At 39.7% G+C, this 60948-nt stretch overlaps 2 protein-coding genes across 2 annotated transcripts in view; one reads left to right on the top strand and one right to left on the bottom strand.

The window, feature by feature from the left end:
• Positions 1-9666: 9666 nt before the first annotated feature.
• LOC147616677 (uncharacterized) lies at positions 9667-13948 on the bottom strand. The gene is made up of 2 exons (XM_086777748.1): positions 13815-13948; positions 9667-13587 (listed from the first exon to the last, which is right to left on the bottom strand). The coding sequence occupies exon 2, from the start codon at positions 13524-13526 to the stop codon at positions 10332-10334; it is 3195 nt and encodes a 1064-aa protein (XP_086633874.1). The 5' UTR covers positions 13527-13587; positions 13815-13948; the 3' UTR covers positions 9667-10331.
• Positions 13949-55176: 41228 nt separating this feature from the next.
• Positions 55177-60948, top strand: part of LOC147616676 (uncharacterized) — an 8229-nt gene continuing 2457 nt past the window's right edge. The window contains exons 1-2 of the mRNA XM_086777181.1: positions 55177-55469; positions 55547-56031. Coding sequence (XP_086633307.1) covers positions 55588-56031 — 444 coding nt within the window. The 5' untranslated portion in view covers positions 55177-55469; positions 55547-55587. The remainder of the gene's footprint in view (positions 55470-55546; positions 56032-60948) is intronic.

The following is a 60948-nucleotide window of genomic DNA, read 5'->3' as shown; positions in this document are numbered from 1 at the left end:
ATGAGACATGGGTAGGCTTAAACAAACCCCCCTAGAGGCAACTAATGCACAAGTTTGCAGTGTGCATCCATTTGTTACACATACAATAAGACTTTTGAATATAAACATTTCAATTAGAAATAATTCCTTGGTTTGGGAAGGTGTTTGTTATGCCTGCTGGAGCCATGGAAGAGGATACGTTCCAAGCAAAGGAAGATGGATATACAAGGTAGATCAACACGCTCACTGAGGCCATTGCTAAAGCAGAACAAAGAGTGGTAAGCCTTCAAACAGAAAGAGAGAAAATGAACAAAGCACATGTTGAGAAACTGAAAGCCCTGAATGAGGTGATAACTGCAAAGTCCTTGGAAATAGACTAGATGTTGGTTATAGCCATCAACAGGTGCTTGAGCATGTACACTAGCAATTGACTACAAGCCAAATTTTGGCAGAGGAATGGCAAATGCAAATTAAAGAGGCTAATGTCCAAGCTACAACTTCCAAGATTGTAATGGAGGAAGCAGCAAGAAGATATCCACAGCTGGTCACTGCTCGAGATGTGTGAGAAGCAACCAATCTCCACACTACTCACCACACCAAAGACTCCAGAATACAGAATCTAGAATGCCAGCTCGCCCTCCAACAAAGAACTAAAAGAACTAATCAACAGGATGAATTATGCCAACTTATCGGACGTGCCTCAGAGATAGTTTCATTGCCAGTAACTCCTCGGGCCCCTCCTCAGACTCTACATTGTTTTTATCTACAATAACCCGGCTTCATCGAGAGCGCGTGGAGTAAAGGTTGGTGCTCATTTTTTGTTTGCAAATTCTTGTTTATGGGGCCATAAAATAAATTTGTTCATATGACTTGTGTCATCTTAATATTTATAAGTTTTGTACATCACCAAGAACCATTATGTGCAGAAGGTCTTGTACATATTTCACACTCGTGACGTATGTGTTTGAGTATAAGGGGCTTGGGATATATAAGTCTAGTGTGTTTCACACTAGATTATTTGAGCTTCTTGCTCTAGTTACTCTGGTTACTCTGGTTTGGCCTCATGTGGACATTTGAGTTTTGCAAGTGAGCATCTACATAAGCATGCATATATGGGTCATGCATGAGATTAAAGTTTAATATTATGTGTGTCGATCCACTTGTACCAAGCTCCAGGGACATGTTTTAGCATGTACAATGTCTTTTGTGTGTTTTTAGCATGCGATTAGAAGCATATATATGTTTAAATTTTGCATGCTTGCATCAAGTGTATAAAGGATGATTGGTCACATGTTTCAATACAGTTGACTAGTGGGTGTAAGAACACTAGTTAAGTTTGTTGATTACTAGTGAAGTGCTAGTGATAATCAATAGTTAATGTTTTTTATGGAGTTAAGGGTGTAGTATTGACACAATACTGGAAAGTTATGGACAAGAAATTTTCCCCTACTCTTTTTATGTATTGTGTTGACAAAGTTTGAACTATTAGAGAGTTCAGTTGAGGACTTTTTTCTCAAGTCTTTGATTTATGTCCAAGCAACTCATTTGAGTCATAGTCTATATGTCTTAGTGTAGTACCCTTGCTTGCACAGTAAACAAGATTTTGCATGGTTAAGAACCCAATGCAATTGGGTTTTTCTCGTAAGTTTTAGTTCCACATGGATGCAAATGGACATAGAGTTGGTCCTAAAGTTTAACTATTTATATGCATATCACGAGTATGTTTGTGTTATGTTATGTTGAGTTCACATCAAATAAGTTGGTTTGTGAATATGTATCATAAGATCCTATTGTGTTGATCATATTCCTTTGGAAATTTATGGTTTAGGATCTTTCACAATGTTATGTGGCTAACCTATTAAAAGCAAACACAGTTTGTGTTTGTTGTTGTTAGTTAGTAATAGACTTCAATATCAAAATTTATGTGTCATGTGCTCAGTACGAACACATTCCAACAATGAGGTTTTACCTTTCCGAAGGAAGTTTGTTACTTAAGGATATTCCTTTGATCATTGGTTTTTCATTGAGTTCAAAAGGTTATCTAAAGATAAATGTTGATATTTAAGTATTGCATATACAAACACTTTAAGGTTGAATTCTTTTAGTGTTTATGTTGTGTACAAGCACGTAAAGGTTAGTAATAACTGTAGCATTTGACCTTGATTTAGGTGAGTTGACTCATAATGGAGCACAATTCACATCTATTATTAGGTAACTTCATTTACAAAGTTTAATCTTAATGATTGGTCACAATGCCTCAAACCTAATCTTTTTAGATTCGTTTAAAGGTATGAATCATTAAAAAGTACCACTTTGGGTCATAAACAAAACATGTTACCAATGTTGATTTGGGACTGTAAAGATAGTTAATGCCTGGTAAAAGCAGCCTATCTATCTATAAATAAGAGTCTAATTCCTTGTAAAAGAGGAAAGACTATAAATTCTCATGGTGGTGACATAATAAAGTGATGTTTGCTTCGGCCACATCGTAAAGGTATGAGTATGTGCTTGTAATAAGACGTACTCATTTGTGATGAAAAGAAAAGTTGACCATATTAAAGAGAGGCATAATTACGAGTGGTTATGCTCGTGGATTACATAATGGTAGACATGGTACAAGGAATCTTATAATTGTTTCTTTATATGCATAAAAGTTATGAAGGAAATAAGTTACTTGAAAAAGGTCCATCAATAAAAAGAAATGTCTATGTGGACATTGTTTCACTTATTGAAGTGTAACGAAAAATAAGTTCTTACCTAGATCCAAATTCAAGGATGTCCAAACTTTCACAAGGCAGGATCTAGTGTTAATGGCCATTTACTCAAGGTACTTGGGAGCAACTAGGTGGAATGGGACGCCTAGTGATGTGTGCTATGCCAACATACAAGTAATCGAAAGGAGTTGACCAAGCAAGGTTGAGGTTTTCTCATCCAAAAGAATTTCTTGATTGAGTTGACGGTCGAGAAGTAAAAGGAATTGGCCAAGGGAGTAAATGGTTACTTTACTCTTCATTTCTTATGGTATGCAAGGTCGGTTAACTAGTATGTAATGTACTAAAAGGTAATAACAATCTTATTTGGGAATTGTGTCTCACAGAAAGGAAGTTATCCATAAGATTGGTTCTAGTTAGTGTATACAAGTGTGCACTAGAAAAAAGGTTGATGGTGGTAACCAGGTAAAGCTTCTGAGTGATCATGACACTCGAGAAGTTAAAAAAAAAAGCAATGAAAAGTCATTAACTGCATACAAGCCTCTGATCAAGGATATATGCAAAGTTGGTGGACATAATCATATTGGTTTGTCCTCATGTTTAGCTTCAACCAAAATAAAGTATTCATCTTAGAAGAAGGTGTTAAAGCCAACCTCATTGTTTTAAGGATAATATAAAGTTCAACACCACGTCAGATCTGTATGGTGTAATGACACTTACATGGACAGTAGGTGTTATTAAAAGAAAAGATACTCTCTCGTAGAAAGGGAGTTTAAGGGCACATGAACGAGGAAGAAATATTCCTCTACTAAAGGAAGTGTTTCTCTAACTGAAGTACTTATAAAAGAAAACTTATTCCAAGTAAGTTTAAGTTTGATTTAGAAGGAAAAGTTAGAGATCTTTAAACAAGATTTCTATTATGACTTTAAGCATGCTCGAGTATAAGAAACTAAAAGTCCTCTCTTGAAAAGAAGTGAAGTATGAGACCTTAAAAAAGAGAGTGTTATCTTTTGAGACGGCAATAAGGTAAACTAAAGAGTTCAAGAGAACTTTGTTTCTTTTAAAAGGGGGAAAGGTTCTAATCTTTCTCCAAAATTGTATTGTGCTTGAAGGTTTTTGAGATATTTGACGATACTTAAAAGATTGAGTGTGATCAATTTAACTTTAAGAGAAAGTTGGCATACTAAAAAGAAGTTACCCAGATTTGTTTTCAAGGACGAAAACTTTTCTTTCAAAGGGGAGGAAATGTTATGAGACTCACAGGTAACACTAAAAGGTAAGACTAGGAAAGATTATTTATATGTAAAAGGTTGCATATAAATAAGGTTCAGGGGATTTCAAATAGGAAAGACCTAAGCAATGGTTAATAGGCATTAAAGTTAAAGTAAAAAGGGAAGTAGACGGTGCAAAATGGAAGCCCAAGGGACACAGGGGTAGTTGAAGAGGCATTGGACAGGGAAAAGGTAATGTCTAGCCAATGAAAGGTCAAGGGGCTGAAGCTGGAAGGTCATGCAACATCTAGGCCTATATAACCATGAGGTAAGAGACTATTTGGGATATTGTTGGGTGAAGAATCAAGGTTCTAGTCTTACAAGTCCTCAAGTTTATAATGCAAGGAGAATTACAGAGGTTCACCTCAAAGCCATCGTCGACTATTGCCCTAGAAAGTGGGGTAACAGAATCTCCACAGAGAGACCGAGGCTACGGTAGTCAGTAAGGAAGGGACTAGCACAACTGATACCCATGCAATCAACAACACCTATAGGAAGTGAAAATCCACTATACTTCCCACCACTATGACTGGTTGGCATATCATGGAGCTACTCTAGTAGTGTGTTGAGACACTATCGAATGTAGGGGCTAATTCGAAGAAGATCAAGAAGGTTTATTGACAATGTATTTGTCTTGAGGAGATCCTCCACAGAGAAAGATGTAAGCGGTGGTTTGGGATGTGGGAGGGAGGGGGTAGGTGGTTTGTCTAACATAGAAGGTAGGTTGTGGAGGTCCTAGAAAGCTTGCAAAACAAGAAGGACTTATCGATGATTGTGCGAGGAAGTGGAAGAGGGTTATCAATCGGCTCATACCCTTGTTGCTCTTTAGGCGTGGCCTTCCTTTGTGATCATGTGACCACGATGGCTGATGGTGGATCCACAGGAGTGGTTGTTGTTGGTGTGACAAACACACCAAGGCGAACACACCAAGGGTGGGGGAGGAAGGGGGGCAAGTGGATGGAGGATGTTCGACAGAGACTAAGTGGGTGGTCGGTGTTGGAAATGTGAAGTTGGAGGAAGTGGAGGCCCTTTGTTGAGAGAGCAGTACCAGGTATAATGATCTTTGGATTCAAGGAAATGCCTATAAGGGCAGAGCACCTTTAAGAAGTGGGCAACGGCTTTGGTAATGATCGTATTCCCCACATCTGTGTAGCAGAGGACATCAAGATTGTAGGGTTGGGAGGACGAGGAGGACGGTTCATGGGGGCTGCTGCTGTAGGAGGGTTAGGGATGAGTGGTGGAAGATAGATCACGTGAGGGGTGGGTTGGCAAGAAGGAGTAGTAGCAACGTGGAAGATTTGGGGAACAACCATGGCAGTTGTAGCATAATGGGCAAGGTTGGGGGTTGTCGAGGTAGAATGAGGAGTTTGCTGATGGAGTTGACGGAACCCTTTGAGGTAATAGCAATCTTTGTCATCATGTCCACCTTTTTCATAGGAGCAGTACCTCCTCTTTGGGCATTCTTGGACAACGTGTCCAAGGGACTGGCATAGAGTGCACCACAGGCCCTTCTTGGCCTCTTATCGAGTCTTCAATCCTTCAATCTCCCTCTTGAGCTGGAGTAGGGTACTTTCCTTACTTCGGGGTTTCTGGTTTACTTTGAGAGCCTCTAGATCCCATTCCAGTTGATCCACTGGGTCATTAGATTGTGTCAACGTTGGACGTATAGAGCCCACATCACTCAAACATGAGTCCTGCATTCTCAAGTTGAGCCACTGCCGCACCATAAAGTCGCCAGGGTAAGCCGGAAGGCAGGTCACCAGCATTGTGGTCCGTGTCATGAGTTTCGACACCCTCTCCATTGGCAGCAATTGTAGATTCCCCTGCTCTTGGAGAATGAGGTTCTCATAGTTTCTAGGACGGAAGGTGTCGTTCAAAGTGGTCCAGTCTGCAAAGTGATCAGCAAGAAATTGACGGAACCACTTATCTATAGAGCCTTGTAGAGTGGACGGAAAGAGTACCAAGAAGGCATCCTCCTTCTCAAGGCCCCGACTCTTGCAGATGGAGATGAACCTTCGGATGTGGTCATCCACATCCTCAGTGTGGAGGATCATTCAAATGTGGGAAGCTTAATGTTGACTCGACCCAGCACTGTGGGAAAAGGTTATGCACCAAGGGGATTGATTGGACGACCAGGAGGGTTGGCTTGGCCTCCAACATTATTGCCGAGAGTGGGGCTACCAAGGTTGGTTGCCATCGGAAGAGGTGAAAGGGAGTCCCTAGGTGGTATGTAGTTGAACTTCTTCCGACTATGGTTGCGTATGGAGAGAGGACTCTTTAATGGGCTGACAAGACTACCACAAGAGTGTGTATTGGGCACATAGAGAGAGGACAAAGAAAAATAATGGTGAGCTAATTAGGACTCCAAGTTTTGAGAGTCTCGCTCGGCATGCCAAATTTTAGTGTACTTGTAGCAGGGTTGGTTGCCCAACATAGTAAGTGATGGGCTCTTCTCTGGACTGTATGTCCGGAGCTCGCGATGCTCACAACGGACACAGAAGACAGAATGGAGAGGAACACAACATGAGAAGAGACAAGACTACAAAGAGGACAAGAACACTTGCACTGCTCTGAGAACACTATTACAAGTCCATCACTCTATTGCTAACACTCAATAGAGGTCACAGTGAAGAGGACGACACACAGCTCAAATCGAAGGCAAGTGACTACCGAACACAAACTACAAAGTATGAGAAGATGTGTGGTGCAGGAGCAATGTCGTAAAGTGTGGGTATTCAGTCAAGGGATCATATATGCCTATGGTTGAGTAGGCGACATCCACTATATTTGGAAGATGCCCTCGGAGTGGCGACCTTAGGTAGTCGGAGTGTGAGTGCGGCACCTTTAGTAGAATCTCCTATCCTTGGAAGATGCCATTGGAGTGGCAGTTCAGCAATGTCACTGCGGTGCCTTCATGTTGATAGCATGCACCGCTGCTTCGGTTGGCTCCTTTGAGTTGGCCTACTGTGGGCACCCTTTGTGGCTACAAGGAGACTTTATGGACATATGATATGTCATGTTTTAAAAAGGACTATTTTTCTGTGGGGTGTGTGTGAGCTCTATTTTCTTGTTGTTGTTAGCGTGTGTGCATAACAAAAAGGAATGTCAATTATGGGTGTGTGAGTTCACATCATCTCCAGGCGCGGCTAGACCCATGGTATGATCAGGGCAAGGGGGGGGGGGGAGGCTAGGCTATACCTTTGGACCTAGTCTAAGTAGGGAAAGGATTAAACCACTGGAAAGTGGGAGGTAGGGTGGACCTGAGTTATGGGTGCTTTCTAGAAAAAAAATCGAGACCAAAAATATTTGAGAACTTAGGTAAACTTGACGAAATGGATTTGTTAGTTAGAGTTAGATGTTACCCCAGGTAGAATTGTCTACTCCATAATCAAGGGATAGGATGTCGAGGGCGATGGTTCCGTGAGCCACCGATACGCCTTCTATTTGTGAGAATTATAGAGGGACAACCCTTGGAAGAATCGCGCGCATTTCTCAATGCGAAGCCAATTATGAGAGAAAAAAATTGGGACAATGTCATGTCGAGGCCTCGAGTGAGTGTGCTCTACCCTTATGTCAGTCTGCCATTGCATGTGATTGAGTGGTTGTAAGGGCTAGGGGTCCTCACTAGTATCAGAGCACTCACGTTTATTTTGTTGGGATTTTTGAAATATAAAACTTATAGTATTTACAGGGGTTTCTTTTTTAGGACATGATAGCATTTGCCTTTGAGCACCTCTCCTTGACACGGGGTGGAATAGCAAGGTTACGCTTGGAGAGAAGCACCTCGCAAAATTCCAAAGCTCATCATCCCACCGTGGTGCGTCTTAGGCAAGCTCGCAAGAGAGCTGAGGAGAGAACTTGAAAGAGAGCTGAGATGGAAGAGTCTCCACCGAGTAGGCATAGAAGACTCTTTACAGAGGATTGGCCAATGAATCAAAATACATCACTTACATTTTATGAAAAATGTAAACAATATTATTTTAACCAGCCTTATTAGGCCTCACTCTATGTCTAGAGGCTGCAAGAGGGAAAGTTTAGCATAGGCATTGAGATTGACTTTATGCCCTGGTACTTCTCAAATTTATATTTAGTAAGATTATAGAGAAGTTGGGGCTAGTTAAGGAGTACCACATCCAAGGAAGTAGCCTTACACTTTTAGATCAATATTTGACTCTATTAAACCAATTAAGTTTGTACCTCCCATGCAAAAACATTGTAATAAGCAGGTCGTTCTATAGGAGTTTTTACCTTTTTGTCTTGAGGAAATGAATATTCCCAAAAGTTATAATAAGACTGTTTTATAAGAAATAAAGATACTATCCTTTTTTTGTTTCTTTCATAAATTCTGTATTGAGAATTTTTGGAGTCGTGACTAAATCAAAGGTGACGTGCTCCTACCAGAGTTATCATCTCGAGTGGGTTAGTCTTCTCACAATTTGCAAGTAGAAGAACTTGTTAGTAATATCTGTGAGGCTTTGCATAAGTGTCAGCCTGGTTTTTTTAGTGGTGAAGGCAAAAACCTCGCAAATTCTATTCAAAGTTGGGTGGATGCCATGGATGAATATTTCTATATTGCTGAGTACAACGGTTGAAGATTGCAGGTGTTGCCAAAGTTGGATGGAAAAGCCATGTGGAGTCAAACCATCTCGATCAAAATCAGTTGAGATAGGAAGGCATGAAGACATACCTATATAGAAGCTTCTATCCACTAGGCTGTAAAGAAGATCGAATGAATGAAATTCCGGAGCTTTCGCAAGAAGGAAAGCATATTGAGGTCCATCATTAAGCCTATGTGAATATCATATGCTTTGCTCCCTCTATGGACGAGACTACTCTCTTGAACAAGTTTATCGAGAGATTACATCTACCTATGGACATACCCTGGTTCGAAATGCAAAACCTGCCTCTATCATTGCAGTATGGATGGCCAAGGAATTTTCCAAAGCTTTTTCTCACCAGAAAGTGGCCCACCCAAAGGACCTTCCTCCTCATGGACCAAAGAGACCTGCAGGTCAAGGAGGAAGTCGAAACTTTCCAAAGTTAAAAGAGGGGTAAGATTCAGGAAGCAAACCAAAGACCCTAAATATACATACATACACGTGTGTGTGTGTGTGTATATATATATATATATATATATATAGAGAGAGAGAGAGAGAGAGAGAGGCAATGTATTCGTCAAGCATAAGTTGCTCATTGGGGTTTTGAAAGAGTCCAAACTTTTGGGCAGACCCAGTGCTTACTATGAAGTATAATAAAATAATCAAAAGATAAAAGCAAACAGATAAGACTTTGAAAGAGAGAGGGGCAGAGAGAGAGAGACTGATGAAGCAACAGTAACAAAATTTTTGTAAACATATAAAGCATGGCGTGCAAATATGCATAGATGTTAAAAATGCTTTCTTTCACACAAACACACCTACTGTAAAAATATAAAATGTGGTGTGCATAAATGCATTCTTTCAAAACACACAGCCCTAAAACTTCTGTATCAGTTGCTCAACCTCTGTGTATCACATTATGTTTGGGGATCTCTTGACACCTGTCATTCCAATCTGAGAGAGGCAAGGACAGATATGCCAAGCCCCTTCACTGAAGGGAACGAGAGGGATCAAGGGCCTTCATAACCTAAGGCAACAATTTGCTGAAAGATGAGAAGATAAGATGAAAACCAAAAAGCAAGGGTGAAATCAAAACCAAAAACTTCATGAAATTCCATCCAAACCAAAGGACTTCATTTGAGACTCTTACACAACAAAATCATATTTGGTTACCCCTCAATGGGCGGGGGAGTGCTTGTGAAGGACACAGATGAGATTGGTGGCTTGGGAGGACACAGAATACATTGCCTCTTCATCAAGATTCCTCTGCAACAATAATGTAACGCTACTTTACAGGGCTGCTGAGGTGCAATGTATTCTGTAAGTCGATCCCAACAGGGTAGGCAAAGGCCCGCCCCCACAAGTAAAAAGTTGGTCTCACCATGAGATGATGACTACATTGATAAGAGTAGAGTTCAACTCTGGCCCATTTGGGTAGCTGCAGAATGACCATGTCATTAATGACACTACAGATTGTCGGTGAGCTGCTCCTTTGGAGACATGCAATACACTGCCTGTTCCACGATCTACATCACTCTTGAAATCTGTTCATAATACAGAATGTAAATTGTACAGTAGAACTCACCCGTTGGGGTTGGGAGGAGGATGGGTGGGGTTGGATGGGGTGAGGTGGGGTGGGGTCACCACGTCCCACTTTACAGGAGTCAAAATTATTTGTGTGGCCTTCCCACTAGGAGGATTTGATACTCTTGAAGTTACAAGAGTAACTGGCTAATGCTGAGCATGTTTGAGCATGAGCAGGACATGACACCTCAAACCTCCTGGTTGAGCACTTCCCCTGTTGGAGCATGCTGGCCACCAAGCTCCTTGGAAACGAAATCTGCATCAAGAAACCTCGCCACAAATACCCACAGTTTGTAGGCATCCTTAAAGTTTGATAAGACGCTCATAGCTGCAGTTACCACCTCAATCCTTGAAGGCACCCCTCTGCGATGGCCCCCCCGTCCACGTGAACTCTTGCTTGCTGTTACATTTCTCTTGTTGTCCAAGAAAACATGGATATCTGCATTATTATCAGGTAATTGCAGGTTCCTAAGAAACCCTATGCTCACAGAGATATTGTTCTTATCGGCAAGCATCTGAACAAGCTCTGGGTGCAGCATTTTACCATGGCAATCATACAGATTGAAGGCTACTGATGCTCCTCTGTCATACTTCACTTGAGGTCCATATAGGTGGACAAGAGAGAGATTGTTCTCTGGGCCAGGATGGCGGAGCTGGAGTAGAGCACTAATCAACCAGTTAATGAGGTATCGGAGCCTGAGTGTGGTCTTGTTTAAGCCTAACATGTCTGCATGATCAAGGCTCCTACACACCACTTCAGGTTCCCTTGCATCCCACTCGTCTTCCTGCTCTGCATCATCATCATTATCACTTCTAGTTTCCTCAAGACCTTGATAAGAAGATGAGCACATTTCACTTTGCCCATAGTACACATGCCCCGCATGTTCTGCACCAACAAAGGACCCTCTTCCTCCGGCAGAATCCAGCTCCTCAGGATCCTGTAGGATTGGTGATAAACTCCTTCCTACCATTAATCTATCACCATTCCGTCTACCCAGAAGCCTAAAGTCTCCTTCAGTTTCTCTCCGAATGGCACTCTCACTCTGATACCATGCTGCCTTTCCTTTAGACTTCTGCTTGGACTCAAGCTTCCCTTTCTCCATGTCGTTCAGAGTCTCACATGCAACAATTTCATTACCCTGGTTCTGCTCCTGAACCTCTGGGAAATCCATAGATCCTGTGTTCCCAACGCATATATTGTCCACCTTACACACATTTCTGTTGCTTCTAGCCAGAGAATCTGATGAGCTCTCCTCCATCACTGAAGCTGGAAAGACCTTCTCTGTCCTGCTTTGAGCAACTTTTCCTCGGGGATCTGATACTGATACATCGAAACTTTCATGCTCATGCTTCAAGCCCCCCTGATGATTCACTCGTGAAGCTGAGCCAGGCCCAGAGAAAGGTGATTTCCCAGGATCTATCAGTTCAACCTCTCTTAAATTTTCTCTTGATGTCTTCAACTTGGAAGAAGACAATGCAGCAACATTCAGATCCTCACTCCCATTTTCAGAAACACTTAGTTCATCATCCTCCGCCATGCAATGGTTTTGAGTCTTGGTGCCCTGATCCTCTTTGCTTTCCACTATATTTGCTCCATTCTCAAAATTACTACTGTTCTCAAACAAAGAGTTGTGCAGTGTACGTGTAGTACCAGGCGGATTTGTGCCTCCATCATAAACAGGGTTGCGAATCGGACCACTGAATGGCCCACTGAAGGGCCCACTAAATGGCCCACTGAAGGGCTCTTCAGACATGGAAGTGCGACTTGCAGTCCCAACAGGACTTGGGCCAATATCTATGCAAAACAAATTGTCTGTACCATCTTCGCTGAAGACGGGGCTGCGAGTCACTTCGCCCACAGAATCACAAACAGAGCTGTCATCGTCATCCTCTTCCATGACCCCTTCAATCCGGGGTAATTTGCAAGAGGTATCGCCAGAAGGAGAATGCTTATTGAAACCAAGCATTGGACCAGAAAACGAAGCCACCATGGGAGTCAGCTCGTTGTCCTTATGAAACTCAAAATCTATCCCCTCCTGACCATCCCCTTCCCCCTCCTCAAACTCGTTAGTTTCATCTGGCTCTCCATCAGAGGAATGGCTCAAAGACCACTGGATTGGGAATGGAATGATTTTCACAAGCCCGGATGCAGGCGCCCCTGACTCATCTTGTATGCTCTGAATGGCAGAGTTCTTGATAAAAAGGCAACCAAAACCAGAGGGGTCCCCACCAAAGACCTTGTAAAAAGATGCAATGATGAAATCCGGCCCAAAAAGTGAGAGGCCTAGAGAGTCCATGTCCTTGGGGCCAATAGCAGAAGCATCCAGGAGCACATGCCATTTGTTCTGCTGGGCTAATGACATCCATTGATAAGAGTACTTAGCTCCTGAGACGCGCGACTGCACAGGAAACACAAAGAGACCCTTTGCAGGACCCCGCCGCCGCCGCCTGGCAACCAGAAGCTTTCTGAGCTTGGTTGAAACAATGCGGAGGGACGGCCACTTGAAACTCACATTGGAAATCTTTGCGCCTTTCTCCTTGGCTCTCTGCACCATCCAGCCTACAGATTCACTCTCATAGTCATACATGGTAATAAGCCTGCCGCATGTATCAAAAGGATAGGCATCAGCAAGCAGCTTGAATGAAGCACCCCGGCTTGCCGTGAAGACCATGCTGTAGTCCGTTTCATGGATGTTGAGGTAGCCCATGATGCGTTTTCGGATGTCGCATTCTACTGTGCCGTCTTTGGCAGCTCCAAAAAGGGCATGTGAGCAAAGGTTCACTGAGATGTTGGAGAGGGCAAAGGAGGCAGATTCCCATTGCTGGACCTGCTGCAGGTGAGAGAAGAGGCCAAACCCACAATAATCTAAACAAACCCTGTCACTTTCCTCAAGATGGCCGTATTCCTCTGCACGTAGAACATCCATGGCTGCTGTCTCAGAGTACCTTGGATACATTTCCTTGAAACAAGCCCAGGAGCTTTCATAGCTAGGGAGGCTTTCGTGATCAGTGTAGAGCTTACCTCCTGCCATAGCCACGGCTCGTTGGAACTCCTGATGCCCATTGTGGTGAGCTTTGGAGCTTGATGATGATGAGGCCTTGTTCTCCTGATGTAGGGTTTTCTGCTGCCTTACGGTTAGGGTTTTCTGATTTAGAGGCAAATTTTTCTGCTGATTTAGGGTATCCTGTTGATTTAGGGCTTTTTGTGCAGACTTGCCTTCTGCGTTCTTCGATTTGCTGTCAGCCCTTTCTGCTTCCCTAGCATCTTGCAGCTGCTTCAGAAGAGAAGGCATAGCCGTGCGCTGCTGTTCTGATGAGACCCCCTTTCTCTCGGACAACAGAGATGAGCAGAGCTCCACAGGCTTGCACAGGTAAAAGCGCATCAAACTGCGAGATATGGGAGCTCGCCTTCTCCCCTCCAGTTTCTCACTCTGCAAAGCCACCCTGATGAAGAAAAAGCCCTGATTCTTCAGAGACAAACCAAACACACAGACTAACCATCAACAAACACTTCTTTCAGAGCATTCATCACAGTCAGCTAATCGATCCACTGAGTTAATCGAGCTCTTAAATGGAATAACCCAACCCTAAACAGCTCATGATCGCGCAAATTAGAGCAATATTATGATGATTAAGACGAAAGGGCGGTGAAAAGACCCGCGTGGAAAAACCTGCAGAAAAAAACTCAAGCTCCGGCCATGGCGGCAACACAGGCTCAGCTTTGAAACTGTGATGCCTACTGTTGCGCGGACTCTGAAGAAAATGAGACAGACGAGACCCATTTGTTCTGCCGCTTAATCCTCCTAACTTCTATCATTAAACATGCATTCATTATAGTTAACCACTTTCATTGATGAGGGAAAAAAAACTAATGATGCTACCTTCCCAAGGTCAAAAGAGGTAACTTTTGTAAGTCAAATTTCGATTTATTTCATTTCAGGTCAAAATAGGAAATTCTTGCATCAAGCAATCTAGGACATGTTCACACGAACCGACTCGCGTGGCCAAGAAATGGTGGCTTGTCTAGCACCATAGCAGACCTGCAAAACACTAGGCCGCCCGAAAACATGGTGGCCAGAACCTCCATGAGTTTTAAATTGCTTGCAACAATTGTGCAACCAACACACTACCTACCTTTTGTTTTTCTCTTTTGACATCATGAATTGAAATCAAGTGCTTAAAAAAGGCACTTTGTGGCGTGTTTTCCCCCATTTCGTGGAAGCATGTGAACACACTCTAAGGGCGAGTTTGAAATGAGGCATGAAAGTTCTTTACATGAGTTGGCCACGAGGGTTGAATTCAACAAGGCAATTTTTTTGGTTTTGGGCTATTTTAATTACCCTAAGAGGAGCACAAAAAGAAATCTGTGGTTCACCTTCTCTCAACTATGGATCAAGTTTTGCCAACTAAAAATTGAGTCTCTAGCCTTGTGGATTCTTAAGTAATTCTTCACTTCATGCAAACATAGTGAAAGAAAAAATAATGAGCTAGCATGCAAGATCAACCATGTGTGCCATTAGTTAGTGTGGCCTTGCTACTTAATAAATATTATTGTGAGAAATCTATGAGGTGGAATCATTCAATCTTGTTAGAACACCTTTATCATAGTAAGCATAAAGTAAAATGTTTTAAAATGAAAAATTAGGCCTTCTAACCGTGTGGAAGTCATAAAGAGAAATCTATAAAAATTCGGGTGGAATCATTCAATCTTGTAAGAACACCTTTATCATAGGAAGCATAAAGTTAAATGTTTTAAAGTGAAAAATTAGGCCTTCTAGTTGTGTGAAAGTCATAGGGAGGTGACTTACAGCCTACAAATGCAAGTGACCCTTCACATCTCCTCTTTGGATGCCACCTACACCTTCCCACTTTTATTAAATAGTTCTTTAGAAAATAGGTTAGAGTATAAAATGTTCTAAGGTGATTTGGTCCCAAATGTTGCATCTCATGATTTATGATGGCTTGCAAGAACACATAAACAAGGATCCAATCTTGATGGTGAGTACCAAAACTTGAGGACCATACTAAAGGCCTTATTTCACAATAGTTCACGTCTAACAAGAATGTGCTTCATTTGGAAGGTTGGTGCATTTATTGGTTTTCCTAGAGTGGGCTTCAATGAGCAAAATATTGAGTTGCTAATGTTTTTCATAGCCTATGATAGGCCGAAAACCATTGGTCTTGGGATTGATTTTGTATTCTTCAACAAAGGGTGCTATTCTCTCCACTTTCTTTGCTACCACACCACAATTAGGGTATTTGCCCACAAATAAGTGACGGGTAGGGGAAAACGTAGGATGGAGGGTTCTTCTAGCTTTAGCTTGTTTCTAGTTCTCGTTATGATGACAATGGTATGTGTAAATTGCCTAAGCTTATTATGTTTATGATTTTGCATGATTATGAAGACAATAGTTAGTGTAAATTGCCTAAGCTTATTTGGATTTAGAATCAACCAACCCCTAAAAACTAAAACTCTCCTAACAAAGTTGTCTTTTGATTTGACAAAACACCATTTGAGGCTTTAATCTACTATTCAAAAGCCCTCTACTTTTCACCATAACATACCTGATGGAAAATTTAAGTCTTTATATATCTCCATGTGCTTACTTTGCATTGAGCTCCTTAATACCTTCACTAATCAACATTATAACCCTTTTTTTCTTCACTGGGCCAATTAACATTTTCATTTTCTTCATGACTACCAATAATCTCATCTAGTAAAATAGTATGCCTTGCTATTCTAATGACTTGGATTTGTTTGCAAAAAGAGGATAGATATCAATCAAGCTTATTTATCATACACTAAAAAAATGGTTGTGGTTTTTAGAGAATGTAGATGCCATTCTTATGAAAGATTACTTTCATTACCATGGTACATTTTAAAATAAAGAGGCTTGGTGAGATTAAGTTTGCTAAAAAAAACTATTGAAAATCTAAGAGAATGATGGCATGGACAAAACTTATTGATACAAAGTTTTCAAGCTTTGCATAAAGCAAGTAATTTTTTTCCCTCTAAAAATGTGCTCATGATAGAGAAAGAATAAATTAAGATTAATCATTAAGTAGTATATATCACCTTTTAAAAAGTGATATGCCTTGTATAAGGTAACATGTAAGGTAGATTGGACAAAAAGGAGGCCATATAGTGGGGCTTGCTAGCATTGTGGAAAGGCATAACAAGTACATGTAGATATAAACAAAAGGAGAGCAAGTAAGAAAATGGAACGTAAGTGTATGTATTGGAACTAGTTGTATTACATGATAGTAGATGATTAAGTGGAGAAGGAAGCATGTTAAAAAAACTTATTCTTCTATAAAGCAAAGATATAAAAGAAAAAAGGCCAATTAGAGAACTCATTGTACGTCAAGTCGTCATTATGACATACCTAAAACACTTATGCGATCACAAATGTCACTATTTCTTGTCTATATAAGGAAGTATTTATAATACAACATTAATTTATTACCTTTTTTACATTTCATATATATATATATGTATATATATATATATATATGAAAAGAATTCGTCCCCATATGGGGCATTGCATTTTTTATATAGAGTATTGATACTAACTAGAGTGCTCACCCATCTCCGACGGGTAAAAGATGTGCACACTTTTGTTTATGCAAGTTATAGGTTAGACTTAGGTGTCTCTCTTTGGTGTCTCTCTTTCTCTCTAGCATATTGGGGATGTTTGGAGGTAATTTCTCTCTCTCTCTCTCTCTCTCTCTCTCTCTCTCTCTCTCTCTCTCTCTCTTGCCGAAAGAAAATAACCCAGCTCTTGATCGACGCACGCCCAACACAACCTTGAAGAGTATTTATCTGCCACACTATTACATGGCACCCCTCGTCATCCCATCATTCCACACATCAAGCATCGTCTTGTGCATATCATGTAATTAGTGCCGATTAAGAAACCTCGCACACTGCAAAAAGTTTGTCAACTTACTATGCTTTTGTGGTTGTTGCGACATCTTACGATGCTAGCCTCAAGATGCAAGAAAAGGCGGAGTGCGTTTTTGGAGAGGCCCTAACATTGCATCCATTCAAAGAAATCATATGTGCATACATCTATAGGAACGTTAATGCATGCATACATACTAACACACATATGCGTATGCGAGTACAATCATATTAACATACATATGTTCATACGTGTGTTTGTGTGTGTGTACACTTGCATGGAGTGTGTGCGCGTTTTCAAAAGCGCACACACACAATGATGTATGCACATGTATCCCTTCATAATAAACATAAATACCTTTTCCACATATTGAATTTATTATAATATAAATGCATTATGCTCTTTCTTAATAAATATATATTTATTATCCAAGTACATGTTTATTATATCAATATATATTTATTATAATAATATATGTTTATTACATAAATATATATTTGTTTATATAATAAATATTATAAAAATATAATAAATGTAATAAATATGATCAACTTGGAGTTGCTTAACCTCTTCCATAATCAAATCCATGGCTCGAACGGTAAGCTTTGTATTGTAGACCTCTCATCCAATTCCTTCATCGGCCCCATATCCCACCTCTTCTTTGCTCTGTAGGTAACCATCAGAGGTTGGTTCTCTTTAACAATTTCTTTACACATCCCAGTTTTCATGCGTGCTAATTAGCTGCGATGATCAATTAGATCACTAAATGAACGATTACTGAATCACCAACTTCTTGTGGGCGTAGAGGATATGGCATGCTTCACGTTGTGAGCATCCGACGGGTAGAGTTAGGCACACCACTATAAAGGTCAACCCAAGGAGGCATTCTTGCATGCACAAAAAAAATAAAAAAAACACTTGCATCACATATATATATATATATATATATATATATATATATGTATGTATGTATGTATGTATGTATGTATGTATGTATGTATGTATGTATGTATGTATATCTCTCTCACACACACAAACACATTTAGTCCTACTTAGCATTTATTAAAATCAGTGAACTAATTTAAACAACCTGTAAATAGTGCCACACTTGGCATGCATAGCACACACTTGTTCTCCCTGGTCAACTACTTAAATGATGCCACAAACTTTCTAAAAATTTAGCTAAGTTCGAATGCATGGAGTAACACACTTGCACATCGAGTGTCGTCTGAAGCACAAATTGTCAATTACTCATGTGCTTCCAAACACAAACTTTCAAGGTACACATGGAAACCCGAAAGCTCAAGCATATGAGAACAAATAAATTAAAGGCACCCTTAATTAAGCTCCCAAAATACTGCAACCTGCTTTGCTTGCAAGTTATTTTTTAAACATCATACATACATACCTCCATGCAAGGCCATAACCATTTTGCTAATGTGAGTGGAGTCTCGGGGGAAAACACGGCAACCACTTGTTTAGCTTAGCTTCAGTGAAGACTTAAGGGGCACTTGGAAGGGCAGAGAGGAGACTGTGTGCATAGGTTGGTAAAGTAAACACATGGAATGAATGTAATGCAGAGGACGTGTGATGCTACATCAAAGACTTCGCTCACCAAGATTGCGGATGATTGTGCTACCTCCATCAAGACCTCAACGCCCTCCTCACAATCAAAGGTGGGCTTGATGACCCCGATGGAAACCTCAACGATGGACAACAACGACACCACCACGCCTCTCAAAGCAAAGCAAATAAAGCCCCTATCAGAGCTTCTCAAAGCAAATAAAGCCCCTATCAGAGCTTCTCTCTTCTAAGGTATGCCCCCCCTTGGCACACCAGCGCATGAGCGTAGCACAACAAAATGGGCAGCGCAAGGCAAAGAAAAATGGTCTCTTTTGAAGCACGGGTCTGGACCTCTCTCAGCGCAACCTCTTTGGCTCCCTTTTCAACGCCGCCCTCCATCGCCTCCCACCCTATCCACCTTCAACTTCTACTACTGCAATTCGCTCACGGGGAAGCTAGCTGGCGAGCAAAGTAAATTGTAAAAGCTCTCCTGTTTCTGCGCCTCACAAAGCAAAGCAAATAAAGTCCCCATCAGAGCTTCTCTCTCTGGCACAACAAAATGCCCCCCCTTAGCACATAGTGCATGAGCGCAGCACAACAAAATGTGCGGCGTAAAGCAAAGAAAAAGAATGCAAATAAGGAAAAGAGGAAGTAAAGAGAGAGAGAGAGAGAGAGACAGAGAGAGAGAAGAGAAGAGAGAAGAGAACTTTTTTACGTCGTAGGAAACTATCCCAAGAGACCAAATTGATCTATCCGACAAGATTTGAACTCAAGACCTTTGATTCAAGAGGGAAATGAGCTAACCAATCTACCACACTTGGGTGATAGAAAGGTTAGCCCATTTTCCTCTTCTTATTCACACACACACCCACACACCCACACACCCACACACACATTGAGAAGAGAGAGAGAGAGAGAGAGAGAGAGAGAGAGAGAGAGAGAGAGAGAGGGAGCATGTGCTACCCTTTCAACCTCGTACTTCACATCTCAAACCTGCACACAGTACACCAAAATTTTCAACCTGGCTTAAACCTACACATAGTAGAAAAATCCGCTACCCACCACGTAGAAAAAATAATAAAGACTGTCGTTGAACAATTGTGTAAGAGAGAGAGAGAGAGAGAAAGAGAGCGAGCATACCTCTTAAACTTGCACCTGCAAACAAAGGGCGATATGAATGAGAGAGAGGGAGGGAGCTCCACACACATTAGAAAGACGAAGAGAGAGAGGGGGGGTGCCATGTCTTTCAATTCCATAGCCATTTGAGTAGGGCAACTTGCAAAAAAGGAAAGGGCCCTCAAGTATTTTATTAATAATAATTCAGGCTATGGGTTACAGGGACGGCTCTGGCCTGCGGCCTGCAGAAGAATTGAAATAGCATTTAAATTTCAAATGCTTTGAGAGTGAAGCCTAGGCCTAGGGCATGTCTAAAAATCATGCCATATGGCAAGTGGATGGCCTATCGAGAGTGGAGATGGGAAGCGAGAAAATTAATGGAGGGGATGCAGGCTCTCTCTCACCAAAAATAAGTGAGTTTTTAAATTTGAACGTTGAATTAAATGACCCTCACCTGGCCTTACAGGCATTGCCGGTGTGATGGGTGGGCAGCTGACAGAGGAGAGACACCTAGAATACCTAGACAAGCCTAAAAACGTTGCAAGCCCTGTAATGTGTAATGTATATATAGAAGAACTTAAACCAACATTTTAAAGGTTTTCCTCAAATGAATTAAGCATTGATTGTGTCATCCATTTGAGTAGTATGTAGGAACTCACCAATTTTTGGGGTAGAAGTATGCTTTCATGAATTTGCCTCCCCTAATAAGCTGGAATCACATCAAGAGACATAGGATGTTGACAAGAGAATTCTCTCTTTCTTCATGGCAACAACACATGTTATCACATGGCATATAAATAATGTATTCCTTAGATTGTAATGCAAGTTAGCATGTTAAAGCCACATCTTGCAATTATTTATCTTTGCAATGCGTTACATCTATAAGATCTAGTATAAAATACATTCCCTGAAATATATTCAATTTTCAATCCACTTGTGGTAAGTAATTTCCTTTTTAACAAGTGGGGTTCCTTTCAACTTCTCAAAAATGTACATGTAAAAAGATGTTATTATGAAAGCTGTAGATTTTGTTTCAATCCAACTCTTAGTGGTCCAAAGCCAAAGCCAATATTTTATATGTGCACCCCTTAGAAGTTCATTTTGTGTATTTATCTACATTTTGTGTATTTTGTGGTCCAAAGCCAAGGCCAATATTTTATATGTGCACCGCTTGGAAGTTCATTTTGTGTAGTTATCTACATTTAACTTATCTTAAAGTTATTAGGAAAAAAAATTATTTATTGGGCCAAATCTAAATCATTATTATTGCATGGAGAGTAATAACTTAGTAAGAAATATGGTTTTAAGACAAGAATAAGTAATCAAGGAAAATTTCATTTCTTGAATTTTTCATGTTATGTTTTTTATATGCTTGGAGGCAATGCATATCTTACTATATAAAGAAAAAGAAGAGTGTGACCACAAAGGGCTATAAAAAGATTTAAGGAGAAATTTTATTAGATGGTGTATGTGTGAACATAACACATAGGCTATGAAAAAGAAATATTTATTTTGAGGAAAGGTTTATGGTTAAGCAAGGGCATGTGTGCATGGAGGTGGAATCATGTAAAGGCCAAAGCTAAAGCCAAACCCATGGCTTTGCCAAAGATCCCTCAAACTAGTATGAAGTGTAATTGATTGTTTCAAGTTTCAAGATAAAAATAGTCAAATGTAGAGAGCTTTCTAATTGGTAAAATTTTAACACTAAGATCTTTCCAATTGGTCCTTTGCCTAACTATTTTTAAAGTAGTCTTGTTATGTAAATGTAACTTTGTCTTATTTTTGGGTCACTTAAATGCGTTCTCTCAAATTTAAAAATATGTTTGAGACAAGGTGGATCATTTTATTTCAACAGTCACAACCATTTTTCTTGGAAATTCATACATACTCTTGTGGGCCCTTCTTCCCCAAGCACCACTATTATTATAACCTGTGAACATCGAACCTGAGACGCGTTGCTTAAGACTTTGCTACTCTAACCGACTAGAATACTCATTGAGGATATCACTAGTCACAAACTTAAAGGCACTCTTCTTGAATATATTCTTTAAAGTACACCTTGATTGGTCCCCTCCACATAACTCTTGTCTTGTGATATCTTACACTCTATGTTGATCCATCATAGAACGAGTCAAACAATGAGGTTGATTTTCTTTAATGTGATTTGGCCTTTTTTGTTCCTTTCTCCTATATCAAGTGATTTGGCATTTTCTCCTTGTATCAAATAATACCTTATCCACATATATAGTTTTTTCATACTTTTATACTTTAAGGGAAATCCACATATCCCCACATAATTATCCATATTTAAAGACATTTCTTGATTTCATGTGGATCCATGTTGTAGATTTTTCTTTCTTAGAATCTAAAGCTTCTAAAGAGAAAGGTTTCAAAGATAAATATAAAGGCTTCTAAAGAAAGGTTTGTGAAATTAAAATATATAGACAGCATGAAAAGAGACTTTTTATTTGAAGCCTTTAAGCAAAGGAAGCTTTACAACTTTCAAACTCACACTTTTTAAAATGTATTCCCCACTCTTATGTGATTAAACCTTTACTAAGAAAAAGAATGTCATTTAAGTTCAAAAATATCATTAAAAAAAACTTTACTATTATGATCTTATTATATTAAAATAAAAATAAAATTTTTAATAGCTTAAAATTTTAAAAATGATTCATTTGATTAAATGAGTGCGCAATTTATATAGGCTTGATTGACTAGGCTTTTAAGTAAGTGCATGACTAAATGAGTGCACAATTCATAGAGGATTGATTAACTAGGCTATTGAGTGAGTGCATGATTAAAAGAATTAAGTTAGTGGGTTTTTCATACATCTAAGGCATTTTAATTGCATGAGGTATAATACTCAAAAGAAAGGGAAAATACACTTACTAAATCAGAACATGAAAATAGCCCCTAAGTGGCTTAAGCTATAAACAAGCTTAGACATTATCCCATAATAATAAAAGGGATAAGTAACATTTACTTAAGCTTTAAACAAGATCTACCATTACCCCACGATAATAAAAGGGGAAAGTCACATTTGCTAAACTTAGAAACTCAAACCTCACCTCAAGAGTAGGCAGAGCACAAATAGGTCTACAAACACATATAGTGCTGGGAGGTGTAATACCTCTTCATGGCACCTGGCCACTTTAGAGATTTCTGCACTGTAGAACAAGGTTCCAATATGTTAACCACTCCGTAGGTTAACACAGTTTCACCTTAAGAGTAGGCATAGCACAAATAGGTTTACAAACACAAATAGTGCTAGGAGGTATACTACCTCTTTTATGGTGTTGGCCACTTTACAAATTTCTTCACTATAGAAATAGGTTCCTATATGCTAACCACTCTATAGGTTAACATGGTTTCATGCACCCGACCTACCGTAAGGTGCTTTTCCATCTTACCTGTTCGAACAGGCACTTATCTTTTGTAAGATGGTGCTAGAACTTATAAAGCGGCCTTACCTCATGCTTAATGTCAAATAGGAAAAGCCTATGAACTTTGTGTAAGACTAGTAAAATAGAGGTCGGATCATTTTAGAAATTTCTTTAGATGGGCCACTTTAGAAATTTCTTCATATGATGGGTCACTTTAGAAATTTCTTCACTGTAGAACTAGGTACCTATATGTTAACCATTGTAGAACTAGGTACCTATATGTTAACCATTGTAGAACTAGGTACCTATATGTTCACCATTGTAGAACTAGGTACCTATATGTTAACCACTCCATAGGTTAACATGGTTTCATGCACCCAACATACCGTAAGCCCCTTTGCCATCTTAACCACTCGAAAGGGCACTTACCTTTTGTAAGACAGTGTTGGAATATATAAAGTGGCCTTACCTTGTGCTTAATGTCAAATAGAAGAAGTCTATGGACTCCATGTAAGACTCGTAATAGAGGCTAGACCATTTTTAAGTTTGTTCTATGAACTCCGTGTATATACTTGCATGAGACTGGTAATAGAGGTTGGACCATTTTTAAGTTTACCCTTGTGAAAACTAGTCACTTACATATAAGTCACTTTTGACACTAAACATAAATAAACAATCATTCCCTTGCAATAGAATACTTGTGAGGTCTTTTCTTCTCTACTCTTGCATGTTATTGGATTCATGCATGATGGATGCTTGCTTGAATAGATTTGCTTAAATGATTCTCTCTTGCTTATAGGATTCTCTCTTGCATTAGCTTCTTCTTCTTTTGTCGTGAGAGAGAACCATACTGAGGAATAATCTCTATTTGCCTCCATTTAGGTGGAGAGAGATCTTCCTTTACCCCATCAACAAAAGGAGCATACAGGTGTGACAACAGAGTGAGGATGCGATGGATGATCTAGCGCACCCACATCAGAAAGTTGCAATTGCAGCTCTAAGGTAAGACTCAATGACACATGCTTCGGAAAGGCTAAGGTAAGCTCTTGACTTTAACATATTTGACACAGTTGTGCCAATGGGGACTAGCCTAGGGCTTATTAGCTCCATTCATCCATCCATTCTAGGCTATTGGGATCACTTGAAATTGCATGGTGTTGATTAAGAGGTTACACTAAAAAAACATATGGTTTTGGAGTCTTAGATGTTGAGATATCGAGCTCATCTAGTGAGGCGGTGGACACTGATGACCCGCCTGGGGGATAAGCCCCACACTTACACCACTGGCATGGTTGGTGAGATCTTGGGTGATATGCGGCCAGTGGGATGACAGGCTGTGTGACAGCCATTCTAGAGATTGGCATAGTTATAGCGCCAGCTCATTTAGTCGGGTTCACACTATAGAGAACCCGTGTATATATTGGTTGAGTACCTTTCATATTGTGTGTACTCTTATCTTGTATATGGTGTGTTGAGTGTTGAGTAGAGAAGAAGAAGATTTTCAGCCTCTCACCTTGTGTGTTCTCTATTAGGGTTTTGTGAGTGTGTGTGTGTGCTTGCAAGAGCTCAAGCTCTCTTCCCCCCTGCATCTTTTCATGGTATCAGAGCCTGGTTCGTGCTAAGGGCTGAGCTGCAAGCAAGAGAACCACAGGAAGCGGTACGAGGGTAAGAGCTTCAACTACTCTTCCCTATTTGTGTTGGTGACTACACCCTTGTCGGGAGCTCTACGGGAGGCACCGGCAACGATCTCTGACTGAGGAGCTTTCTTCGCGGGAGTAAAGCTATAGGGCAACTATAATGTCCTATCGGACAGTTTTCTGGGCCGAAAACGCGTTTCGGGCGCGTCTGGACCTCCGTTTTTCAGAAAGCAGGCGATTTCGAGCACTGCGGGTAAGTCATCGATTCTCTGCAGAACTCTGTTTTAAGAACTGCAGGAAGACAGATTGACTGTGCAGACACTGTGGGTGTTGCAAGAAGGTCTACAGTTGCCATTGGGTGTATGTATGTGCATTGAAGTCACTGGTTGTGACATTTGAGAGTACTACAGTACCGCTGTGCAGAAAATACAGCATTTGTGCAGAAAAATCAGAGTGCAGTTTCTGGTAAAGTTGTGTGTTTGGCAAGATGTCAAATGATGGGATAACTCAGATTGTGGCTGAGAAGCTTGATAAGAATAACTTCCATGCTTGGAGGTTCAGGTTGACGAATTTCCTGATGGGAAAAGGCTATTGGGACTACATAGAAGGTGAGCATGAAGAGGCACCGGAGATACCAAATATAAATCCGACTGCTGCAGATGTGAAAGAGTTTAAAGACTGGAACCAAGGAGCCAGGAAGGTTATGTATTGGCTCTCCATTAATATATAGGACACCATGATTGGGCATATTCAGGATGCCAAGTCCCCCAAGGAGGCGTGGGACACCTTGGTAAATCTCTATGAAACAAATACCAAGGCATGAAAGATACAGTTGAAGAATGAACTTCATACTGTGGAGAAAAAGAGCATGTCTGTGAATGACTATGCGCTGAAGATAAAGGGTATTGTGGAATCCCTTGCATCTATTGGTGTGTCAGTAGATGATGATGACAAGGTGGAAGTCTGTCTACGTGGTCTCGGGCCACAATACAAGGCGTTCAAGACGTCCATTCAGACTCGGGAAAACATTCCCAACTTTACAGATTTGGTGTCTATGCTGATTATCGACGAAGAGAAGAACTTGGGTGAAGACCAACAGTCTTCACAAAGCAAAAACAGTTCAGAGCAACAGGCCTTCTACACGAGTTCAGGAAGAGGACGAGGTAGAGGAGGTCGTGGACGCGGTCAAGGAGGTGGCCGAATAGGTAATCAGAATTATGGCCAGCAGCAGCAGCAGCAACAACAGTCCCAGAATCAACAACAACAACAACAACACGCAGGTGGAAGAGGCAAATTCAGAGGCAGGGGGAGTCAAAGAGGCCATGGAAATTGGCAAAGGCAATATAATGATGCACGTGAATGCTATTATTGTGGTAAGCCTGGACATGTGCAGTCAGAATGTTATAAGAAGCAGGCTGACATGCAAAATGGGAAAGTGCAACAAAACAACTATGCATCCTCAAGCAGAAATAATGAGGATAATGAAAGGTTGTTTGTTATGCAGCATGTTGTGAATGCCATGTCTGAAAATGTTGATGCAGCACAAAAAGATAATGTATGGTATGTGGATTCAGGCACTTCGAACCACATGACGAGTCATGGGGAGTGGTTCAAGGAGATGAAAAACCCGGAAAGACCAGGTTTTGTGGAAACAGGGGATGACACTGCCCATCCAATTGCCCATGTTGGAGATGTGCCATTGTCTATGCAGGATGGCAAAGTGAAGTACCTTGCAGATGTACTTCATGTACCGAACATAACAAAGAATCTGGTTTCAGTTGGCCAAATGATTGAGCAGGGTTTGCAGGTTCGGTTTAACCCTGATGGGTGTTATGTTGAAGATTTCAAAGACAAGTGCAGGTTGGTTGCAAAAGGCAACAGAGTGGGCAGAATGTTTACGTTGAATGTAGACATGCCTGAAATGAGTGCTGCGATGTTTGCAAATGGTTCAGGAATTGTTGCAGACACAGATATTTGGCATAAAAGGATTGGACATGTAAATGTGCAGAGATTGAAGTCTATGCAGACAAAAGGAATTGTGACAGGGTTGCCAAAATTTAAAGTGGAAGGTATGCAGAAAATATGTGAAGCATGCCAATTTGGGAAGCAAACAAAGCATGTGTTTCCACGTAACAGATATGTGAGTAGAAATGCACTAGATGTTGTGCATTCAGATGTATGGGGTCCTACGAAGACCATATCTATGGGAGGCTGCAGGTATTATGTGACTTTCATTGATGACCACACAAGGAAAGTGTGGGTATATTTCATGAAAGAGAAGAGTGAGGTGTTCACTCACTTTCAGAATTTCAGAGTTTTAGTTGAAAAGCAAACAGGGAAATATGTAAAGTGCCTAAGGTCAGATGGAGGGGGAGAGTACTTCTCCAATGAGTTCTCTGAATTTTTGAAGAAGAATGGTATTCGGAGACAATTTACATGCAGATACACTCCGCAGCAAAATGGAGTTGCTGAGCAGAAAAACAGGCACATTGCTGAGATTGCACGAGCATTGATGGAAGAGAAGAATATGCCGCATTGCTATTGGGCTGAGGCTGTTTCTACAGCAGCATACATCATGAACAGGACTCCAACTACAGCCATACATGATGTAACTCCAGAGGAGAGGTTTACTGGCAGAAAACCAGATTTGTCTCATCTGAAAGTCTTTGGATGCATTGCATATGTGCATGTGCCAGATGAGCTGAGAACTAAGCTGGATCCAAAAGCTGAAAAATGTGTGTTTATTGGATACTCCCTTGAGCAAAAGGGATACAGGTGTTATAACCCTACTACACGTGAGCTGAGGGTAAGCAGGGATGTTGTGTTTGATGAGATGAGCAGCTGGTATGTTGCTGAAAAAGAAGCTGTTGGGGCTGATGTGAGTGGAAGTGTGGTTGCACAGAATGCAGGTCAGCAATCACAGTCTTTGAGTGGACCAGGAGAGTCCTCATCTAGTGGGTCTATTGATAGACCATGGAGTGGCAGGCTACGACATAATACCAGTCCTGCAAATGTGATTAGTACATCATATAAAGGAAAAGAGAAAGTGGTTGAGCCCCTTGGTATGCCTGACATTTCTGCAGGGCATTCTCATGTTGATGGAGAGTCTAGTGGCTCAGATATGAGCCTTGATGAGGAGCTTGGGATCCCAGCTATGAGAACACCTGGTGTAAAGAAGGCTATGGAAGCCATGAATGAAAAGCTGCGAAGATCTGGTAGAGTGAAGAACCCTGTGCAGAGGTTTACTTATGATGGTTATGTGGCACATCAGTATGCATATATGGCAAAGGTTGTGCAGGTTGTTGAGCCCACATGCATTGATGAGGCTGTTGGAAATGTGTGTTGGGAGAGAGCTATGGATGAGGAGATGGATACACTATATGGAAATGAAACTTGGGATTTAGCGCAATTGCCTGAAGGCAAGAAAGCCATTGGATGCAAGTGGGTGTACAAAGTTAAACATAACAGTGATGGAAGCATAAACAGGTACAAGGCTAGATTGGTAGCCAAAGGATATGCGCAGACATATGGGATTGATTATGAGAAAACTTTCAGCCCAGTTGCCAAGATGGCAACGGTGAGAGTTGTGATAGCAGTGGCTGCGTCAAAGCAATGGTCTTTACATCAGATGGATGTAAAGAATGCATTCTTGCATGGGGATTTGCAAGAAGAGGTGTATATGTTGCAGCCACCTGGTTATGAGGATGTGGGTCAACCCGAGCATGTTTGTAGGTTGAAGAAAGCCTTGTATGGCTTAAAGCAAGCACCAAGAGCATGGTCTGACAAGATTTCTGAATATCTTGTCACTATTGGCTTTCATGTAGCCAATGCAGATTTCTCATTGTATGTGAGACATGGTGATAGAGGGGTTGTGCTTGTTGTCATCTATGTAGATGACTTGATCATTACGGGGGACCATGATGCAGAGATCTTTGATGTAAAGATCTTGCTTAGACAGAAGTTTGAGATGAAGGATCTGGGGGAGCTCAGATATTTCTTGGGCATTGAGGTGATTAGGTCACCACATGGTATTGGATTACTGCAGAGACAGTATGGCTTGGACATGTTGTCCAAGTATGGTATGACAGGCTGTAAGCCTATTTCTGTGCCATTGGATCAGAATGGCAAGTTGAGTGCAGATTCAGGAGAGATCTTGGAGGATCCTACTATGTACAGGAGCATAGTAGGAAGTTTGATCTACATGACGATCACCAGACCAGATTTGAGCTATGCTGTTGGGTTGGTGAGTCAGTTTATGCAGGTTCCATGAAAACCGTATTTGGATGCAGTGAAACGCATACTGAGGTATGTGAAGTCTACTTTGCATTGTGGACTATTCTATGAGACTGGGACAGAGATATGTGTACATGGGTACACAGATGCTGATTGGGCTGGTAGTATCTCAGATAGAAGATCTACTAGTGGATTCATATTTTCTTTGGGGAGTGCTGCTGTGACTTGGAGCAGCAAGAAGTAGCCTACGGTTGCTCTAACGAGTACAGAGGCCGAGTACAGAGGAGCTGCTATGGCAGCCATGTGAGGTAGCTTGGTTGAGGAAGCTACTTGCAGATTTGGGTCTATCAGTGGATAGACAAGTTGTCATTTTCTGTGACAACATTAGTAGTATACAATTGGCCAGGAACCCAGTCTTTCATGCTCGTACGAAGCACATAGAGGTCCACTACCACTTCGTCAGAGAGAAGGTCTTGGCAGGAGACCTTGACCTTGTTTATGTCAGCACAGAGGATCAGGTAGCTGACATCTTCACCAAAGCATTGGGTACAGAGAAGCTTCGCAGATTCAGGGCTTCGCTTGGTGTACATGAGATGGAGTTGAGCTCGAGGGGGAGTGTTGAGATATCGAGCTCATCTAGTGAGGCGGTGGACACTGATGATCCGCCTGGGGGATAGGCCCCACACTTACACCACTGGCATGGTTGGTGAGATCTTGGGTGATATGCGGCCAGTGGGATGACAGGCTGTGTGACAGCCATTCTAGAGACTGGCATAGTTATAGCGCCATCTCATTTAGTCAGGTTCACACTATAGAGAACCCGTGTATGTATTGGTTGAGTACCTTTCATATTGTGTGTACTCTTATCTTGTATATGGTGTGTTGAGTGTTGAGTAGAGAAGAAGAAGATTTTCAGCCTCTCACCTTGTGTGTTCTCTATTAGGGTTTTGTGAGTGTGTGTGTGTGCTTGCAAGAGCTCAAGCTCTCTTCCCCCCTGCATCTTTTCATTAGATGTGTTTAGTGTATTATTTTTTAATTTTATTTAAAGTTTATGTGCATTAGGGAATTCTATTTTAATATCTTGAAAGGTGAAAACCCCAATTTCTTGGTGATTGGCATGATTTTAGGGCCTAAAAGGCTTAGAATTCATTGTATTGAGCTGATTAATAGCTTAAAAATTATGGAGTCCACTCTAAAAATTGAGCATTAATCTCCATTAGGTGTGGGTTAGAGTGGGATAGTTAATTATATTCATGCATTTCATAAGTGTTTTATGAATTATTTGAATTGGTAGCTTAAAAGCATGCAGATCCAATAAAAAACACTCAATTACTTATATAACCACCATTAACTACTAGGATAAGGACCCTTAATCACTCCCCATCAAGTCCAAAATTTTTAAAAATTCCAAAAATGAGAGCTCTTAGGTTGGGGATGTGAGAGTCCACAATCATGTTTGGCCTGCTTTACATAATTTATGCATACCGTCAACCTTAAACTTTGCTAAACCTACAACAACATAATGGGGTTGCATAGACTTTAGCGGATGTATATTCACATGACCAATGCACTTGTGCCATCATATGTTAATATCCGCAATGACACTTGTCCCATGCGCAAATATAACTGCCTTCACCTCAAGCATGTTAACATCCTACCATTTCAGTTATCCTTTGCATCCAAGTGGCACCAATTTTTAAAGTTTTCCACAAAGCACCATGAGGATTGAACATTGATGAAATTCATGGATCAAGCTCCCTAATGACAATCAACTATCTAATTAGATCTTAATCTTAATCTAATTAACATGTGATTAGTGTTAAGCTAAGCTAGGGTAGGTGATACCTAATAACAAACATAATGAATGAACTAAACTAATTTAGCTTAAGACTCAAGCTCAATTAGGTTACGAGATTGAGACTTGTACTCATAGAGAGGCTTTAGATGACTTTAAGGTTTCTTTCATGTGTAGTTGTTGGAGTATTCTGCAGTAGAACCATTGGAATACTTCATGCATGCTGCTTGCTTTTCTCCTTCCGCCACCATGTTGTGTATGCCTAAAATATGCATTTCGTGCCATATAGTGTGACTTTTCCATCCCTTGAGTGTTCCAAAAGTACTAGGGTTTCCATATTTTTGAATAAAAAATGGTATATGGTTGTAGAGAATATGCTGCATATCAACAAAGAGAGAATCAGTTGTGCATATCAACTAAAAGAACAAAATCATGAACCTTACCATGTAGTGTGTTATGTTGGAATCTGTCCAAGCTATCTTCATGACTCTTTTGAAAGTTTGCAAGTTGTCTTGAAAGATCTTTTTATCTTGTAGTGTCCAGTTAACTTTGTCACACATTCTGAAAAGAACGTCTATTGATCGCCAAACCTCTGCCTTGGCATGCCTTGATTCACTCTCTTGATCTTTCACTGCATTATGGAGATTTTTCCATTGTTTGTACTTGATTCTTCTAATGTAGTTAGATTTATATACTTTTCCTGTCTTGGTGCTTTTGTGTTTCTGGATGTGGAGGGGTTTTGATAGAAATCTTCTTGCTTTAACACCTCCACTTGATGGTTTCATTGGTACATCCTTCTCATTGGTTAACTTCTTAGTGTCTGAGAATACGAACGTTCCCTCCATGTAGTCCAATCTCAAACAACACCTTTTCCAGCAATGAGCAAAGGGCTTCTTTTCTCTCTGGCACCTTCTTTATCTTCTAAGAAAAGCCAATGTAGAGAAACACCAATTTCTCAATGATACGGCACAACGTATGAAGGGTACAAATATGTACATTGATGAGAGGAATTTCAAATATAGGATGAAAGTTCTCATCAATCAAATTTCGGTTTGGTGGTCTTCTCCTTAGAGTCTAGCTCTTTTTGCGGAATCCATGCAATAAAGACAAGGTGACGTTGCTGCAATTGAATAAGCACTTGCGTGTCTTAAGGTCACTTGCAAGATGCCACTGAACTTGAAAGTCTCCCTTGTTGTCGACACGCTAATGATTCTGTTTTCTTTCATCTATTCGTTGATCAATTTAGGAATGGGTGTATGATGAAACACCCAAAACAATGTTTCATGATCTTCTTTCTTGACCTGTTATAGATAAATAGATGATGTCAACTTTCTTCCTAAACAAGAGAAAAACAAGTCTGTAGATAAATGCAGTATGATTTACCTCTCAAATGATCCTAGCCACCATATATTTGTTTCATATTGCACGTTGAAATATTACAGATTATCATCCTTCATGCATTTATTGAGTGCTCTATTCATTAGTGTTATTGTCACTCTTTCTACCTTTTTCATTTTGATAATCTCACATTCATCAAGCTTGATGACAAATTGAAGCACACCCCCTATCTCCTCATAAGTGAATGTCATAGAACTCTACCATTATCTTTTGTAAAAGCTCCATATCTAGGAATATATTGTTGAATTAACTGTATTGAATGTTGCCACTTTCTCCATTGAACTCCTCTTCAATATGGTAGGGTTTACCGATGTATTGTAATACCTCTGCATTCACTTGTCTCGAAATCTCTAGACATCTATAGGAGTTGGAAGTAGTTTCCCTTTGATTCCCTTGGCATCAATGACTGAAGATAGTGACTTTTGAATAGCATTGTAACCTCTTCGACTGACTCCATTTACTGTCCATAGCATCCTGTATTTCTGTTGTGGAGACTGCATCACTACTGACAAATTGTTCTATTATATCTATTTTAACCACCTTGAACTTCTTTTCCTGCAACATTTCCTTTGCCATTCTTGACGTAAGCAAATGTTTGCTTACATCAAGAATGGCAAAGGAAATGTTGCACGAATTTCCTTTGCCATTCTTAAATTGCTTTGCTGGATGGATATTTAAATTAATATTTTCCTTATCAGGATGTAGTACAACCCTGTAGTTATTGTTAAAATTACAGCAATGTGATGAGCTATGGTGGATCAAATTCTAGAATCAACATCATTAACAACGAGATTAGACGATAATTAAGATGTGATTAGTGAGCAATTAACTGATAACTTAATGTAGGCATGGATAATCAAAAACCAACAAATTCTCATTAGGCCAATGCCTCAATTTATAGAGTTTACATCCAAGCATCTAATCCCACTAATTTCTCCTTGATTCACTCCACCTCTTTTACTTGATTCTCTCCACCTCTCCCAGAATATCTCCACACCTCCTAAATCTCCTCATGCTACCCTTTATTCTCTCCCACTAGATGCTTCTCACCTTTTCACAGGTTCTCTCACATTTACAGATTCTCTTTTACAGCCTCTTGCTAAGGGCTTGTTCCCGCACACACCCTATTCACTTGTATATTTTAACACCTCCCCTCAAGTGAATAATCCTTGCACACCCGGACCCTATACCAAGTTTCCCTCTTACTTGATAGTCCGTGACCAGTGCCTCAAGTCCCTAAACTCATAGTCCTTGACACTCTCTACGTGTCCAAGGCTACTACAAGTGCCCGTGACCTTGACTAAAGTGCTCACAAATACATCTACCACATGGCCTACATCATCGGTGGCTTAGAGGTGGTTTTACTCTGTTGGGGCAGGTTACATTGGGTTGTGGGGTTTCTCTCTCTCTCTCTCTCTCTCTCTCTCTCTCTCTCTCTGAGATTTTCACATGGCTCCTCACTTCTTGGAGCCTCACATCTTCTCTTGTCTTCAGTCTTCTTGTCGTGGTGGCAGCTTCTCTTCACGAGTCCATGTCTTCCTTCAATGCTTCCTCTAGCTCTTCTTCTTGGTGTTGATCCTCCTCTTGGAAAGAGATGTTCTTCTTCTTTCATGGCTGGGGCCATGAGCTTGACCGTCAGTTCTTGCTCCATGTGAGCAACATGTTTTAATGTACTGTTGATAGTTCTTTTGGGCTTTTGATGTTTATCTTGTGTCATTATTCAATGCAAACCCAAATCTATGCGGGAGGTCTTGTCTCTTGCCTTATTCTGGACAAGGGTAGTGTCTGATCCCATTTTTACAATGATGTAATGTACCCAATACATAATGCATATAGCATTCATTCTTATGCACATTCCCAAATGCAACTCTGGCTGTGAATAACTTGAATTTATGTGTGGGTTAAATGCAAGATGATGATTACCACAAATTTATCAGCATAATTTTACCAAAAATTACATTAAATCAAGGGTAACCAATTTATACGGAATGGTTGGAGTATCAAACCATCTTTGAATTGCAATCTGAAGTTATAGGGATTTGTATCACATACCTAATGGTTAATTTGAACCCTCAATTGCACCAAAATATAGTGATTAGCATTGATTAATCACTGATTAGCAAATTAATCCTCTATTTTGTGTGCAGAAAACAGAGTATGTGGGGAGTCCAGATCTAAGGCCTTAGAGTTCAAATAAGCTCAAATCCTTTCAAGGCCATCAATAGCAATTAGTCTAGTAGAGGATTAAGCCAAGAAACACAAGATTTGACCAAACATTGAATGCTTAATCTCTGTTTTACCAAAGTCACCTACAGATTTGATGAAGAGCTTGGATCTCACTGTAGACTTGATCAAATTAAATTCTGTCTTCACCAGCTTGTAGAGCACCCTTGAAAACCCCTAGGGCCAAGAGGAATTAGACCCATTGCAACTGGAGAAGAAGAGATATCATTTTTCCTCAGAAAAAACGGTGCCTGCAAATTAGCAAAAATCGTGAGCTTTTCTTGGCGGTTTGTTGCGCCGATTTGCTTGGCTCATGACTATGGGGAGGCTAGCTATGTATGGCTCAAGTGGCTTGCCCTATTGTTGCTCTTGGAGGGAGATCAATCCCCTCCACTAGCTGGGGGTACAGTGAACTACTTGAAAATAACTAAAAAAGTGATAATTTCTTAATCATCTATTAATCCTAATTAGTTAGATAATGGGCTCATAAATTTGATAGATTCTAGGCTAGGATTTGATACCATGTTAAACTTATAGCAATGTGATGAGCTATGGTGGATCAAATGCTAGAATCAACATCATTAACAAAGAGATTAAATGATAATTAAGACGTGATTAGTGAACAATTAACTGATAGCTTAATGTAGGCATGGATAATAAAAAATCAACAAATTCTCATTAGGCTAATGCCTCAATTTATAGAGTTTACATCCAAGCATCCAATCCCACTGATTTCTCCTTGATTCACTCCACCTCTTTTGCTTGATTCTCTCTACCTCTCCCAGAATATCTCCACACCTCCTAAATCTCCTCATGCTACCCTTTATTCTCTCCCAGTAGATTCTTCTCACCTTTTCATAGGTTCTCTCACATTTACAGGTTCTCTTTTACAGCCTCTTGCTAAGGGCTTGTTCCCGCACACACCCTATTCACTTGTATATTTTAACAGTTACAACAATGATAATTTCTGACATTAAGAACACAGTCAAACAATGATACTTTCTAACACAGTCATACCTTATTGCTTGGATTCTTTTCTTTAAGACACCTAATGATAAGTTCTAACATCAAGAACACAAAATAAACAAAGCTTTATATACATCTCTTACCTTATTGCTTGGATTCTTTTCTTTAGCCCACCCGAGCCAGGCTTCAGGTTCTCAAAGTTCTTGAGCTTTCTCTTCCTTTGTCGTAGTCCAACACTTGTTTCCTTTTGCCTCAAATGTTTCTGTAGTTTTGCAAGTTCAATATCATTTTCCTCCATTCTCAATTTTAGTGCCTTGCATTCTTCTGTTGAACGAAGAAGTTGAGCTGCTTGGTCTTGAGAGTATTGCCTTTCACTATTTGCATAGGCAACAATTGATTGATAGTATCCTAGCAATCCATTGACTCCATCTCCTGTAAAATGTAATAGAGTTGTGGGATTAGAGAAGGGAGGATGGGAAGCAATTGTAGGGTTGATAGGATAGGTTGATCCATCACACCAAAGATCTATGTGCTACAAACCAGACTCTCTCATGTTTGCCTTATCATTTGATGAGAGCATTGCAGATTGTTTTCTGTGCTTTTGAATGGACTCATACTCACTATCAAGATCAATTTGGAGATGATATTTTTTGTTATTATCTACTTCGTTAAGCACGTTAGTAGAATGGTTGCTTACACTGTAGCTCTCCATGGACTACGTGTAAGGGTGGAGAGAGGGTGATAATATCTTGCTTATACTATCAAGGGGTTTATTAGAATTTCAATTCTAAGCGCGAAATGCTTCATTAAAGAGCCCTATCTTGATGTATAAGATTCGAAAATAACTACTTGACAAGCTGACAAGAATTATATTAAAATAAGGTTATATTAGGATTCGAATTTATGAAAAGCTTGCAAGCTATTCATAAATGCAAGAATAGAATAATCACATCTTAAAATTTAGTTATTTTATATTTGTACATTTTTTTTAGAGAGAGAAAATAGGAATTCGTGAATTTCTTAGAAGGCCCTACAAATGATCTCCAAAATGTTCTAATGATGCTTTGTTTGCTTTCCAAATTGAAATGCTTCACATTCTTTCTGCATACCATCAACCTTAAACTTAGGCAGCCCTATCACAATTTCTTTAGTCTACGTAGACTTCATTCTTTACACATTTACATGCCCAATTCTCTTATGCCAAATGTCTATATCTAAAACAACTCTGGAACCTTGTGTAAACAATGCATATTTCACTTCAGGCATATTTACATCTATTGTAAACATTTTGCCCACTCTATTTTCTTTTGCAACCAACCTGCACTTGTCTTTAAAGTCTTCGACATAATAACCATTAGGGTTAAAGTGCACCTACAAACCCTCCTCAATCACCTGGCCAACAGAAATCAAGTTCTTTGTAATATTTGGAATGTGAAGTACATCTACAATGTGAGATCCCTCTGCCCCCGGGCTCCCGGTAGTAGCTGACAGCGGAAGCAGCCCCCTCATGCGCGGGGTAGGGTTTCTCACTCGGGGCCTCGCCACGAATGTCCGGGCACGAGACTAGGCTGGTGGTCACTCCGAAAACCGAAACCGGGAAAATTTTCCATGCTCGGAAAGCGGGGACGATTCCACCTTTTTGAAATTTCTTAACGAATTTTTCTAACGAGATCAAATCTAAACCATCCTTCACTTGAATAAACCAGATAGAAGCAAACTATCACTGATATAATTTGATCATCTGAGCGATTTCAACGCTTTTTTCCTAATCAAGATCAGGCACAACCATTGATCCACTCAATTGAGAAAATTATCAGGGAATTAACTAACTACTTGAATCCTAGCGTAATCCTAAGATTTTTCAGTTTGATTATTAAAACTCCACTGATCCGGCCCATGGGTTAGCCACCACCCTGCCACTGGAATCGGTAGATCCAAACAAGTACTCACCCACCCATAATTGAAATGCCTTTCTTAACTTTAGCTTTAGAAAACAGATACGCACACACTCCTCTTTAAAACTTTAATATAAAAATAATCCATTGACAAAACAGATATGATCACAGATTTCATAATTCGAAATTTCATTCAATCCCTTGTTTCACAAAAACAGTACCAATCTGGACTCTTCGTTGGGACCAGCTGGTCAGCAACGAGATCCAGTAAAATAGATTACAATAATCACTTTGTCAACATACATATATATATCTTCCTCGACATACGTATGGGTGTCCTAAGCACTGCGAGCCCGTGCATCGCCTGGTCAGAACCCTCCAAGATCCTCCTTAGGTGTCCTGGCACTTCACTCAGGGACCGCTTCGTCGGCCCTTGCCCATCGTACCGGAAGCACACCATTTTTTACCATACCCAGGCTGGTCAAGACCTGGGCAGGTTTTTGCCGCATGAGCTGTCCCTCGAACACTCCCCGCTAGCTGTTGCAACCGAACTTCCCTTAGTTAAACACATATGCCAAATGCTCCCTCCAGCATTCTGGCATAAGACAGTAAGACAGTCCTTTAAGAAAATAGGGTTTCTATGCAAGTTTACAGTTTTGATTTTGTTTGAATACCATGAATAAATCTTAAATCCGTATCCTAATATTTCTAGATCCAAGTCTGAATTCCAGACAGAATTCCTCAAATTTTGATATCTTGATCCTCAGATCAAAATCAAAAGTCTTAAACACAAACTGCATTCTCTGCACAGTGATACTATACTGCACCCAAACTGTCATAACCACTGACCTCAATTTGCATACATACACCCAATAGAACTTGTAAGACCTCTTTGCAGTATACACAATGTCTGTAGCACAACCAAATGCCCTTCCCACAATTCCAAAAATAAAATTCTGCTGAGAATTGAAGCTTACCCGTAGTGTAGGTGAACACTTGCAAACTGAAAAACGGAGGTCAAGACGTGCCCGAAATGCATTTTCTACCGCCAAATCAAGATCCAAAGGACAATATAAATTCCCTGCCAAGCAGCTCCGCTCCTGTGAAGACAGCTCCTCAATCAGAGTTCATTTGTCGGTGCCTCCCGAAGAGCTCCCAACAAGGGTTTAGTAGCCAACACAAAGGTGGGAAGAGTAGGTGAAGCTCTTACCCTCATACCACTTTTTGTGCTTCTCATGCTTGCCGCTCAGCTTCTTAGCATGAACTAGGCTCTAAAACCATGAAAGGATACAAGGAGAAAAAGAGCTCTGAAACCATGAAAGGATGCAAGGAGAAAGAGAGCTTGAGCTCTTGTAAGCACACACACACTCACACATACCCTAGAAGATAACACACAAGATGAGAGGCTGAAAATTTTCTCTTCTTTTTCTTAACAACAAAAGGGTTCTACCAAAAGATAAGGGAAATACAACATAAGTACTAAAGTACTATGTACATGAGGTCCATAATGTGAACACCCTAAGTGATTGAGCTAGCAAGATAAGTATGCCATAACTTAGTGGGGTGGACTAGTAGTTTGTGTAGTTGAGCTACTGTAGAATCACTGGTGAAGATCTATCATGTTCAGCAACATCCTACCAAACACGTCAATGATGTAAGTGGTGGAAATGGTCACCTAGGCATATCATAAGTGTCAGCTTGTGTTGAGCTTGACATCTCAACAATAACAAGGGTTTTACTCAGCCAACCATAAAAATAAGTTAGTAGGATCTATACCCTTTAATCCTAACTCTTCCATAGTAGTTTGCTCTATCTCATTAGATTGATAGCCCCACTCCATCATTTAATTATGCTCTAGGAATCAACATATTACCTATTCTCACATCTCTCTCACAGGGGACTCTAGGTATAGGAAAATATCCACTATATGTACATCTTTTGCTTCCCTTGGCTTAAGGTTTAATCTATAAATTGCCACTCCAACTCTACATGCTCATCTCCTTACCAATTTTTGGTATATCTATCTTTTACAGCTCGCACAGCAACCCCTAGTAGTTTTCTTAAGCTTATGGGGACAAAGGGATATTCTCTAATTTGATCCATAGATGAAACATTATATTTTCCTCTCCGTCTTTCTTTTTTCTTAAAATAATCATTTAGGGAATGGTGCCACTCCCACATGAATTTGGGGGTTTTGTAGGGGGATAGGTAACATAGGTTGATTAGAAGATTGTCCTTGGGATTTCGACTCCATTAGCTCAACGTCGTGGCCTACATTTTTCTTGAGACTTATTTCTGAGGCTCAACTATCACTTTCTTGACTATTTGAGATGAGTCCTTCTCTACTCCTTGGTTCACTTGTGATTTAATCATCGACTCCCTTGCAAAAGTTACTTTGTATGGCATAAATTTTGATATAATAGTTTTCTTGGGATCCTCACGTACTATTTCTACAAGATTGGCTGAAGAACTAGGCCTTTCACTTATCACTTGTTTACCCTTATCATTGATGGGATGGATAATCTTGTTCATAATGAGCCCCCCACTATAATTCCTACATAGAGGAGTGAACTCTTGATGCTTCATTTCATTGGGTGCAATAATCAGTGATATATCCTTCTTGCTGATAATGATAGTATATAACTCGACCTTGTGGCCTAAAATGATTTCCACTCATAGGATTATTTCTAAAACCTCTGAAATTTCTCCTAAAGGGAGATCCTCTTTGTATGTTTCCACTATTATTAGGATATGAAGTTCTAGATGATGGAGGTTGCCCTTGTACATGCAATCCTCTCTACATCAAAGGTTGAGGTGGAGGTTCTATCTCATGGGTTGCGTTTGAACTATCCATGAAATTGTAAGTCTTGTGCTTGCTGTCAGATGTTGCTGTCAGATGATTGCACGTAATATAGCATTGGTCTTATGTATGATTATTTTTAAAATCATGTGTACCATGTGCATTGCTATGAGGATTAGTGATAATCTTATATTAATTTAGTGATCTGATTTGCATCACATATCATCACATCTATTTACCTTTCATTCTCATCACATCCATCCATATCATCTATCATTCGCATCACATCCATCCATATCATCTATCATTCGCATCACATATCATCACATCTATTTACCTTTCATTCTCATCACATCCATCCATCCATTCTTTCCCATCTATCTGATTCGCATCACATATCATCACATCTATTTACCTCTCATTCTCATCACTTCTATTCTCATCACATCCATCCATCCATTCTTTCCCATCTATTTGATTCACATCCCATCTCATCACATCTATTTACCTCTCATTCTCATCACATCCATCCATCCATTCTTTCCCATCTATCTGATTCGCATCCCATCTCATCACATCTATTTACCTCTCATTCTCATCACTTCTATTCTCATCACATCCATCCATCCATTTATTCCCATCTATCTGATTCATATCACATCTATTTATAGAATGTAAGAGAATTCTTATTTTTGATATAAAGATTCTTTACGCATCTATTTATGCATAAGAACAACTTCAGTGGGAAATAACACTTTTATGAAAATCTGTTTATGCATCCAATTTTTAGGAGAATAACACTTTCGAAATAAAAATAAATCTTTTATGCATCTTTCTATGCATAAATTCAATTTTAATGAGAATAACTCTTTTGAAATAAAAATAAATTTCTTTATGCATCTTTGTATGCATAAAATCAAAATTAATGAGAATAACTTTTTTGAAATAAAAATAAATTTCTTTAGGCATCTTTCTATGCATAAAATCAAAATTAATGAGAATAACTCTTTTGAAATAAAAATAAATTTCTTTATGCATCTTTTTATGCATAAAATCAAAATTAATGAGAATAACTCTTTTGAAATAAAAATAAATTTCTTGATACATCTTTCTATGCATAAAATCAAAATTTGATGAAAGTAACGCTTTTATATTAAAAAAATTCTTTTATGCATCTATTTATGCATAAATTTAATTTTAAGGAGAATAACACTTTCGAAATAAAAATAAATCTTTTATGCATCTTTCTATGCAGAAATTCAATTTTAATGAGAATAACTCTTTTGAAATAAAAATAAATTTCTTTATGCATCTTTCTATGCATAAAATCAAAAATTTAATGAAAGTAACGCTTTTATAATAAAAAAAATTCTTTTATGCATCTATTTATGCATAAATTAAATTTTAATGAAAGTAACACTTTTATAATTTTTATATTTATAATATGCATTTTTCTATGCATAGAATAAAAATAATACTTCTAGAATACACAAGCGGTGGGGATTACTCTTTTTGAATAATAAAAGATAAAACTTATTTCACAAAATTTAATTTTTTTTTGCCATAACCTCCTTTGTATGGCTGACCATTTTTATTTATTTTTTCTCAAGTTACTTAGAAATCATCCCAATGGTTTAAAGCATTCTAAACAAATCAAATTCCACTTTTTAAAGAGAAACAATATGAAAAGTTTAATTCTGACAATTTGATTACACATCTAGGATAAAGAAAGACTGAATTCAAGAATGAAGAGAGAGGGAAAGCCTTTCCAACAAGGCATAGCATCATTTTTCATTTTAAAGAAAACAAAAATTAAAAAACCATGAAATGGAATAAAGAAAAAGTAGGATTTCTAGATTACATGAATTTTTGTGAGCTTTCCTTTGGCTTGATGGTTTGAGGGATCTACTCTTGTTTTTGCAACAAGAGTGGCCACCAATTCTTTTGAAGAGGAAATGGTCAAAAACTATTAATAAATTCACTGTTTTTGGCTCTAGGGAGGAGTAGAGTAACAGTGCATAAAACACTATTAACCATTTACAAAGGGGGAGGCTTCATTTATAGGAAAAAGTGAGCCTCTAACCAAGCAAATTGATTCTAGAATTTTCCAGATCAGTTTGGTCAATTTTTGACCATTTTTAGGTCAGCTTAGCTTACTTTTTGGATCTAGTTGAAGCAGGAGAGAGGAGAGATGAAAATATCTCATTATTTGTGAGTTTAAAACTCAACCACACATGTGAAATAGGTTCCTCCTTCATGAGGGGAATCCCCCCACACGGAGGTGTAAAAAATGCATCATTTCTTCTAAATATCTCTTCTTTTTTAACTAATAATCTCGTCCTTAGTCAACTCTTCATCTTATGTGAGTATTTACTCATTTTTGGGGAGATTTCCTTTTATTATTCAATTTATCTCCTCCCTACATTTGGATTAATCTAATTGGTCCATAGGAACCTTAATTCAAAAATTTCAGAAAATCTGGACCCATAGGCTAAGGTCCTTTTTACCTGATTTCAATTTATTCCGATTGCACATTGGAAATTTCTTTTTGAATATCTGTTTCAGGGGAAACCATTTTAGACACTAGAAGGATTTTTATATCCAAAAATATCTCAATTTTGAATTACCTCCCTCTAGATATTTTCTCTCTCTAGGTCAAAACAGCGTAAAACAAGATCTTTCTTTTATTTTAGAGAGGGGAATAATTATAAGATCAAAAGGCCAGGTTTTTATACCTACACACCTCAAAAGCCGGAGGGAGGAATCTTACATCCTACCCCACTTAAAAAACGCGAGATGTCCTCATCTCGCAAAATTAGAGGAGAACTTTTTTCCTTAAGATCCAACTGATTATGGGGTTCCTTATAGTCTGGTGAACCCAACAGAATCCTGGGATAAAGATCCCTTATATAAAACTCATCATCAGATAGTAATTCACTATTGTACTTGGATCATAGAGACCACCGCTTTTTTCCTCATTGAGAGGCACAGCCGTTGATACTTTTCCATAGAACAATTTTTGTCCGGGATTTACTTCATCTATCGTACCATAACAGAATTGAGTCTCAATTTAAGGATCCATCAGTCCAGCCTAACCCCATCTAGTCCCGTGGGTTAGCCAACCGCCCAACCACCATAGTGATGGGATCCAATTAAGAATTTGGTTAGGTTTTGTCCCGGGTACCACGGAAAAGAGTTCCCAAGCCCGCTAGCCGGATATTCATGCAAACTTAAAACTAGTCACACCACTTACACACCCACCAATATGAAATTACCTTTTTCTCAGCATCAGCTATCTTTAAAACAATAATTTAATGAAACCATTGTGTCACTGATCACAATCCTCAAAATCTCCGGTTGAATCCTTATTTCCAATCATTCCTTCATTGGTGTACCTATGGCATCATTGGCAACCAGAACGCTCACCTCCTGTTCACTCAAGGGCCTTTTCGATAGTTCCTAGCTCATAGTAACTTGCAATATATTCACATATCAAAATGGAATCTCCGTTGAAGATCAGAAAAATCAACCAACGGATCCATATAAAAGAGCCATGGACTCATCCGTTGAGGACCAGCAAGGTCAACCAACGAGATCCATGCCTGAATTCAGAAAACAACTCCTACTCCTTGTTCTAATATCTTTCTCGACGTACGTGTGGGTATCTTCGGCAACCCAGATCCCGAGCACTGTATGGTCAGTACCCTCTAGGATCCTTCGCAGGTCACCTAGCGCTTGACTCATAGGCCGCTTCCTTGGTCCCTCATCCATTGTACCGGAAGCTCACCATTTAAATCAAACCGAGGGGCTGGTCAAGACCTCGGCCGACCTTGCTACGCGAGACGTCCTCCGTTGACTCTCCATCAATAGTTGCAATTTTAACAAATAGGTCTCCACGACCTCATTCACAAGACGGTCAAAATGCTTCCCCAGCATTCTTGACATAAAACAATCATTTAAAAACAGATTTCACATACAAATACAGTTCCAACAATATTTCCATTTTTTCTCATCACTCCACATCTCCTTTCACATTAGTCGCCATCTTTTCTCATCTTCTCACATTTTTCATCGATACCTATCACATCGTATCATTCCCACATCAAATCATATCATCCCATCATCCACACATCAATCCACATCATCCATACATCCATCCACATTATCCACACCAATCCACACCATCCATACATCCATCCACATCAATCCACACGTCAATCCACATAATCCATACATCCATCCACATCAATCCACATTATCCACACATCAATCCACATCATCTATACATCCATCCACATCATCCACATCAATCCACATTATCCACTCATCCATCCACATCAATCCACACGTCAATCCACATTACCCACACATCAATCCACATCATCCATACATCCATCCACATCATCCACATCAATCCACATTATCCACTCATCCATCCACACCAATCCACATTACCCACACATCAATCAAAATTAATTTCATAAGTATTCCCATTCTCATCTAATCACATCTTTTTCTAACTCATCACCTATTTCCTCATTTATCCTCATCAGATCACATCTACTTGCATCTACCCATACATCTCATCACTTCACATACATTAACATTTATCCAGTTTACATCGCATCTTATCACATCCATTTCACATCACATCTCATTCATTCACATCCCGATTCACATAGTCACACATTCATTCACATCTCTTATCGTTCATTCACATCCCGATTCATATGTTATCACATTCATTCACGTCCCTTGTAGTTCATTCACATCCCGATTCACATGTTATCACATTCATTCACATCCTATATCATTCATTTACATCCTGATTCACATGACATCACATCTCATCTATTCATTCACATTTATTTGATTCGCATCACATATCATCACATCTATTTACCTTTCATTCTCATCACTTCTATTCTCATCATATCCATCCATTCTTTCTCATTTATCTGATTTGCATTACATCTCATCACATCTATTCACCTCATTTTCTCATCACTCCTATTCTCATCGCATCCATCCATCCATTCATTCTCATCTATTTGATTCGCATCACATATCATCACATCTATTTACCTCTCATTCTCGTCACTCCTATTCTCATCGCATCCATCCATCCATTCATTCCCATCTATCTGATTCGCATCACATATCATCACATCTATTTACCTTTCATTCTCATCACTTCTATTCTCATCGCATCCATCCATCCATTCTTTCCTATCTATCTGACTCGCATCACATATCATCACATCTATTTACCTCTCATTCTCATCACCTCTATTCTCATCACGTCCATCCATCCATCCATCCATCCATCCATTCTTTCCCATCTATTTGATTTGCATTCCATCTCATCACATCTATTTACCTCTCATTCTCATCACTTCTATTCTCATCACATTTATTCTCATCACATCCATCCATCCATTCTTTCCCATCTATCTGATTCGCATCCCATCTCATCACATCTATTTACCTCTCATTCTCATCACTTCTATTCTCATCACATCCATCCATCCATTCATTCCCATCTATCTAATTCATATCACATCTATTTATAGAATGTAAGAGAATTCTTATTTTTGATATAAAGATTCTTTACGCATCTATTTATGCATAAGAACAACTTCAGTGGGAAATAACACTTTTATAAAAATCCGTTTATGCATCCAATTTTTATGAGAATAACACTTTCGAAATAAAAATAAATCATTTATGCATCTTTCTATGCATAAATTCAAAATTAATGAGAATAACTCTTTTGAAATAAAAATAAATTTCTTTTCCCACAATATGCTATGAGAATGTCTTCAATTATTTGGTTGACTCTCTTAGTTTGGCCATCGGTCTCTGGATGATAACCTGTACTAAAACAAAGTTGAGTACCTAAGGCCTGAAATAAGGACTGCCAAAACTTCGAAGTGAAGTCAGAATCCTGGTCACTGACTATCCTCTTCGGTAGACCATGAAGCTTGAAGTCCTTCTTGATGAATAACCGGGCAACATCAGAAGTTTTGAAGATTTTTTTGCTAGTATAAGATGAGCTACTTTGGTAAGCAAGTCCACCACCACTAGAATGGAATCATATCCTCCTTGTACAGTGGGGAGACTTGTGTGACAAAATCCATTGTTATGGCTCACCCTAACCCTCCTTGAAACACATTACTTAGTGAACCGCAACTGTCGTTGAGAGGATCTTTCCAATGGCCGAGCTCATAACCCTTGAGGTCTCCAAGCTCTACAACTCCTTGAGAAGCAATTCCATGACGTCTCCCACGAGCGTTGTCACACTGCCATGTTGCACTATGGGTCCTCATCCCTCCTCTCACCTCACTTCACTCACACACACTCACTAGCATGCATTAGGGAGAGAGATTAGCAAGAGGATTAGAAAGAGCAAGACTCAATTGCACAATAGGAGAGTCTGTTATATTATGAGAGAAATTCACTTATATACGTGGCCATAAGTGTTCACGCTAGCCGAGCACTTTAGGCTCATAAGAGGCCTGATGCTATTATAATGACTACTCTCATAATATATCCATGAAGTACATCACTTAGGACTTCATCCTATCTTGCTACCACATGCTCTTGAAGCGAGAATTGTCATAGATACTCTGTCACACCATTACGGGCGTCTGTCCAAGTTATAGCTTTGGATACTATTGCTTCATATCATGAATGTATGACTCTTTGGTGTATCTACCGTGACTCCTTGATGTAATATAATGGAAGTAACTCTTGTTAATCCTAGAATTAGATTAACATTCTCCCCTTCCTAATGACGATCACGTCCGTGTGATCATGTTGAAGACCTTTGTGTGGGGAGAATGAACAAGCTTTATCGATGGCTTTGATATTGAATGATGTTCAATGGTTTTTGTTCCTTCGAAAGGAATAAGAAAAGATAGTTAATGAATGAAGAGATTAGTGGTGTATTGGGAATTCCTAACGGGGTGGGGGTTTTTGCGATGATTGCATTTTTATATTTGTGTAAGCCCCTTTTGTTTTTGTTTTTGTTTTTGTTTTTTTTAGCTCACTTTGTTTTTGGCAGTAATCGGCAAGGTTACATGTGATTTTTGTCAGTGGGGACACTAAGAGATGTTAATAATGGGAGAGAAGAGAGAGAAGGATATGGAGGAACATTGACTTAATCATCAACGAGATGTTGATTATTAGTTCCTCATTTGATTCATTGAAGCGACATTCATCATTTGAAGTAATTGGCTTGTGATGATGTCCCTTTGTGTGGTAGGATTCTTGTCAAATGTTGTTGAGTAGGACCTGATCCTGTCTTCTTCTACCCATGTGCTTTTTATGTTTTTATGCATATTTAAGTGCTCTTAGAAGAAGATTTTCATAAAGTATAAGAATTGCGTCATATAGACACTTATTGAACTGCTCTGTGTTGAAGTAGCCACTTATTGGTGAGGATTGAAAGAATTACGTTGACTTGCGAGGCTAATATAGATATCTTCACTAAGGACTGAAGATCATTGATTTGTGAAGATGGTGGCATTGTTTGGAGAGATTTGTAATTTCAAGGAAAATTCCAGGCGATGGGTTATACCATTGACCAGGCTTTCACCCACCATGGCCCCCCCATCCAGAGATGTACCTGAAATTTGTTGATGGTGAGGCATTGGTGCAAATGTTTTTTAGTGCATGAGTATAGATATGTACTCATGGAGTAGCCTGCTACATTAATTTAGCCAAAAGAATAGTAAGCAATAAGCTTAACAAATATATAGTGGCTATTATGTGATATGGCTTAATCCGTGATGAGGCTTAAATTGTGAAAGTGCAGGTTCTTAAGCTGTGAGATGGAACTCCTTGATTTTGCAGATTTTGACTCTCTCTTTTCTTTTTTTCCTTTTTTTTTCTCTTTTTTTTTCTTTCTAGGTCATGATTTGCAAACAACAGCTTCTTGTGCGCTCATTTATCATTCCCAAAAGGAGTGACAAGAGCATTGTTATTTTGTTCTTGATGTGCTCTTAAGTCTTCATATTTGATCTTGAATTTGCTGTTGAAATGTGTTGAGGCAGTAGGGAAAACTACTGATTGTTTGCTTGAACAGACAAGCTCTTGTGTTGGTGCTGACTGCACGAGAGTGGTTGAGTGATTTGATTGCTATTGCTTGGGCCGCCATTTTTATCGAACTTTAGGTGAAGTTGTTGGGATTGAAGTTGGTGGTGATGTTTTCTTCACATTGTTCGATTTTGGCAACCATATGATGGAATTACCATCATAGTATCCTTGTTGTTGAAGTACATGCACAGGCACCCATCTTTGATGAACACTGTAATTTGGTTGCCGATGTGCTTGGTGTTTTCTTGAACAGTAGGGAAAACTACGGATTGAACAGACAAGCTCTTGTGTTGGTGTTGAGGCTTTCTTCTTTGTGCAAGCTTAGGGGATTTTGTGATGCGCTTGGGGACCCAAGCTTTGGTATTATTTGCTAGTACCCTTGTGCTTGCAGAAATGTTTTTGGTACCCACACTTGTTGCATTGGTGGAGTTCTTTGAGGAACTCGCATAGGCTCTTGTGGACGGTGTTGTGGAGTACTCTTCTTCTTCCTTGGATTTCGAGGGCTTTGTTGAGGAAGAGTTTTTGACTGTTGAGGCACCCAAATTTGATTGGAACCTTCATAGTAGCCTTGAGCTACAAGTAGCTGCTTCTCCACCCACATTTTGATACTATTAAGATATCGTGATTGTGGAAATCTCGGTGGAGTTTTCTTTAGGGTTGATGTGGAAGGTTTGGGGCCCTCCTTGACTTTGGTTGTTGCCGCTGAGGCTGCAGGTTTGAGACTCATTGGCATCGTTGATGATGAGGTTAGAGTCTCTTGTGGAGTGGCTGTCTCGATGACGAGGCCTTTGAGCATGTGGTTGTCTCCTTTGGTGAGGTTTGTTGATGAAGATGCATAGGAGCCGGGGCCTTTCCCTTGAGTTCCCTATTAGAGTTAGATGGTTGGGCTCTGGGAACTTCTTCAAGAATAGCTACTGATTGCAAGGTTTTGGCATCAAACTTCGTAGGTGAGGATGGGGTTAAAGGAGTAGAGGCTTTATCGGAGTTGGTTGTTGACGCAAATGGTAGGTCATTGTGTAGAGGGGCTTTTGTGGAAGAGGCTTGTATCCTTTTAAGTTGGATCCTCTTCTTGGCAGTCTGGTATTGTCAGCTTTTTATCATTGACCATCATGATGACTCTATCACTAGAAAAGCACAGTGGTGCTTGGGCAGCAACAATCCATTGATGCCCCAAGATTAAATCTACTTTTAACACGTACTCAACCACACAAAACTTACAAGTGAGGGGGTTAATTTCAATATATATTGTATGTTCAAAGTACCCCAGACATGGCATGTTCAAGTCTTGTGTAAAGGTAATCCTTTCAGGATGTGCCGTGAGTGTTGGTTGACCTAACAAATCCCATAGGTCTAGGTTCATGAGATTGTGTTCTCGTGTTGGATAAAGCTGTGCTTGAGCTGTGGTGATTTTATTCGCAATTTCCAATCCAACCAGAATCCTAGGGATCTTTTCTATAAGATATGTTGGAAGTTCCAGCTCCTGCAAGGTTTCTTCCTCCCGTTAGCAATTGTACATTGCATGCAGGAGTGTTCAAGGTGACTATTTGCATGGATTCATCTAACTTGAATACAACGATTCACTTATCCAAGGTCTGCCAATGATGACATCATGCTCAAGGGAATCTAGGGTGACATGAAATGTAAATTCCATATCGTCCTATTGATTGTTCGAGTAGTGTATCTAAAGTAACCTGGAACTTCAATGTTTTGTTCATTGGTTCCTTTTACAAGATTATTGCTTGTTGGGGTGAGTTTAGGTTGTCCCAGTGACACCCAAGTGTCTATTGTCATGATGTTATGACTTGCTCGAGGGCTAATCAATGTGCATTTGCACTAAACATCATTACTTGTAGGGAAATCCAACCATACCATGATAGAATCTTCCAAAGGAACCATGGGTGTTTCGGTTATTATTTTAGCTCTTCAGATCATGTGTTTATTTCATATTCCCATTCACTTTCATCCTTTGTTTGGGTCTCAGCTTTTTCAAGAGTACCCAATTCGTACAATGGCACACTTGGCCCTCTGACAAGTCTTAATGAGGGCTGTTTGGAAACTTGCAAATCTTGATAGTTCTATTTTATGTAGTTCATTATGTCCTTGTATAACTCAGGTTGAGACATTAAAGGTGAAAGTGTTGATATGATGTTGGCTTTATCATGAGAGAAGAGCATTCCTCCGAATGAGGTTTTGCGAGATTGTTTTAATCTTGTAAGGGAATTATCGAATTCCTCACATGCTTTCTCAAGCCTATAGTTTGTACAGTCTGTTTCAAATGACTCTTCTGTAGAGAGTATGTTTTCCTCTTGAAAGGGAGAGCGATACTCCTCTAGGCTTTGTATCTTGGTTATTGTTTTAGATTTGGCATTATGAAGTTCAATCACAATCGGTGACCCTATAAGACATTCAACTAAGCTAAGCATGCTCTCCTGAGCTTGCTTTTTGCATTCTGCATATGTCATGTGATCATTATTATCCATTTGGGGTGGTTGGGTGGGTTCTAGTTTCTTGATTGGTCTATGTGGTGCACTGAGCGAAGAGGAAGAACTTGTTTCATCCTCACTTAGCGATATACTAGAACTTGTTTCATTCTATGACTTTCTTTGGTTTGTCAGTTCTTCACTATATTTACCCATGATGCGGACGAGATCGAATTTTCTTTTGGGTTTTTGTATCCTGTGTCGTACATATGGGTGTTGAGGTTTGTGTGGTGGTCTTTGATGTGGATGCTTCTGCATCATGTATAGCTTTTGGCTCTTTTGTGTTTATGTCCCCTTTTGGGTTTATGTCCTCCAGACTCCTTTTCCCTGTCTTTTAACTCGACCTTGGTTTTGATAATTTTTTGTCCCTTGTTTTTCTTAGGTTTAGAAGGTTTTGTTTTCTCTTTTGGGTTCTATTTTAAAGCATGTTCTTCTACCCATGTTGAGGTGTTGTTTTTAACATTCTTTTTGACTGTTTGCTGTGCCTTGGCTTGTTAACGTGTAAGCACATTCAAAGGTACCATGGAAAATTACCCATTTTTGACTGTTTGCTGTGCCTTGGCTTGTTAACGTGTAAGCACATTCAAAGGTACCATGGAAAATTACCCATTTTGTACACTTAAGATGTTAAGAGTTGTATTTTGTGAGACAAGTTGCATTGAAGCAACTGGTCTTGGGCAATCTTGGAATATGTGATCAATGCCACATCGTTTACACATTGGTTGCAAGGTGTGAGTGACTATGGGCATGGAAGTATTCCAAACTGTGCAGTATGCCACCTTGTGAGGTCCACGACAATAGAAACAATGAAGTGTCCGATTAACTGCTTCTTGAGCAGTGTCTACCCCTTGGACTATTTCTATTTGGTGCACGGGAGGTGGAGGTTTTGAGTCCATTATGGATGAAGCGGGACACTTTTTAGTATCATGGTCAAAGGTTTTACAATATACACAATATAGAAGGATAGGTGCCTTGTATGCACAATGAAGATTGAGATGGTCGTAGTGATTGCATTCAACACAAGGCATTTCGCTCGTCACTTTTATAGGCATTAAGGATGTTTGGTTTTGAAGGTTTACATCCTCTCTTACAGATGTTGGCTGTAAGGTTTTAAACAAGGCTGCATGAATGTCAATTCTGAGATCGATCTTTCTTTTGCCATTGCTTCACTTGGTTTAGATGAGGAACATCTCATAGCATGATCATCTTCTAGCATGTTGTCATCTAAACGTATTGCTTCTTTACAACATTGATTGAATGTTTCCAGATTGGTTACAATGATCAAGTTGTGTAAGCTGTTATTCTTCAAGCCCATCATGAAACGTCTCCTCAACTGAACATCGTTTAATTTTTCCCATAACTCACAACGTGAGTCTAAGAGTTTTATCCGAAGGATAAAATCTCTAATGGATTCATTGGGTTGACGCTCAATTGAATAGAGTTCTGTCATTGCACTCCATCGATCACCTTGTCTGGAAAAGCCATGTATAAAGTCTGATTTCAAGGTTTTGAAGTTGGTCTTGATCGCCAGCATCAATGTGATGAACCATCGACTAGCTTTTCCCTCTAAAGCATAAGTTCAACGCATGTACCTTAGTGGGGTAGTTGGGGTTCCAAAGGCTTCACATCTTTGTTAAAACATTTGAATGAATTGAACAGGGTCTGTTGTTCCGTCATATTTGCCCATAATTTTAGAAATTTGTACGGCCGTATTTCTGTATGAAACATTGAGGCCTATGTGAGTGCTCTTGTTGGAAGAGCCTCAGTGAGTCCTTGGGCCATCCCCCTTCCTAGACTAGTCAGTATGTCCAAGGTGTGGGCATCCAAGAAAGGGTTGGTACTTATAGGATTTGCGAGAATGTTAGGCAAGGGACCAAAGCTCGGTGGGATCGGTGTAAAACCCGATGACACGCTTGTTATAGGCATGGCCAATGGCATGGGGAGGTGAATTGCTGGCATAGATCTTAATGGCTCAAAGATGTCAACCATTGGGTTAAGTCTTTGTGTAATCCCTAGCAATCCCTCTACTGTGGCCATGTCAGGTAGTACTCTTTGTTGGATCAAACGGGTGTTTGTTTGCCCTAATTAGCTTAGGTGCTATATGCACATGAACTCTTAGAGATATTTTTTCAGAAAAAGCGTATGCTAGGAACTTCCCAAATGGAAAAGATCCTAAAACCTATTTTTCATCATTGTCTTAAGATGAAAAAAATTTGTGAGAATTTTTTTCGTGTCTCGCATCACATTTTTGAGGGTGTTCCAAATGGTATTTTGAAAAACTCTGTATATGGGAGTTGTAGTATTTCTGGAGTATTACAACTTTGTTTCCCTGAGTCGTCTATGCTTTTGTCATTTAGACCCTCAAAAGTAGCCCGATATAGCTCGTTGTGTCATTTTCGCGCTGTTTTTTTTTAACGATTTTTCGTGGTTTTTGGGTAGTTTTTTGCCTCGATTCCCAGGTCGAATTTTGAGGCTGCTCGTCGGAGGCCAAAATGGTCGATTTTGACTTCGAACAACCAGTCCAAAGTCAAAGAGCTCGATGTCAGCTTTCCGATGAGCCCTAGAGTGCCTTCATCGGGTATACGGTTTAGGAGATACGGGCCTCCAAACAGGGGTGTTTTCTAGAGTCTTTTTTTCCCCACGTGAAACTCTGGTGTCACGCCGTGAAACGATTTTCACGCGTGAACCGGATCCGCTTCACGCGAAAATTAATTTTCTTAATTTTATTATTATTATTATTATTCTGTCTAGTGGAAAATATGAATTTTCCTTTTTTAGGGGGGAAAATTTTTCAAATTTAAAATAAAAGGGATATGGATATTTTTCCAAAAAAGGTATGTGATTAAAAAAGTCAACCTTTTAATGACACCCCTTATACCCTTCATAAATGACCCCCAAATGGACAAATTAACAACTCATGAGCATCTTCTCATTGAATGCTCATTAGCCTTAATGAGTTATGTAAAAAAGTGATTAAAGATTAATCCAAGATTAATCCTTTCACTAATCTATTCCTCTTTTACACTAATTGAGGATTTGTTTCATGTTTCGCAGCACATTTTTGAGGGTGTTCCAAAAGCAATTTTGAAAAAGTTTGTATGAGGAAGTTGTAGTGTTTTTGGAGCACTACAACTTTGTTTCCTAGAGTCCTCCGTGATTTTGTCGTTTAGACCTTTAAAAAGTATCCCGAATATGGCTTGTCGTTGTTTTCGCACTATTTCTTTGCGATTTTTTGTGGTTTTTGGGTTGTTTTTTGCCTCGATTTTCGAGTCAAATTTTGAGGCTACTGGTCGGAGGCCAAAATAGTTGATTTTGACTTTTGACGACTAGGTCCAAAGTCAAAGAGCTTGATATCAGCTTTCTGATGAGCCATAGAGCACCTTAATCGGGTATACGGTTTAGGAGATACGGGCCTCCAAAACAGGGGTGTTTTTCAGAGTCTTTTTTTCTTTTTTTTTCCCACGTGAAACTCTGGTGTTTCACCCCATGAAACGGTTTTCACACGTGAACCAGACTTCATGAGGAAATTAAATTTTGAATTATTATTATTATTATTATTATTTTGTCTAGTGGGAAATACAAATTTTCTTTTTTTGGGAAAAATTTTTTTGAATTTAAAATAAAATGGACATGGACATTTTCCCAAAAAAGGTAAGTGGAATAAAAAAAGTCAACCTTTTAATGACACCCCTTACACCCTTCATAAATGACCCCCAAAATGGACAAATTGACAACTCATGAGAATCTTCTCATTAAATGTTCATTAGCCTTAATGAGTTATGTAAAAAAATCATTAAGGATTAATCCAAGATTAATCCTTTCACTAATCTCTCTTTTACACTAATTAAGGGTTTTTTTCTCTGTCTCTCAGCATGTTTTTGAGTGTGTTCCAAAAGGAAATTTGAAAAACTTTGTATAAGGGAGTTGTAGTATTTTTGGAGTACTACAACTTTGTTTCCTGAGGCGTACGTGATTTTGTCGTTTAGACCCTCGAAATGTAGCCCAAATATGGCTCGTCGTCATTTTTGCGTGGTTTTTTTACGATTTTTCATGGTTTTTGGGCTGTTTTTTGCCTCGATTTCTAGGTTGAATTTTGAGGCTATTGGTTGGAGGCAAAAATGCTCGATTTTGACTTTGAACGACATGGTGCAAAGTTGAAGAGCTCGATGTCAGCTTTTCGATGAGCCCTGGAGTGCCTTCATCGGGTATATGGTTTAGGAGATAGAGGTCTCCAAACAGGGGTGTTTTCTACAGTCTTTTTTTTTCCCCTCGTGAAACTGTTGCATATATATATATAGGCAGTGATGTGTGTAAACACACTTAGGACCGTCGGGGCACTTTTTCCCTCTTTAGGAGGTTTTTTCCCCCGGCTTGTATATACGCCCATCACTCTAGGGCTAACTTATCTTTTGTACATTGATACAATCCAATACACTTTGTGTTGTGTGCATTCTTGCTTCTTCTTCTCCAAGCTTTGTGTGCTTTCCTGCAACCCTAATTCCAACAATTGGTATCAGAGCAGGCATCGGCTCCTAGGGCTACGCCGCCAGCACCCTCCGACTCACGTTCTCCGATTGAGGTGAGTTTTCACGAGCGCTTGCAGGTCCATATACTCTGCAAATATGCCTGTAGGGCTTCGCGTTCTCAGAATTTGCATCTGAGGTCGTTTCGGGCTCCGTTTTTGCATTTCAAGTTCTGCACAGGTGTTTTCGTCATTTTCTGCAGAAATTTCGACAGTGCAGTTTTCTACAAAACAGGCATACGTGTTCTATTGTGGACCGTGCTACATAGCACAAGTTGTCTTCTGTTCAGTCTTTGCTTCATTACAGGTAGCTTTTGCATCAGTTTCAGTCAGTGGCCATGGCTGATAACAGCAATGATGTATTTCGCATGTTGTCTACTGAAGACAAACTGGATGGAGACAGCAACTATCCACTTTGGGCATACATGATGCAGCATGTTTTGGTTGCAAAAGGAGTGTGGAACATTGTTCAGGGTACGGATGTACGTCCAGGTTCTGTGGATGTAGGATCTGTTGAGGATGTTGCAGGTTCTAGCAGCTCTACTGTTGCTGCTGTTTTACCCACTGCTGAACAAGCTCGTTGGGATGGTAAAGATGCGCAGGCTCATGCCTTGATTGCACTTTCTGTCAAACGTAACATCACCCCGCATATTCGTTCAGCTAAAACAGCAAAACAGGCTTGGGATATTCTAGCTGGTTTGTATGCAGGTCGTAACGAGGCAAAAATCGCTTACCTGCGTAAAGAGCTAGAATTGAAGATTATGCAAGAAGATGATGACATGAATGTTTTTCTTGCTGAGATTAAAGATCTCAAAGAACAGTTGATTTCTGCAGGAGAGATTATTCCTGATCATTCTCTTGTGCAGACTGTTCTTGATGCTTTACCTGAGACATATCAGACTTTTGCTTCCACGTGGAGACTTCTTAATGAGGACAGACCTGATGCTGTCAAGTATGATACTTTAGTCAACAAGCTCTTGCAAGAAGCGCAGTCCAGGCAAAACAGGGCCAGGTAACGTGCAGTTGATCAAGCATTTATTGCTGCCCAACAGCAGAGAAGAAGTGGTAAGGCAGCCCCTTCCACTGTTTCTTCTCCTATTAGTAGGTCTGCAACTTCTTCTCCTTCCACAGGTAGCAACAATAAGTCTGAGAAGGCTCTTGATAAAGGTAAGAAAAAGACCAGGTGCAACTATTATAAGGCAAATGATCATGTCATTAAGAATTGCCCTAAGCTAAAGGCTAAAGAGGCAAAGAAGAAAGAGTCAAATGCAGCCACAATAGCGGATGCTTCTACAAATGCAGATTCTGCAAATGTTGTGCAGGATACAGAATGGGCGTTTAGCGTGTATTGCCAGTATGACCCATTTGTACATGATGCATGTTTGGCAGTTTCTGTTGACTCTCATGTATGGTATTTTGACAGTGGTGCTACAAAGCACATTACCTCGCATCGTGATATGTTCACTTCTCTTGAGGCTGTCCCTAATGGGAATACTGTCACATGTGCCAATAATGCTTCTTACCCAGTGAAGGGCGTTGGTAAAATTATTCTTACTGCTGCAAATGGTAGCGCTTTCACACTTTCAGATGCTTTGTATGTGCCAGGGATAAAGAAGAATCTATTGTCTGTCTCTGCACTTGCTAGACTTGGATTTGTAGTCAAATTTGTGGATGACAGATGTACTGTTCATGATTTGACTTCTGGTGATACGATTATTGCATCTGGCACCTTGTTTCGTGGGCTGTATAGGCTCAATTCTTATGACAAGTGTGTGGAAGATTCAGCAAATGCAGTTTCTGATGAAAAGGCAGTTTCAGATGCAAAACTATGGCATGCTCGTTTTGGTCATCTGAACTTTGCTAGTTTGTTGCGTTTGTTGCAGAAATTTGATATGGTTGCTTCATTGCCCCCTCTTGAGGCACCATTGAAACATGTTTGTGAATGATGTATTTTGGGCAAAATGCAGCGTTCTGCGTTTCCAAAGGATGGTTCTGTGTGGGCCACTCGCAAATTGCAGCTTGTACATAGTGATGTATGTGGGCCTATGCAAACTCCGTCATTTGGTAAACACTTGTACTTCGTGACTTTCATTGATGATTACTCAAGGCATGCATGGGTATATCCACTGAAGGCAAAGTCCGAAGTGTTTTTGTGCTTCAAACAGTTTTTTCTTATGGTTGAAAATGTATCCAATTGTACTGTGGGCACCCTCCGTACTGATCGAGGGGGGGAGTACATGTCTAAAGAGTTTGATGCATTTCTAGCTAGTCGTGAGATAAAACACCAATGTACAGTGCCGTATACCCCTCAGCAAAATGGTGTTGCTGAGAGGAAGAACAGGTCACTTATGGAGATGGCACGATGTATGGTCAAGAGCCAAGCTTTGCCACATGCGTTTTGGCTTGAGGCTGTCATGTGTGCTGCATATGTACTCAACAGGTGTCCCACTAAGGCCTTGCAGTCTATTACTCCATACGAAGCTTGGCATGGCAGGAAGCCTTCTATTGGTCACTTGCGTGTCTTTGGTTGCTTGGCCTATACTTTAGTGCCTGTGCAACAACACAGAAAATTGGATGATAAGGCTGTCAAATGCATTTTTATTGGTTACAGTGCTGAGAGCAAGGGTTACAGATTGTATCATCCGCAGTCAAAGCGTATCTTGATTAGTCAAGATGTTGTTTTTGTGGAAGATGCTGTGCAGCCTTTGTTATCATGTACCAAAGAGACAGGTGTGAGCTCACGGGATGTATTTGATACATTGTTGCCTCTGTTTACAGGTGGGAATTCAAATGTAAGTCCTAATGAGGCAAATATTCAGCCTATGCAGATTTCCAACGACATCATAGATCAGCCTATTTCTGATGCAGATTTACAGGATGTAATTTCTGAGGATAGGGCTGAAAATGAGCAGGCTAGAGGTATGCCTAAATGGCTTGTACAAACCTTGCGTGATAGTAAAATTGATGCACCTATGTCTAGTCGTACTCGTTCAGGTTTTCAGCATGCCTCTTATGCATCAGATTGTTATGCTTTGGCTGTGTCAAGTATGTGTGAAGAGGAAGAACCTCTTTCATTTGATGAGGCACAAAAATCAGAAAATTGGTTGGCTGCAATGCAAAGTGAATATGATGCTATAATGAAGAATGGTACATGGTCTTTGTGTGATTTGCCTATTGGTAAAAAGGCCATTGGATGTAAGTGGGTTTTTAAGTTGAAACGAAAGCCAAATGGCAGTGTTGATCGCTATAAGGCTAGACTTGTTGCAAAGGGTTATGCTCAAGAAAAGGGCATTGATTTTGATGAGACCTTTGCTCCCACTTGTCGTATGACTACCATTCGTAGCATTTGTGCATTGGCAGCTCATAATGGTTGGAATGTACATCAGTTGGACATAAAGACTGCATTCTTGAATGGAGATTTGCATGAGGAGGTGTATGTATCGCAGCCTCGTGGTTTTGTTCAAAGAGGGCAGGAAAACAAAGTGTGTAGGTTGAAAAAGGCTTTATATGGTTTAAAGCAAGCTCCACGAGCTTGGTATGAAAAGATACATGCATATTTGACTGCACATAGTTTTCAGAATAGTCCAACAGAAAGCACTTTGTATGTTAAACGTGTGGATGATGTACATCTAATCATTGCTCTCTATGTCGATGACATGCTGCTCACAGGACCAAATGAGAGTCATATTGCTGATTTTAAGGCTGACTTGAATGACTCTTTTGAGATGTCAAATTTGGGGCATTTGCATCATTATTTGGGGATACAATTTAAGCAGTGTGATGGAGGTATTGCTTTGTGTCAAACAAAGTATATTGAGACATTGTTGCGGAGATTTGGCCTTGGCCTTGAAGACTGCAAGCCTATTGCTACTCCAATGGAGACAGGTTTGAAGTTGAGTCTTCATGATGCTGGAGATCACTTTGATGTCACACTCTATCAGACAGCTGTTGGTTGCCTCATTTATGTATGCATTACGAGGCCAGACATTCAGTTTGCAGTCTCACAGGTGAGCAGGTTTATGCATAGCCCAGGGTCTCAGCATTGGAAGGCAGTTAAACGCATCTTTCGCTACTTGAGTGGCACCATACATCTTGGGTTGTTTTATCCCAAGGGGGGATCGTTGCCGCCAGATTTACATGCTTTTTCGGACTCAGATTGGGCTGGTTGCTATGACACAAGAGTTTCCACAAGTGGTTTTTGTTTCATGCTCGGTAGCTCATGCATATCTTGGTTGAGCAAGAAGCAACCTACTATGGCCACTTCTAGTTGTGAAGCTGAGTACAGAAAAAAAAGACTCTGGAAAACACCGCTGTTTGGGGCCCATATCTCCTAAACTGTATACCCGATAAAGGCACTCTAGAGCTCATAGGGAGAAGCTGACATTGAGCTCTTCGACTGTGGACCAGGTTGTCCAAAATCATAATCGACCATGTTGGGCTCCGACTAGCAGCCTCAAAATTTGACCTCAAAATCGAGGCAAAAAGCAACCTAAAAACCACGAAAAATCATAAAAATACAACGTGAAAATGACGACGAGCCATATTCGGGCTACTTTTCGAGGGTCTAAATGACAAAATCACGAACGACTCAGGGAAACACAGCTGTAGTACTCCACAAATACTACAACTACCTCATACAGAGTTTTTCAAAATTCCTTTTAGAACACCCTCAAAAACGTGCTACGAAACAGGGGAAAAATCCTTAATTAGTGTAAAAGAGGGAAAGATTAGTGAAAGGATTAATCTTGTATTAATCCTTAATCACTTTTTTACAAAACTCATTAAGGCTAATAAGCATTCAATGAGAAGATGCTCATGAATTGTCAATTTGTCTATTTTGGGGATCATTTATGAAAGGTGTAAGGTTTGTCATTAAAAGGTTGACTTTTTTGGAAAAATGTCCATATCTCTTTTATTTTAAATTCAAAAACTATTCCCCTCCAAAAATAAAAAATTCATATTTCCCAGTAGACAAATAACAATAATAATAATAATTTGAAATTTAATTTCCATGTGAAGTTCGGTTAATGTGTGAAAATCGATTCACGGCATGAAACACTAGTTTCACGTGGGGAAAAAAAAGACTCTGGAAGAAACACCCCTATTTGGATGCCCGTATATGTTGTAAACCGTATATGCGATGAAGGCGCTCTAGGGCTCATCGAAAAGCTGACGTCGCGCTCTTCAAATTTGGACTAGGTCGTCCAAAGTCATAATCGACCATGTTAGCCTCTGACTAGCAACCTCAAAATTCGACCTGCAAATCTAGGCAAAAAACATGCTAAAAACCACGAAAACTCATAAGAATACATCGCAAAAATGAAAACGAGCCATATTTGTGCAACTTTTTTAGGGTCGTAATGATAAAATCACGGATGACTCAGGGAAACAAAGTTGTAGTACACCAAAAATACTACAACTCCCTCATATAGAGATTTTCAAAACTCCTTTTGGAACACCCTCAAAAACGTGCTGCGAAATAGGAAAAAAATCCTTAATTAGTGTAAAAGTGAAAGATTAGTGAAATTATTAATCCTTAATCACTTTTTTTATAACTCATTAAGGCTAATGAGCATTCAATGAGAAGATGCTCATGAGTTGTCAATTTGTCCATTTTGGGGGTCATTTATGAAGGGTGTAAGGGGTGTCATTAATAAAAGGTTGACTTTTTTTATTCTACTTATCTTTTTTGGGAAAATGTCCATATCCCTTTTATTTCAAATTTAAAAAATATTTTTCTCCCAAAAAGGAAAAATTTATACTTTCCACTAGATAAAAAAAATAAA

The sequence above is a fragment of the Cibotium barometz genome, chromosome 38 (genome assembly GCF_041138505.1).
Source record: "Cibotium barometz isolate CiBa-2024 chromosome 38, ASM4113850v1, whole genome shotgun sequence".
In the NCBI taxonomy this organism is placed as follows: domain Eukaryota; kingdom Viridiplantae; phylum Streptophyta; class Polypodiopsida; order Cyatheales; family Cibotiaceae; genus Cibotium; species Cibotium barometz.
The sequence above is the reverse complement of the archived record's forward strand: the minus strand, read 5'-3'. Positions and strand labels throughout refer to the sequence as shown.

Bases quoted from the DNA above. Each gene is read 5' to 3' on its own strand.
- LOC147616677 (XM_086777748.1), bottom strand. From the start codon at position 13,526: ATGCGCTTTTACCTGTGCAAGCCTGTGGAGCTCTGCTCATCTCTGTTG.